A 65,631-nucleotide genomic window follows, 5' to 3' on the forward strand; every position below is an offset into this window, starting at 1 on the left:
CATTATACATAGTAAAAGAACGATAATTAAGAAATATTAAATATAATTTGGGTGTTATTTTTTCAATTTATATAAATCATGAACTGAGGAAATATACTATATATATATATATATATATATATAATGAATTGTCAATACCAAACAAAAAAAAGAATTGTCATGTAGACCAATAAAGAGATAATGAAGCTGTACTTTTACAGATGCGATGTCTTGGTTAACAGTATTGAAGTTTGTTAATGTTTTAAAGTATCCAATTATGCTCTTTATGCAGATTCTCTGCACTATCATCAAATCTCGCCTTGTATATTCTTCTTAAATATATTCCATCTTCTCTTGCTCTCCATTCCCATAAGCCAGACTTTTTAAATGCTCTAAAGCTTTTGACTGTGTTTAAATCCAGGTCCTTGTTTTAAAGTACACATAAAACGCGTCGTACCGAATAAATTATGAAAGAAATAGTCTGTAAAATGCCCTCCATTTGGTATTATTGTTGGACCTAGTACGTCATCTTTAGAATAACATCTCATCCAAAGGGATTTCTTATTTTTGAGTTCGTTCACGATCCTAATTCCAGCGCCAGATACATGACCAAACATACAAAGACTAAAAACAAGTAGGAAGATTGTGAGGTTTTTCATTTTTTTTTGTTGTTTAGACTTGATTTTCCTTTCATGTATTAATAACCAACATATACGTCCCTATTTTTGCATTTGCAGTTTTTTTTTTGTTTTTCAGTTAAGACAGATTTGCTAATTTTAACTAAGATATCAAATCATGGGAGACTATCAATTTGTTTTTCAGTTTGAACTTTTGTGTACCAGCATAGCAAAGTTTATTTCATCTATGGTAATAAGAGTTTAAACTTTTGTTTATCAGCCTAGCAGAGATTATTTCAATATTTAACGGTTCTTTTTACTAGTAATTTTACTGAGAGTTTAAAATGGACCGGTCAAGGGCTGGATAAAATATCCGAATCCGATTAAAAATACATGATCTAAAACCGAATCTGAATTTTAAAAATATCCGATTAGATGCTTTTAGTAAATGAAACGGGTACCTAAACCCGATTGGGTATATCCGAACACCTGAACAAATAATTAAAACTATCCAAAGTTATATATATCTTTAACAATAGATTGCATCACTATTACAAGATAAATTAGTTTTCATTTTTAAGTATGTCAATTTCATATGTTAGTTTAGATAGATTATATAGTTTTAACTTTGAATTTGATCTAATTTGATGTTTTAAGAAGTCAAAAATTATAGGCTTGTAAATTTGGTGTTTTATTATTTAGAATTATTCTTTTCTTTTCATGACTTCAATTTGGTTTGATAACCTTGGTTTTTTTTATGATTATAATCATTTTTAATGAATTTGGACTGATTTCATTTTTTTCTGAATTCGGATTGATTTCGGGTTTTTTTTTACTTTGGTTTGGATTAAAAAATTACAAATCTAATCGAACCTAAAATATAATTTGAGGCTTTGGATGAAACCCGAAAATACCCAAATCCTACCAGAAATCCAAAAATAACATTGTGACAATCCGTCCCGTGGACCCCACTAGCCTCACTGCTAATCCACTAGCCTCACTGCTAGCCGCCCAAACAGACCCCAAGCTGGCCCTGCAGAGCATCAATCCTAACTCCTCACTGGGCAAATAAAACTATTCATCCAAATCCACAGTAGGTTATTGGTGCGCCTAACCACCTCAAGAGTTCAACCACCTTTAGCTCGTCTCATAGGGCCACTAGTCCTCCTGCAAGGTCCAAGATTTGAGAATGAGTTAGGTGCTAACGGTTGCTTATTCTCCATACATTGAATCTCAATTTGCAACTCACTTATCTCCTCTCCCACACCACCCAGAAAAACAGAAGCCAAATATAATAAATAGGTGATGAAATCACTAAGCAAAAAAAAGTCAATTCTTTCCAGCTATTAATATATTTAGGGTTTATAGCGATACTAAACAAAATAAGACCCCCATGTTCTGATTCAGAAATAGGCATGAACTCACACCACAATGGAGGAATCGAGAAGTTACCTTGATAGCTTCAATGACATATTCAACTTGGAACAGCTTTCCTTCGGGAGAAAAAGTGTTGACTCCTCTGTCATAGTCGGTCCTTGCACAACAACAAAATCAGAAACCACATATAAGGTAAAACCACGATTGAAGTAAAGGAAGAAATTTTCGGTGAACCCAGAAGCAGAAGAAGATAGATTTGGTTTGAGATCGAGATACCTAGTGAGAAAAATCTTCTTTGGTGATTTCGATCTGTAAAACCTCTTGCAGTCCTTTGCTCAATAGACTCAAAACCCTAGAAGAAGAATAACATAAGTAACCCTAATTCCAAACCCAGATTCAAAAGGGGAAAGAGAGAGAGAAACAACAAACCTTCTCCGACGAGATGAAATTGACATTTTAATGAGAAAATGAGAGCTAGGGAGAGTAAAGGAAGAGCTTATTATGAAAGGATCGTATGTTCGTTCATAAGACAAGGGTACAATATATATAGACTTAGTACATAGGGTTTTGACAAGTACTAATTACAAATATAGCCTTATACTACATCTCTCCTTTACACACCCCCTCAAGATGGAGGCAGAGGTTTGACTCCAATCTTATTACCCAATAGATGAAACCGTAGACGTAAGAGGGGCTTGGTTATAGCATCAGCTAACTGATCATGTGTCGAAATATAAGAAACGCGCAGTGCACCGGATTGAATATATCCACGGACAAAATGATAATCAAGAGCAATGTGCTTCTTCCGAGAGTGAAACACAGGATTAGAGCACAAATACGTAGCGCCCATGTTATCACAATATATCACGGGAGCAACAGGTAAGACAATACCCAATTCAGTAAGGAGCGAGCTAATCCACTGCAGTTCTGATGCCGCATTTGCCATGGCACGGTACTCAGCCTCCGTCGAAGATCTAGCCACACTTTTCTGTTTCTTTGAGGACCAGGAGATAGGACTACCTCCAAAGTACACAATGTAAGCATTAGTCGAAATACAGTCACCTTTGTCACCGCCCCAGTCTGCATCAGAAAATGCATGAACCGTTAAAGGACAATCAGAACGGAGGAAAATGCCATGTGATCTTGCTCCAGCAAGATAGCGCAAGACTCTCTTGGCAGCCTGCCAATGGTCATTTGTTGGGCGATGCATATATTGAGACAATCGGTTGACCGCAAACCCAATATCAGGTCTTGTAAAAGACAAGTATTGAAGACTCCCAATGACCATGCAGTATTGTTTGGGATCAGCAAGTGGTGTTCCTGAATCCAGCGTGAGCTTCTTGGTTTCAGACATGGGTGTTGCAACCGGTTTCGCCTCTTGCATATTGGTGCGAGCCAGGAGATCAGTTATATACTTCCGCTGCATCAAATGTAACCCTTGCCGTGTTCGCGTTGCTTCGATACCCAGGAATTAACTGAGAGGACCTAGATCTTTGAGTGAAAACCGAGAAGCAATAGACTCATGAAATGGCTTGACAAGAGTCGAAGGTCCAGCAATGATTATATCATCTACATATACCAAAACGTAGAGATACTCATTGTTATGCTTGTAAGTGAATAGTGAGGCATCTGAGATTGAATTCTTGAAGCCAGCCTGAAGCAAGAAGGTGCGGAGTTCCTGATACCAGGCGCGAGGCGCTTGTTTCAGGCCATAAAGAGCCTTACGAAGGCGGCAAACATGGTCCGGTCGATCACGGTCAACGAATCCCAGTGGTTGCGAGACATATACTTCTTCAGTAAGAGTTCCCTGAAGAAATGCATTGTTGATGTCAACCTGATGGATACTCCAATTACGTTTGACCGCAACCTCAAGCACAAGCCGAACAGTAGTGGACTTTATCACGGGACTAAATGTTTCAGAATAATCCAATCCATACTATTGATTGAATCCACGAGCCACCAGCCTTGCCTTATACCTTTCAATTGAGCCATCAGGTCTATATTTAAGAGTAAAGATCCACTTACAGGGGACTACATGTTTCGGTGTTGTGGGTTTTTCCAAGTCCCACGTTCGATACCACAGCTGTGCATCAATCTCCACCGCCATGGCATTCCTCCAATTTGGATCCTTTAGCGCCTGAGCCACAGTCGTTGGTATCACCGGCGCCGTCACGGCCATAAGGTTAAGTTTTTGTGTGGGTTTGGTAATTCGATTTTTGGCTCGAGTACGCATAGGGTGAAGGTTTTCTGGTGGTGGTGGTATAGGATCTGGTTCAGGTGACGGAGTGGGAGATGGTGTGTGTTGTTGGGACAATGTCGTAGTCGGTGAAGATGGCGGAGAAGAGGAAGAATGCGATAGGGAAGGAGATGATGGATTTGTTATTGTTGGTGGGCTTCGTGGGTTTGGTGGTAATGGGCCTGTATTTTGAGAATTTGTTGGGCTTGATATTTGGGTGTGTGACGACGTACCAGAATCCAATTGTGGAGTATGTGACGAGGACTGCGGCACAGGAGATGGAGGATTAGGAGGACTAACCTGTGATGGTGGAGACGAAGACAGAGGCGACGGTGGGACAGTAGGGGCCACCGGAGGTGATGACGGCGGAGAGGAAGCCGTAGGGTGAGGATTCAAACACGGAGGCGACAAGGAATGAGGGAGTGGCGATGGAAGGAAACTGACGGAGGCTGTGTGTCGATGGTTGTCGTCACACTGGTCATGGGAGGTAGAAGACGGTGAGGGTGATCTGAAGGGGAAACTGTCTTCCACAAACTGAACATGTCTTGATGTATAGACACGACCAGTCGAAACCTCCAAGCACAAATACGCACTCTGCGTGAGTGAATAACCAATAAACACACACATTGTGGATCTTGCTTCAAGCTTTGTCTTGGTGTAGGGACGAAGCCATGGATAACAAACACAGCCGAACACTCTCAACTTCAAGTAGTTCGGTGATTGCTGAAATAGCTTGACATACAGAGACTCACCATGTAACACCGCTGTTGGCATCCGGTTAATAAGATAAACGGCCGTTGAAAAAGCGTATGGCCAATATGTGTTGGGAACGGACGCATGATTGAGAAGAGCCAAACCAGTCTCAACAATGTGCCTATGCTTACGCTCAGAGAGGCCATTGTGTTCTGGTGTGTGTGGCGGTGATGTAAGATTCGAGATACCATGTTGTGCTAAGAAAGACCGCAACGCAATGAATTCTCCCCCATTATCCGAGTACAAGGTACGGATACGGCACTGAAAGTGGTTCTCCACCAATGCCTTGTAGGCGATGAAAACGTCTTTGACTTGAGACTTTTGTTTCAATGGATACAACCAGGTATATCACGTAAAATGATCAACGATAACCAGATAGTATTTGAAGTGATCGGTAGACAAAAGGGGGGATGTCCACACATCGGTATAAAGATACTCAAGTGGTTGAGAAGAGACTATTGTGTTTGAATAAAATGGCAATTTATGGCTCTTATTGATAAAACAATCCGAACACGACAATTGTGTGTGGGAAGAATTTGAAAGTGGTAAAGAAAAATGAGAAACAATAGTCTTTAAGGTGGATAAGTTTGGATGACCAAGTCTGTAGTGCCAAGATGAGAGGTCGGTTTTTGGTGATGGAGAAGCAGCGAATGCGGAGATGGTGTTTCCAGAAACCGGCCACTCATATAACTCATTCCTAGTCCTGCCTTGGAGTAACCGGACCCCCGTGCTGAGATCCTTCACCTGAAAAGAGGCAGGAGAGAAAGCCACAGTGACTTTGTTATCATTGCATAAACGATACACCGAGATAATATTTTTGCGAACATCAGGAACATATAAAATATCTTGTAACTTAAGAGAGCGAGTTGGTGTAGGAAGTAAACCAGAACCCGTGTTGGCTATTTGGAGACCAGACCCATTCGCAAGCTTAACCTCTTCGCCGCCATTGTATGGCTGGTGAAGAGCCAAATTGTTAAGATCAGAGGTCAAGTGGTGTGTCGCACCGGTATCAAAGATCCAAGGGTCCCCATTGTTCGATGGCATTGCCGCAAAATTAGCTTGTGGCTGCCATGGTGGCATTGAGGACGTCGAGTAGCCTCCACCCGATGGTTGATAGCCGCGACCAGAGGACTGTAACTAAGAACACCACCTTGCACTGTGACCATGAACACCACAGATTTGACAACGGCCCTGATAACCACGGCCATGAGAACCACGCGAGACAGACCGAGGAGTGAATTGACGTTGTTGTTGGCTGTTATGATTTGACCGAGACTGAGATTGGTTGCGGTTGTTGTTGCCTTTGTGCGAAACAAAGTTAGCCGAGGCCGGAAGAGATGATGACGAAGCAGTAAGCAGCGTCTGAATCTTCAGTTCTTGATTGATGAACTTCTCATGAAGAACCAGCAGCGACGGTGGTGTGTCACGGCCAACAATCTGATCAACGACCTGTTTGTAATCCTCAGGAAGGCCATTAAGGATATAGTCAAGCTGATCCTCATGTGGGATGGGGCTATCGAGCAAAGCCAATTTATCAAATCGTGTCGTGAAACCAAGATAGTATTCTTCAATAGATTTTGTACCTTTCTTCCATTGTTTCAGTTGTTCCCGAAGTTGAAGTATGTTACCACGACTCGGCTGAGCATACGTGGTTGTGAGAGTGGTCCAGATCTCGGCACAAGTGTTAGCCTTGGAGAGTAAAGGCTGGACCGAGAGAGAGATGGCACCAAGAAGACTGGAGAGAAGGAGTTGATCCTGTCGCTGCCAGTGCTTGTAAGCTGGATTGGCGGAAGAGACGCCATCAGTGGTGAGAGTTGCCTCCGGCGCAGCGGTGGAACCATCAAGATATCCGGCCAGATCATAGCCATTGCATAAGGCATGAACCTGGCGTTTCCACATCAGGAAATTAGTGGATGTGAGTTTGGTAACGTTAGACATATTAACGTTAACAAGGGATGTTGCATCAGCAGGAGCAACAATCTCGGAAGTAGCAGACATGGTCGGTGAAAGAGAGAATAAGAAGAAAAAGAAAAAGAGGCGGCGACCAAATTTTTTTTAGGTTTTTAAACTCTTTGCTGCTCTGATACCATATTATGAAAGGATCGTATGTTCATTCATAAGACAAGGGTACAATATATATAGACTTAGTACATAGGTTTTTGACAAGTACTAATTACAAATATAGCCTTATACTACATCTCTCCTTTACAGAGCTAAAGGAGAACAACAACGAAGAATTTGGGTTGTAAGAAACGGATCTGGGTATGCAATGCTTATCTCTTGTCTCACTCATGGCTGCTTAGCCAAAACCTTGGCTTCTCCCTACTCGTAACCCTAGAGAGGAAGAAGAAGTGTGAAGGAGATGAGGAAGAGAAAAGAGAAAATAAAACGATTCAGGTTTTCGTTGGTTTAGAAAAAAAATGGTCTAGAGGTTCTACGTGTAGTGGCAAAAGGACTGACTTTTAGTCAATTTTTACTAAGTGTTGGCGGAAAGAATGATTTTTGATTCCCGCTTACATATTTTTAGGTGTAGCGTTTTAAAAGCGCTATTATATAGATTCATTTCTAAAATTTTATCAACAATAACACTTGCAAAAACTGTACTATGCTTTTCTGCTATCAATGCCCATATTTCTTGTAGTGTGTGCACATAAAAGTCTATTTTTTTTGTACACAACAATCTATTTTTTGTTTGTTTGTAGTAGACCTGGGCAAACGGTTCAACCTGAAAGAACCAAACCGAAAGAACCAAACCGAAAGAACCGAGTTTATTCGGTTTCGGTTTATGTCCAATTATTAGATGTAAACCGATCGGCGGAACTTTAATTGGAGTTTGGTTCACGGTTCGGTTCGGTTTGACAGACAGTAACCGATCAGGTTTCTCGGCTTAGGAAGGATCATATAAAAAGACAAAAATCCTAGGTCTACTTTCATTTCTTGTCTTTTTTTTTTCTGTACTGCGAAAAGAGAAGAGGTCTTCTCTCTCTTCTCCTTTCTTGGACTCCTCCTTTCTTCATTCCTTCTTAAGTTTATTCTTCACTATCTATTGTTTATCTTCTTCTTCTCCTCCCCTGCGACATCATTTCTCACTCAACATTGATCCATGGCATGTGTTTATCAGTGGATTCGTCTTTACCAGCCTTCTCATCACCTAACTCAAGACTAGATTCACTGGTAAGTCTTCAGATCTTATCGGTTTTCAAATTTTTTGTTTTTGTTTTTCTATTTTTTTTTCTGTTTTTTATGATGGATTGTTGATTGCATGTGATTATGATGATGGTAGGACAGAGGTCGTTGGCTGTACGTGGAAGAATACATCGGACCCATGCCGTCACCGTCGCTAACAAGAGAGGCGGCAAGAGAGTCAATCATCAACCCTAATTTTTTAATGGGTTTGGATATGTTGTTGAATTTGGGCTTAGATTTGGCCCATTAACTATTGGTCTGTAAATGTAAAAATGTTAATTTGAGCCTTTTATCTTTTATGTTGGTCTAATTTGGTTCGAATTAACCGAAATAGATTTAAATTCGGTTTAGTTCGGAATTGATTTTAAACCTAATAACCGAACCAAAATAACCAACTTCCGAACCGAATCGAACCAAAGTTTTATTCGGTTCAATTCGGCAGAATTTTAGAATTCCAAATAAGCTGAACCGATTTAACCGAATGCCCAGGCCTAGTTTGTAGGGTGTGTTATAGTCATAGACGTCAATTAAGTGTTTTTCACCTCCACTTTGGCTGTAGGTCCAATTGTATAACAAATTTATAAATTTATCAATGTATATTACCTTTTGAAGAGGAAGAGTTTTTGACAAAAAAAAAATAAGGGAGAGAATTTTTTTTTCACAACAGGCCGGTCTATTAGCCTAATCCCTACATTCGTAGGAAGCCGGACTCGATCCCTAGTGTGATATGCTTTATACATTAAGGACTTACCATTGACCACTACACTAAAATCACTTCACAAGAGGGAGAATTTTTATTCAAGTGGTTACAGCATCACTTCTAGGAGCGATCCAAAGCTCAACTACACTAAATTATATCACTCTGCATAATAGAGATTGATTATGGATCGAGGCTCCTGGATTCAGTGATGACAAAAAAAATCACATTTTTCTAAAAAAAAGTTAATTAGGTAAAAGATGTCGGACCGAAGATGGGGTAGGTATATGATCTCAGATCTTAGATGGGCCAAAATCATTTGCATGAAGCCCAATTATTTTTGTAAGAAACTAAGAGAAAAATGTAATTTGTGCCTACGGTGGAGAACCGATCATTGCAATGACGGTTAGTCAATGTTTCGCCGGAGAAAAATTTAACAATCGGTAAACACCCAATTGGTGGTAAACCGGCCACTTTTATTTGTTTTGTTCCTTCTTTCAATTAACCTAAGCATTAATAATCATATTCATATAATAGGAGTATTATTTTTTATCATAAAACAAAATAAAATCAGTCGAATCCAAACCCCACCATTTTGTTTACATGTACAACAAAAATCATATTTGTACGTGACTGTCCATTTCTCGATATGATATGCTTTTGTTTGTTTTTGGTTCTCAGATACTTACATCAGTTCTCACTTCTATCCAGTCCAAACGTCACAACATGACAAGTCATCACACTACATATTCTACTTCATTTTCTATGATTAATTATAGAAGCTTAACCAAAAATACAAAAAATCATATATAGTTATATAGTATAACATTAATATATTTTATTTCAACTTGAAATATTAATACATAGACTATCAGCACATCTCATCACTAATAATGGAAGAAAAAAGTCTGAGTTTATTGACATCAATTTAGCCAATAGTGATTCAGTGATCATAATCAGAAACAATCTATAATTCTATAATAGAATCATAGATTCGTCGTTGAGATTTAAAAACATGGAAGTAAGTCTTCTCACTTGGATGGATAGAATCAAAAAAGACATAGGCAGATGTATTTGGACACACATATGACTTTGGATTACACAGAAACGATGTCTCTAGGTATCCACTTCCACAACATCCACTGCTTACTTCCTCAAACCCTAACATACAGAAAATAAAAATATTTACTATATCTTTGAAACCAAATTTATGACTCGTGGCAATGCAAAAATATCGTAATCTTTAAAAGATATTATTTTTTATTAATATGATAATGGAATACTTTACTAATAACTATAGATCCATAGTTTGTATAAAGTTGAAAATTAATGATATAGCTTAAATTTTGTAAAGAAGTAGAAAATAGTTTAAATGTTTCATGTTTGTACATTAACAAAATAGTGTAAAAATAAACATCTTAATTAACCACATATCCTAAAGTCTAAACTCTAACAGAAACCATAAGTCCTAAAGATCAAAATGTATAGACTAAAATATAATGATAACTCAACTAATTAAAAATTGTGTCCGAACTATTACGTACCGAATTTGTGATTATCATGAATGATCTCATATAATGAGTTATAAACGTCAAGGTAAAGGATCTTGGATCCGGCCAAACTCATTTGCATAAGACCCAATTCTTTTTGTAAGAGGTAATTATAGTTTGTAGCCACGGCAGAGAAACGGTCAATGCAACGACGGTTAGTCAATGCTTCGCCGGAGAATAATGTTATAACAATCGGCAAACACCCAATTGGTGGTAAACCTACCACCACTATCTTTCTTGCTCCTTCTTTCCATAAACCCTAACCATATATATCCACAATACATATAAGTGTTTTCATTTTCTAAATCTACTGTATCGTTAAACAAAATAATCGATTTTCCAAAAGGAAAATTTTTTTAAAAAAACCAGTCAAATCTAAACCGAACAACTGAAACCGTAAAATTCTGAAAGGACTGGAGAAGCTAATTTTAACAATTCGAATGAGAGCGCGAAGCCCGAAGTCAAATGTTTAACTTAATTTAACTGTACTCATGAATGTAAGTGTGTTTCACTTAGTAGATTCAAGTCAAACCGAAAACATAACAATTTTAAAATAATTTTTTCAAAAATAAAATAAATCAATTTAAAAAAATTTCCCTAAACGTACACTTTATGTTTCCTTTAATAAAAGTTACGATCTTAAAAAAAATGAAAAAATCCAAAAACATCACTAATTTATCGAGTCTAAGAAAAAATTTATATATAAAACTTTAGGATAATATTGTTATCCTTAATCCCCTTTATAATAAAACGGAAGTACACAACATTATTTTGGTAGACTTTATAATTTTAATAAATGGTTACAAATAGGTTATACATATATTGTAAATTAATTCATATATTAATTGTAACAAATAAAACCTTAATTGTAACAGAAAATCTTAAACGAGTTATTCTAAATTGATAGTTCATGGATATTCCAAACTTTATTTCGGAAGATCACGTATATGGTTCCAAATATCTAGAATCACAATATTACCAATTTATTTTCCACAGATTTTATTGATAAACCACATCAATAAAAAAAGTTATTAAAGGGATAAAAATATACTCACAATCATAAAAAGTAATCAAATCTCGCTAATTTAACAAGATTAATCGTGATCTTCGGGATCGTATTCAGAAATTAAAAATTAAATCTTAATGCTAGATTAGGACCGTGCTAGAGCACGGGTTGAAATTCTTTTTATTTATATTATAATTTTAGAATAAAATATAATTTATATGATTGATTTTAAAAGTTTCTAACGTCCTAATCTAGCATTAATCATGATCTTCAGAATCGTATTTTATTATAAAATTATAATATAAATAAAAGAAATTTCAATCCGTGCTCTAGCACGGGTCCTAATCTAGTATCCTATATAAACTTGAGAGTACTTTTGATAGGCCTAATGTTTGTGGTATATATATTTTGGAAATTTATCAAAATTGTGGTATCTTGAACTTAAACTTGTTTTTTTGTGCTGTTATAATATATTTATCTATAAATTTCGATTTTAGAATTCTAAGTTAGATTTATATGAAAAACCTAAAACTAAACTAATCATATAAATAATTTTTTTGAATCTTATTATTAATTAATTAACTACATTTTATTTAGAAAACAGTATTTGAACGAATTAATATTCAAACCAATACAAAACAAAATGAGGTTATATATAGACTATAATTTTGTGTTTAAGAATTTTTTTTCTTAATTTGTACAAATCATAATTGACTGAATAAAAATTGAACATTGAAATTAGAAAAAGAATAAAAAGAGAGAGATGTTTTAGGTATATCGAAAATCAAGAAATCTGAATTTCACCTGGATAAATTGCTTGAGATTGGAAATAACGAATTGTTGATAAGCTTCGTTAGTGAAAGTCTTCCTTCGTATTGGAACTATGAAATAACTAATGACGAAATCGTTGGTTCCTGCACTTACAACAAACAGAGCTTCTTCTATGTGTTTCTCCATTCTTTCTTTTCCCATTTTACTCTCTAATTTTCTCTTGTATTCTTTGAAATACTCTAGCTGAGTCGGAATGTCTAACACGTTCTGTACCACACCACAATGAAAGCAACAACACACCCAACAAGATACTTACATTTATTTATTCCAAAAGTGTACCAAATATATAACACAGTGCAATAATTGCTATAATTTTTTTTTGTATAATTTCATCTTACTTCAATAATAATTGGGTGATTTGAACATGTGCTCTTTTTAAAAAAACTATAGTTAATTACCCTAATAGTGGCGACTAAACAAACTACCACAAGCTAGAATGAAAGGACGAAATAAATAAAATACTTTATTTGTCGTCGTCAATTACATCATGTGATTGATTTTGTTTTGTCATTATATTACTTATTTCTTCACATTCTAGAACTACCCACGGATAAACACATGAGATTTCAATTTTTTCTTGAAATATATTAATAATCCAGTGAAATAGGCCCGGCAGATAAATGATATGTCTGCTTATAATTTCATATATGTACATCTATAATTTCATATCCTCGAGTATTGAAGGATGTACAGTAGAACCTCTATAAATTAATACTCTTTAAATTAATACTCGCTATAAATTAATAAATTCTTCTGGTCCCGAGTTGGTCCGATGTAAAAAATGACTCATTTCGATAAATTAATAAGATAATAATTTTTTTTGGAAATCTTATGTAAAAATATGGTCCATCAATATCATAAATTAATAATTAAATAATATATATATATATATATATAAGAAAATCTTGTGAAATATAACTCTATTGTTGTTTGTATATTCCTGAATTTACATTTTTATTGGAGTTCATCTCTAATCTTTTTCATTGTCATCTTTTCAAATCACATCCAAAAATTATGCAGTCTTAGATACGATAATTGTTTTTTTACATGTAATTAGTTCTAAAATTACCTCAAGATCTTCTTTGATTTCATCATTACCATGAATGATATTAATAGTAATTTCTTCTAAACTCTAAACTTCTAACATTTATCATTTTTACCTAAACTCTAAACTATAAACTTAGCAATTACAATATCCAAGATTATAAATTAAGAAATTCTTTAAAAATATGAATAATAACAAAAGTATCTTACTGTAATATAAAATTTTCAAAATTATGAAAATTAAAAATTTATTCATAAATTAATATTTTATTAATTTATCGATAAATTAATAATTATTAATTTATCGATAAATTAAAACCTCTACAAATTAATAAAATTTCATGGTCCCGACTTTATTAATTTATAGAGATTTTACTGTAATATGTACTTTCCATATTGGGCAATGAGCATCGATATATTATCCTCAAATGTAGTCGTTACAAATGTAATTTAGATTCTGGAACTCTATCCTAATTTTTTGGTTAATTTAGACAAGGCCAGTTGACGAAATAATATAGTAATAATCATCTTGAAATTTATACTCAAACCATCATATATATTTGATCTTCGATTTAGGTATAGAAGACTTATAATAGCAACAATATGGTTATGGTAATACTAAAATAACGACCTTCATGTATATAATTCTTTTTTTACGTTCTTAATTATGTCCAAAAATTTAAAAGAGGAGAATAAAGATGGAGATTGGACACTAACAGTAATGGTTGGAGTGAGAGGATCATATCCAGATCCAGCTGAAGCAAAGCTAACTCCAGTTATTAACTCATTTACTCCAAGATTTGGGTCCAAATATGCTGGCACATTCTCCTTCACACCAAGGTATGAAGCTACGCATACGTATATATACGATATTTAGGTTCATTATATAGATAGAATCAAGATACTTCTATTGTATATATCAACACTAACCAATGAAATCTGTGGCGAGTCGACCGTTGCAAAATCTACCCGTGGGAATTTTGTTTTTAAAATCGAGCCCATAGGGAGGAAAATCAGATTTGAATATCGTATCGATGTAGTTGTTATTGCCCGGATCCACGGTCGAATCTCCGAAAACGAGAATAGCTGAAACTGATTGTTTCCTTTTAGGGTTATGTTTAACAGGTTCTAGTTTTGACGTAGAGAATGAGAAGGGGCTGAACAATAGGAAGAGGAAGAAGATGAAGGAAACAGCTGAAGAAGAATGTGTTTGATGACTTCTCATTGTTGTGAACGTTTCGAGTGGAGACAAATGAGAAGTTTGTTTGGTACGTACCTTCTAGTGTTATATGCACAATATATAATAAGATATCCAATCAAATTTAATTAGGGGCTGTCTATTTCCGTTTAATTGATCGGACCAAATCAAAAGTTTTTAAAAAAAACAAAAAATCAATAAAGAAAACTTCAAAATCGAACCTCCACAAACAAAGTTGTGTTACCGGTTCAACCACGTATTTTAATAAAAATAAAATAGCGGATTTTTTATTAAACTTTAAAATTATATCTTCATGTCATATTAAACAGATTAAACTTATGTCTTACAATAATCATATAATATACTAGTTTAAGATAGTTTTAGATCCAAACTGAACCGTAACTATATGCAAACACACAAAATATGTTCCTAGTACATTTCAAAAGGAGAAAAATCTATATATAACCGAAGCGAAACATGAAGTACAAGTCACATTCGAATAATTTTGATACCTAAAGTTATACGTAGTACTTAATTTTGGAAGATGTATTTCCTTTAAGTAACCCGAGAATTTTCACAAAACATAACATTAATTTGCACTTAACACTATATTTGGATGAATAATCACGTGGATCGAATAGTTAATGCAACAACTTGCATCTAGGTGAAGCCTTAAATGTTGTAATGCTGTACATTGTGTTATTCATTAAATTTATATCAATACTCCCTCTGGTTTAATTTACTTGTTGTTCTAGCATATTTTTTTGTTTAAAATTACTTGTCATTCTCGGTTTTCAATGTGATTTTTACAATAAAATTCCAAATATAATTTTAATTAAGTTAACACAATACATAAAATGAATAAAACTAAACAAATTATTTATTTAATAATTGAAAGTATTCTTCCCTCGCTGGATAATATTGAAGAGTCACTTTTTTTTTCAACTTAGATTCATGTTATATCATCTAAACAAGAAAATCGAGATAAGCATACAAATATAACATGCATCAATCCATCAAGGGTATAATTCTTTTTTAGTTTACCAGAAAACTCAGATGGTGTTGCCGTGTTGGATCCCCTGTACTTGAGAGCAGCAAGAGCATATGTATGTGTTGCTGCTTCATCGCTGTCATATCCAATATGCTTTCTCACCAGATCAATCCCATCCTACAAATCTCCTCTAACTCTCTCTCCTCCCTCTAGTTTTTTTTTAGTAAAACAAAAATTGATCTATAATTTAGAGAATTAGATCTTATGCAGATAAACTGATGAAACTGTAGATTGGACAGTGATGAAATTGAGATCAAACATAGAAAAAAGAAGAAGAAGAAATTAATCAGTTAAAAATCTAGAATCCAGATCCTCAAAATTAAAATCAAGAGTTAAAGAAAAAACAAACTTCTTTTGCCTTTTTTGTTCTACAATGAATTCCAAGAGCTTTTCTCCCAAAGATGAGTCTCGAATCAATGTCTGTAAAATCCCACAAACAAACATACACATGCAAATATGCAATTTAAGAAAGAAAAAAATCTGAATCCAATCTGAGAACCCAATTAACTAATTTCATATTGACTCGTCTCCTTGTAGGTAGAGTTGCATTGGGTTGTAGTATCGATTGCATGGAACAAAATCTCCAATATCTACCTCAAAGACTTTTTGTTTGATTGTCAATGGTTTGTAAAAAAAAAAAAATGCATCAAAATAAGATGGTTAATTGATGTTATTTGTGAGGTTAAAGTTGTCAAATTACAAGAGTTCTTAATCTGAGTGAACCTTTCTAAAACGTCAAATAAATAAAACCGGAGGGAGTATATCTTATGATGTATATACTATATATATGCATTTCGAATTAAGTATTAAGTATTAACTAGGTTAAACCCGTGCTACGTCGCGAAGTTGGTTTTTTAATTTTTTTTCAGATTTGATTTTTTCAGATTTTATGATGTAATATATGTTCTTTGATATCAAGCTTCATAAGTTTTTGATAATTCAATTGTTATTTTGTATCTTTAGTATTATTTCTATTTTCATATGATATTTGAGTTTTTTATTTCATAAATTTTATTTTAAAACAACAACACAGTCATCTTAAGAAAATGAGTAAATACATTATTGACCACAGCTTTGGTGATCCTCAGGAACTCCAATCCAGCTTCAGAACAGTCTTTGGAGTAACGAAGATCTGGTCCTAACAGCCTCCCAAAACAATCTATAAAGACATTAAACTTAAACATATGAGCTAAATGTCTATGGAAACACACTTGCATTACTATCCAACTCTTTTGTCAATGAAAAACCACATTTTTTTTATCACTGCTTGTTCGTAAACCGTCCATTATAAGTAGATTTCCTGAAAATTGAAAGGTGACTACAAAATAGAGAACACTCAGTTCCTTCAAAACAGAATGTGTCACAAAATCGAATACAAATTATGTTCTCTACACATCAGCATTAAAATATTGATTCATGTAACTCTGTAAAAATATATTACAAAAATGATACTAATCATGATTTCACAACTTTTATCCAAGGAGGCCTAAGACAGTAAGACGTTTCAAAAGTCTTTTTAATAAAACCTAAATATTTGAAACCCATAAAAAATATTCTGTTATAAGAAAAAGTAAAGAAAACAAATACAACTAAGAGTAATGAAACTTGTATTCAAAAGAAGGAAAGGTGAATTGCTGTTGTGAGTTGTGACCATTACAAGAGGATTTTGATATTCCGATCAACTAAAGGAGAACCAAAGGTGGAGAATTTCACTTGCCACCACCGGATTTTCTAATCTGTAGGCAGTGATTCTGCTTTTGATGGTGTTCTCTATCTGGCGTGTGATTGTAGCAGGTGAGTGACGAGTGTTGCGATGTATTCGGTTGTTTCGTTCTGCCCATAAGTCATATATCAAAGCCTTCTTGCACTTGGAAGTACGCCTCAAACCATTCTAGATGTTGCCAACTACAGAACCAACCATGGATCCAATCTATCATTTGTTGTTTGCTTTTCTTTGTCCTATTAATGATTGATAGCAGCGATGGAGACTTTTCCTCTCTCTCAGGATTAATCTCAAATATATTACTTGTCCCTCTTGAAAAGCTAATTACTATCAAATTGGTATCAATGTGGAACTGATGTCTTTTATCACCTCCAAAATTTTATTAAGGTTAATCTAAATAATTTTTGGCAGTTGCATTATTATTAACTAAGGTTGTGTTAATATTGTACCCCTAAATCAAAGCAATCACCAAAGCATGCCACTTAGATCAAAGCATCAAGCTTTCCATGCTACAAACCAAAGATGAAGCTTATGAAATTTACTAAGATCGAAAGGGGAATAAGAAGACAATGAGTTGTAGAAGTAGTAGTAAGTAACCTGTATTGTACTAAAACTTGACTAAAGAAAACGTTATGGTCCAAAGCAGCAATTCCTTCAATATCATCTTCATTCAAGACCTAAGTCAACAAAGAAGAGGTGAGTCAATTTACACAAACACTAATATTTCTTCTTGAAGCAACCCTAAAAGCTTGAACACAAACGACATCTTTACCTCAAGTGTACTTGCGATTCTAAAAGAAATTCATGAACTTTGTCATGCCCAAGTTGTTCTTTTGTGAATTATTTATCGTCTGTATATCATACAAAAATTGTGTGGTTAGGAAGGGGCTTCTCTGAGGACTTGATATCTCTATGTCTCTCTTCTCTTTTTCTTTCTTTTTCACATCACTGTCTGTGTGTGTCTCTCTCTATTCTATCTTTTCAATTTTCTTCTCTATTCTAATTTTTAATCTTGCCTCTTCTTCCAAAGAATTCTCGATGACTCGAGAATTTGATTTCGGAATCTGTAGATTTTGATGAAATTCTTGTTCGATTTAATCAAATGGTGGGTGAATTTGGTGAGATTGATTTGTCTCATTAGCAATGACCTATATATGCTTCTTCCATGTCTGGTGCATTTTCTTCTCTTTATGTTTGTTTCATCGAAGGCGAAGCTTTGTGACGATTCTTTTGTTTTTCTTCTCTTTATGTCTTGTATTGTGAAGGAGAAGAACAAACAATAAGAGATTTCCTGTTTTTTTTTTTTTTTTATGTCGGTGAGGGTTTATGAAGTAAAAGACAATGTGATGTGGCACATAATTTTTTAATTGGTTTAGAAATCTTAGCTGTATTAATTAAAATGTTTTTATTAGCTATTGATTTTAACTGATTTATCAAGGCATACTTCAATGTTAAAGCTGATGTGTCACACCAGGAATGCAACACATCATTCTTTTTTATTGTATTGATACTACACGAGTAATGTATATATATACCTAAAAAATGGATCAAGCAGATTATTTCATTAAGGTAATTTAGTTTAGACAAACATTCTTATAGTAGGTATCAGGTACACATTAATTAATGAAATGGATAGCTCATAATTAGTATACGGTGTGTCGGTGTTATCTTCATTATTTGGTGGAACACAAATAAATCTTCATAGTCAATTCCTGGTTTGTTCCACTTCTTATTTCTTAGTGCCAACTGCCAAATTTGTATATTGTATAGAAATTATAGTATATTCTTTTGTCAACCCGTTGTTAGCTTATACAACATACGTTTTCGTTATTATGTTTTCGTGGTATGATTATGCGAGATAGTCATTTAATTTGGCTTAATCAGGAAATAGAGAAGATTGATTTATTTTCCCTGTTTATTACACTACTAAAATATATTTTCTAAAACTTTAATTTGTTATTGTACACTTTACAAGAAAACACAATGAATTTAGATGAAATTTTCGATGTAACTAAATTTATTAGAAATTACGGACAGTTTTTCGTCGAATTTTTGTTTTTAAGAGTTATCATTGACTTTGCGGTGATTTCTAGTTTAGGCTGTCCGTACAAATCACAATCTTGTCATTTACTCTCCAGCAAATATAATTCTCTACAATACTTGGAAATATACGGCAATTGTATAAACGAGTAACATCATCAGAATATCAATAATAAATTGTTATATAACCACACTGGAAATATCCAGTATACATGCTCCAATAGTATGCTTAATTTGCATTTACTGAAAATCAAACTTGACTTGGTATGTACAAGCATTAATTAAATAAATCTGAAGTTAAAACGTGGGATTATGCCCCAAGTGTTTAGAAACTCTAAGCGGAGAGAGGTTTCTGTAAATATTGAATGAATATTGTGTGTTATTGATGTCTGCCTCACGGCCTTTATATACAAGACTCGATGACACAAGGTACCCTAAACGTAGAGTGCTGAACAAGTAATATACAAGACGGTTTATACAATATCGAGACCCACTATACAAGACTCAGCCCAATATTCCCCCTCAAGATGGAGCGTGCTGATCACAAATGCCCAATTTGGACATTAAAACACTGAACTGAACCTTTCCCAAAGCCTTAGTCAAAAGATCAGCCAATTGTTCTTTAGTACCGATATGAGCAGTTGTAAGAACTCCACTTTTGATGGCATCACGTACCCGATGACAATTAATTTTGATATATTTCGTTCGTTCATGAAACACCGGATTTGCAACAATATAGAGAGCAGACTTACTATCATAGAAGAGACGAGACGGACCGGTTGGTGGGAACCCCAAATCTGTAAAAAGTTGTCGTAACCACATTATCTCATGCGTGGCTATAGACATTGCGCGATACTCAGCTTCACAAGACAACTGTGACACCACCTTCTGTTTCTTGGTCTTCCAAGAGATAGGTGACCCACCAAACAAGGTAACATAAGCTGTTAAAGAGCGACGAAACAACGGACACGTTCCCCAATCGGCATCACAATAAACTGAGAGTTCCAAGTCAGGACGAGAACTAAGTAGAATTCCCTGACCAGCTGTTCCCTTAAGGTAAGGGACAACACGTAATGCAGCATCCATATGCCTCTCCCGTGATTTCTGCATGAGTTGAGACAAGATATGAACAAAATAGGAAAGATCAGGTCAAGTGTTGGCCAGATAAATAAGACGACCAACGAGTCATCGATACGAGGCAGGCTCCGGAATGTAAGGACTTGAATCCAAAGCTAAGTGATGATTTTGTTCCATTGGTGTAGCAGCAGGCCGTGAACCCAACAACCCTGTTTCACTAACAATATCCAAGGCATACTTTCTTTGTGTCAACATAAAACCTTCTTCATTACGAGCAATCCCAATACCGAGAAAATATTTGAGTTTTCCCAAATCCTTCATACGAAAACACTCTCCAAGATATATCTTAAACTTGCGAATAGCATCACCATCATTTCCACAAACAACGAGATCGTCAACGTACACCAAAACTTCCACGAGTGTAACTAAACAAAGAGTAATCAGAGTAGGACTGAACAAAACCAGCCTTCACGAGAGCCGTAGATAGTTTCTCATACCAACATCGCGGTGCTTGTCATAAACCGTAAAGAGATTTGTGAAGTCGAAGTACTTTATTCGGAGCTGAGTGTGTAAAACCTTGCGGAAGCTTGATATACACTTCTTCACGAAGATCACCATGCAAGAAAGCGTTGTGCACATCCATTTGATGCACTTTCCAATTGTTCGCAGCAACAATACGTAACAGGGCGCGGACCATTGTCAGTTTGACAACCACTGCGAAAGTTTCAGCAAAATCCCTTCCAGCTACTTGTCGATTTCCTAAGACCACAAGTCTTGCCTTATAACGTTCTATACTCCCGTTGGAGTGATACTTAATTTTATAAACCCACATTGTGTCGAGAGCAACCTTCCCTGGAGGCAAATCAGCGACACTAAATGTGTTTGTTTCTTCAAGAGCTCCAACCTCGTTACCCATAGCACCCGACCAACGCTTATCTTTGATAGCTTCTTTAAAATTTCTTGGTTCTTCTGCCGCACTCACGGCTGCAAGAAACGCCTTATGCGTAGAAGAAAACCGTGCATCAGTGATAAAATCAGTGAGAGGATAGAGTGAATTACCTTGGACCGTGTCGCGAGAATCGTTGATGGAGGGAGCGGGAAGAACGTGATAGCGGAGTTAGATGCCACTGCATTGTACAACACATAATCTTGCAAAACGAACAGATGGTAATTTTTGACGTTTGCCCTGTCCCATTTCAAGGTCGGGCTGCGACATAACACTAGTACTATCACGACTGCTAGTCTCGTCAACAACCGGTGACAAACTAGCTGGTAGAGTAGGTCCGACTGCGATAATTGCCTCATCAAGCTCAGCTGGACTAACATCTTGGACTTCTGGGTCAACAAGATCAACAACCAAACCACTATATGGGGTACTCCCCCTGTCGTCGGACGTACTACCACTCCCCCTGTTTTCAGTAGGATCCAATTTATCAATAACCCAATCAGTGTCACAAGAGGGAATTGGAGCACCACGAGGAGACTCTGGTTCTGTCGTAACATCACGAGAGATAAAAAATTCATTAGTGTCCAAATCATATAACTTCCAACCTTTCTTCCCGTACGGGTAACCCACAAACACACACTTTCTACTACGAGGAACAAACTTGTCTTTGTCCCGAATCTGCTTATGTGCATAACACAAAGAACCGAACACTCTCAAATCATCATACACTGGTTGTTTTCCAAACAAAACTTCATAAGGACATTTGTTGTGAAGTATCTTTGTTGGCGTCAAATTGATAACATGTGCCGCCGTTAACACAGCTTCGCCCCAAAACTTTGTAGGCAAGTGAGCTTGAAACAACAAGGATCGTGCGACATTGAGGAGGTGACGATGCTTTCTCTCCACTCTCCCATTCTGTTGTGGTGTTCCCTCACAAGTCGTTTGATGCACAATACCTTTTTCCCTAAAGAAAGATGACAAACAAAGAAACTCTGTTCCATTATCACTTCGAACCATTTTAACTGCCTTCCCAAACTGCTTTTCCGAGTAAGCAAAAAAGTTTTGAAGAACAGTCTTTACTTCTGATTTTTCCAACAACAAAAACGTCCACACACTTCGGGAAAAATCATCCAAGATTGTCAAAAAATAAGCTGCGCCATTACAGGCTTTTATGCGATACGGACCCCAGACATCGACATGAATCAAAGAAAAGCACTCACTTGTTTTATTAATACTATCAAAAAACATCTCTCTAGTTTGCTTAGCCCGAAAACATGTCTCACAATGACTAGGGCTAGCAGAAGCAGAAACACCAGAAAACAAAAGCATAGTAGATAAAACTGAAAATGAAGGATGTCCTAATCGTTGATGCCACAAAACTTCATCCACCTTCCGAACTGTCTTGTTTACTCGAGTAGCTTTGACATCCGTAAAATAATAAACTCCATCACGTTCTGTCCCGGCTCCAATCAGCGTCCTCGAAAACCGGTCCTGTAAAACACACACCGCATCGGTGAAAAATGCAAAACAGTTAGTATGTTTCAAAAGTTTTGAAACCGATACTAACGTGCAATTCAAATCAGGTACATATAACACTTCATATAAACTGATACGATCTGACAAACGAAACACGCCCGTTTGTTTTGACAAAGTCGTACTTCCATCTGCAAAACCAACTATGTATGGTGAAGTATTTTTGAGATTTGAAAGAATCGACAAATCTCCCGTCATGTGGTGTGATGCTCCTGTATCAAGTATCACATCTCCGTATTTCTTACCGTTTAGCTTGTCACTACCACCACTGGACTTGTCTTTGAGCAGCTGGGAGAGTGCTTGCAACATCTCTTCTGGTGATAGGTCCGTGGAGGATGCATTAGGATTCGGACTTGTTGCGTACGCAACATTCACTTGACCTCTTCCTCTTCCACCAAAGTGACCACCACGACCACCTCCGCGTGACTGACCACGTCCTCCTCGACCCCCTCTCTCCGAAAACCATTTGGGATACCCTATAATTTGCCAGCAATTACTCTTGTCATGCCCAGCTCGACCACAATGAGAACAGAGCCTATCACGTCCTCTGTTTCCACCCGACACTTGTACTCCGTCACGGCGAGCTCCACTTGATTCACTGTTTCCTTGCTCTAAACAAGCCACGAACCCAACAGCTTCATGTTGCTGTTCGCGAGCTTTGGCGGAGTTGAGTCGATCTTCTTCGTGGATAACTTTGCTATAAGCTTTACCGAGATCTGGCAACACATCTGCTTCGATTATTGCAGTCACGACATGCCCAAACCTGGACTCATCGAGTCCCATCACAAATTGGTGAACTCTTTCTTCTTCTCTCTCCTTTTCATACGCTGCTGCTGCTCCACACGTACATGCCGGTAGAGGTCGATACGTTTGGAGTTCTTCCCACATCTTAGCAAGCCGCCCATAGTAGTCGATCACCGCTTGCCCATCTTGCTTACACGAAGCCAACTTAGCCATCCATTGATGCACACGCACCTTTGTTCCCAACCGAGAATCGCTCTTTAAGATTTTCCCACAACTTGTGAGCATTGTTGATGAACTTCACCGTCGATCTCACACGCGGCTCAATTGACGTTCTCAACCACCCGACTATCATTGAGTTTACACTCAACCAAGACTCCAGATCGGCATGTCCCTCACACGGCTTTTTGAGACTCCTGTCAATGAATCCCGTCTTTCTCTTTGCTTGCAAAGCATTCAACATCTCTGTAGCCCACTCGTTATAATTATCACCTTTTAGCTGCACCGAGGTTATAAGAGCCCCTGGGTTATCGGAGGAAAACACAGAGTAGGGCGTCACACCCACACCTTTGTCACCGGTCACGCCAGTTTCAACCATCTTCTTATTCTCGTCCCCCATCTTACACGAACACAAAAGCTTTTGTTTCTAATAACGAAAGAGAAACAACTCAAGAAGGAAACTGTAAAGAAATATAGAACCCTAGATCAATTAGAAGGATCTATGCTCTGATACCATGTAAATATTGAATGAATATTGTGTGTGTTATTGATGTCTGCCTCACGGCCTTTATATACAAGACTCGATGACACAAGGTACCCTAAACGTATTGTGCCGAACAAGTAATATACAAGACGGTTTATACAATATCGAGGCCCACTATACAAGGCTCAGCCCAATAGTTTCCAAAGACTGGTTTGACAAAAAGAAAAAGAGAGATCACGAGGCGTTCAAGCTTTATTAAGTCAACTAAATGATAGGAGAGTAGTAATTAACGATCTTGTACAAAGAAGAAGAGGACGTGAGAGCGAGAAAATAGCTGAGAGAGCATGGCTCAACTTGTATAAGAAGCCAAAAGGTGAGATATTTTTCAAATGAGAGAGATGGAAGTGAAAGTACATTAGATGCTATGAAGTACATTCCTTCAAGGATTTAATTGTAACTACAAAGAACAAGCTATATAGCGTGATTTCCAAGATCAATCTTGTCGACGGTAATAACTCCAGTTTAGAAACGTGATGAAATCGTTGACCATGTGTATGTGTGCGCAAGCTCATTTCTTAACTTCAGTTTCATTGACTTTCAAGTTAACACATGAAAATCAACATTTTGCCAGAGATTTGTTAGGGGTGGATCTCACCCTAAACAAAAGGCCTGGCCCAGGAAAAAGCCCAAAATAAACTTCCTAAGGAAGGAGAGGTATTATGGTCTTTTAAGTGGACAAACCGACACGATTCCTTATAAATACAGGCGTACGGTCTTCGGGAGCGGGGATCGCGGAAAAAGGCAAGAGAATTCATACAGAAGTACAAGAGCCCTAGCTCGTCCAAGCAAGAGTCAACGGCTTCAAAGTCAACAGCTTAGGAATCGACGAGTTATTAGCTCGTCTATTATCCTCAACTGTTCTTGTAACTCTTTTAAGTCGTGTTGTAACCCGTCTTTTGTGGCTCGGTACCGATTAAATAGAAGAGAACTTCGACCTTCTTTTTACCGAACTAAACATACTAATCAGCTGGGGGTCGCAGGACGAGGAAGCTCGTCGGTAGGAAGGTCGGCAATCTGCTCTTCGGTTCCATCAGCGGGATGGTCGTCAACCTGCTCCTGTTTGTTCTGTTTTTCGCCCCTGTCCCCTTCAATTTCTCCGCTCTCAGACCCAACTCCATCCCCGCTAACGGGAGAGGCGACCCATGCCGGAATCGGAGGAAGAGGCCCGGCAAAAACCCTAGACACACCAAAGTCAGCATCAGTAATATCCGGAAGATCAAAATCTTCGACCTCGCCCTTCAGCTGATTCATCACAGCGATGACCTTGTCCTTGACGCCCTCCTCGAATATAGAAATTTGTCCCTCGGCGACGAGCGTCTCGAGCATCTGGACATTCCCAACGGCTTGGTTATACTCGAGGAATTTCTCCCTCGACGTTTCGACCGCACCGGCATACTCCTTGTGTTTTGTTAGCAACCTCTACACACGAATGGCCATTTCATGAAAAGCCTTAATCCTCTCATGATACCCAAAGTCCTCTCGCCGATCTCTGAGCCTCCTTGTCTCCGAGTTGAGAGTAAGCTCCATCCTAGCACAAGCAGCATTCGACACCTCAAGCTTCACCTTAAGATCCTCCCGCTCCGCGACCCATTTGCGCCGTTGGCTTTTGAATTTCGACACTCGTATGCGACACTCGTAGCGCTAGGTTAAGAGATTTGTTCGGGCTATAAGCTATTTCCAATGAATTTCGACACTCGTATGCGACACTCGTAGCGCTAGGTTAAGAGATTTGTTCGGGCTATAAGCTATTTCCAAAAGAAAAGGGGGGGGGGTAAGAACAAAAAAAAAAGGAGAGCAAAAGAAAGAAATGGGTTGATCGAACGAACCTCAAAAGAAGCGCGATCCACGTCGGCAATTGCATTCGCTTTCCTCGTCTTCTCAACGGAGGGTATGCGACCATGTCCAAAATGAATCTTCCGAAAGAGGTCGGAGCAAGCTGAGGGGTCGTTCGGAAAAGCATGAGCCTCGGAAGTGTGGGAAAAACTCCAACCGAATTCAAACGTTTTCTGTCTCTTCGACGAATCATGTCGCTCTTGGTCAACACCCTCCTTCCTCTTCTGAGAACCTCTTGTGACCTTAGTATCACGGCCAGAAGTCTCGTCCACCTTCCTCCTCGGGAGTGTCTCAGCAGATTCAGTGCGGCGATTTGGGGGAAGAGGCTTGGAAAGCTGTTTCGATGGAGTATCGGACTACTGATGTGATCGAGAAGGACCCTTCTTGGTCGAACCAGGACCAGAAGAAGAGACAGCACGACGAGCATCTGGTTGGGGAGTCGAACGAGGAATGGCTGACGGCTCTACAGTTCGGCGATAACGAGCAGATGCGTCAGGAAGGTTCAGATTCAACTTGCCCATTGTCTCGGCTAGAAAAGGATGATAGAAACGGTGTCAGAACAAAGCTTGAAACATATATATGTATACATATATACGAACTTAAAGAGTACCTCTCTTTTTTCGGCTAGTTTCTAACTTTCTTGGACGACCTCTCTTACCTTCAGTACCCGGCCAAACGTAAGGACAATGGAGCTTAATCGCGTCTATCTCGGCTTGGAAAGAAGAAGGGTATGGAAGCAAACACCTTGGAATAACAACTAAAAAAAAAAAGGAGAGAAAAGGCGTTAAGAGAAACCAAAGGACACCGAAAACAAAAATAACTAGGCAAGAATGGTCGGCTACCGGGTGAAGGGTTCCACCCAGAAAACCAAGGAATGGATGGATCCTCCATAACCCCCGCGGCAACTTCTAGAAAGAAGTACGAGCCTTTCCAATTATATATTTTGCCTTTGGCACCCTCGACGAGCGTCGTCATCTTTCCCGACGCCAAATAATAAAGCCCAGGAGTTTTATTCCGATTCAACGGGTTCAGACACGTCAGCTCTTCTAAATGATCACAAGTAAGTTTGACTCCTGCAGCCTCGGCCATGATCAAAAGACCCATGGCATTTCGAAAAGTCGCCAGGGCAAATTGAGAAATAGCCGCCTCCCGACGAGCAAAATACATCATCAGAAAAGAAGGAAGAGGGAAGGTGAGCCCACATTCGGTGAAGTATTTCTCCGAGAGGCAAATAAAGCCAGGTGGAGCATCCCAAGGACGCTGAAATGAAGCTAGGATCAGAATCTTTGGTTTGACGCTTAACTTCCCGATACGAACCGCGTCAATTGCCGCGTCAATAGTCAACGTCGATCGAGGCATGTAGTTGAAAAGGTTTGCAGTTGGCAAAGGAACGTCGTCCAGCTCGGGAAAAGAACGATCATCGGTTAGTGGCTCGTCGATCAAGGAGGGAATCCTGCAGGGAAGTCCCGACGAACTGGGAACCGCCAACCCAAGAATGAGATGTCGCTTGATCTCTTTGTATCGAGCCATGTCTGAGCCCGCCGACGACGAATCAGAGGAACTCCGAGAATGGATCTTCCGGCGAGCAGACCCGGCGGAGCTACCAGATCCAGAAGTCGTAGCTCGTCGAAGGTGGCTCTCGGCAGAAGAATCAACGACGAGGACCGAGGGGAATTCATAATGAAAAGCGTGACACACTAAAGCAAAATAACGACGAGATAGTAAGAGGGGAGAATACCTGAACGATGAGAGCACCGAAAACTCGAGAAGACGATAATGAGAGAAGTGGAGGGGTGGTATTTATAGGAGAGGAAAGAAGGATCTAGAAAACACAATCATTGCAGCACGCGCCCTATGACGATACAACTTCTGGACTTCACGCGCGTCAAGCACCGCGCTCGTTCATTCGACCCTAGACATCGAAAATCGTTATCTCACGCGCGACTTTTCGCTTACCTAACCAAAGAAGCGACCCTTCATCTTCTCACGAACGGTCATTCGCCTAAAGACTACGAACTAAAGGCGAAGGGGGGGGGGGGGAACTACTGTTAGGGGTGGATCTCACCCTAAACAAAAGGCCTGGCCCAGGAAAAAGCCCAAAATAAATCTCCTAAGGAAGGAGGGGTATTATGGTCTTTTAAGTGGATGAACCGACACGATTTCCTATAAATACAGGCGTACGGTCTTCGGGAGCGGGGATCGCGGAAAAAGGCAAGAGAATTCATACAGAAGTACAAGAGCCCTAGCTCGTCCAAGCAAGAGTCAACGGTTTCAAAGTCAACAGCTTAGGAATCGACGAGTTATTAGCTCGTCTATTATCCTCAACTGTTCTTGTAACTCGTTTAAGTCGTGTTGTAACCCGTCTTTTGTGTCTCGGCACCGATTAAATAGAAGAGAACTTCGACCTCCTTTTTACCGAACTAAACATACTAATTGTGACCGATTTGGACATCAACAAGATTAATATGAGATTTTTCGCAGTCAAAGTTGAGAATGAGTTTCAAACTTTTTCACAAATTTGTATCAAAGCTTGAGTAGGAAGCTCGAGGTTGAAGAAAGTGCAGAATCTTGTTCAGCCAGTAGTCCTCTAAAGAGGTTCCTTGCAACACAAGGACTTTAGCAGCAACACCAGTTCTCCAAAATTCTGTTCCTTGTGGAGATTGGAAGTTGGATCATATGAACAAACAAGAACAAGAACATACCACACATTTCCCTCTCGGAAGAAGCTGACTTTTGTGATTTGGACATTTGAATCATTTTAGATTTCTCTTCTTGCAAAATTTATAAATTAATCAGAGATTATTGAGGTTGGGATCTTCTTCTTTGGATACTACTTGGTTCAAGTTAAGATTCTTGGTGGGCTTATTTTACAACTTTTTATCTATTGTGAACGATTTATAAAACTTGTGGACTTATTAAACAACAATCCTATTTAAAAAAAGCATATTGAGAAAGTGATTACACACAAAGTCAATTGTTAAGAAAGAAAGAATTCCATTACTTAATATTCCTAAACGTGTTCTTTACGCAGTAGAGCCTTGGATGGTAACTTATACTTGAAGTGATTTACGTATGATGCTAGAGCACCAAACTACTTCTACAAACTCAAATTATGGAAATTGCTTTGTAATTTCTTGATTGAATGCAGTGTAGTTGCCTAGGATACAAATTTGATGATTTGTGCAATTTTTATTGAATCAAACTTTATGCCTCTATTCACCACGAACATAACTTTATTTACCCTCCATAAAAATGTAAATGTAGTTTTGGATCTGCCTTGCATATTTAATCATTCTTTTTTTTCTGTGCAAATTTTAATGATACATATATCAAAAAGTAATATGGATCGTCGTATACTTGCATGGGGGTGTGGAAAATACATGTCAAGGAATATTTTGTTGGAATTAAAATTTTATAACCAAAAAACCTGTTGGATGACGTCAACAAAATTATATGTGAGGTAATGAAGAAGAAAAAAGTAGATTGTATTTTTGAATACACTAAGTAGAAAATAATTATAATATTAAAGTTGATCCTGTCATTTTTGAATGTAGTTAAAATGGGATCAAATAAGACAAAAATAAAATATTGTTTCAAAAGTTTAAAGAAATAAGAAAAAGAAAAACACTAAAGCAAGTAAGATGAGAGTTCCTTCTCCAACACTTAAAAAATCCACTCACAACCAACACCAAACGGCTACATCACTTTCGGTGACCACATGATCTTGCACTTGAAGTAAAAGAAATACTCAATTATTACTAATCATTTTAACTCATTATCATTAATTTAAATAAACTAAATATACTAAACCAATATGAAAGGCCAAAAGTGAGCATAATTTCAGATTTGGTGTCGTTTGGTTCGATTCGTCCGAATATCATTTTGGTTTGAGAAAAATCTTATCAAAATTTGGAGAAAAATATAATTACGTGGGTAAAATTTAATAACAGCAACTGTTTTTCAAACTATAAATTTTAGTCCTAAGACGAATATAATTTCATTGGTTCAGTGGGAGTTTGTTCGGTTTACTTGGTTTATTCGATACGAGGATACATAAAAAGAAAACCAGTCAACTGTATCTATAAAGTTCCTTCTTATTTCGGTATTAGTTGGTTTTGGTATGTTTTGCTTCAAACTTCCTCCCCTTACCAATAATGAAAATAATAATTAACAATAAAAAGTTGTAATTAGAATCATCCTCCTCACCGATAAATAATTATAATCATCACAAAAGCCTTCTTAAGAACCCTCCACCACGTCTCTTCTCTTCTGAACATAAAACCCAAACACAAACTCATAAACATAAAAGAACACAAAATAAATTGAAGACAGCAGCAAAGAAAATGAGCACAGCAAGATTCATCAAGTGTGTGACTGTCGGAGATGGAGCAGTGGGAAAGACTTGTATGCTCATTTCATACACCAGCAATACTTTTCCTACGGTAACTGTAATTTTTTTTTAATATATTCATAAATATTTTCAAATTGATGTTTTAATAAGACTTTAAACATTTTTTATGTTTTAAGATTTAATTCATCGCAAGTTATTAAATGTTAACTTAAGAGAGCTTAGTTTAACCCCAAGCTACTGAATCTTTCCAATCTGTTTACTTAAGAAGCATTAATCTTCTTGAGATATAAATGATTTAACTATCTAAATTACAGGATTATGTTCCAACAGTCTTCGACAACTTCAGTGCGAATGTGGTGGTCGATGGGAGTACTGTGAACCTTGGCCTGTGGGATACGGCCGGTACGTTTGATTACTTGATTTTACTAAAAAACTGATTTTTGATATATAGTTAAATACTGGTTTTGATAATTATAATTAATGTGGAATAATCAGGGCAGGAAGATTATAATAGGCTTAGGCCTTTGAGTTACAGAGGAGCAGATGTGTTTTTATTAGCTTTTTCCCTAATTAGCAAAGCCAGTTACGAGAATATTCATAAAAAGGTAACTTTGAATTCTCTTTTTTTATATATTATATATATAGATAAAATTTGATTATGGTTAAGCATTTCTGCGTAAGAATTGTCGAGGTTGATTAACTAATCTGTTGTTGATTAATAGTGGCTTCCGGAGCTGAAACATTATGCGCCTAGCATCCCCATTGTGCTCGTCGGAACAAAATTAGGTAAAACCCATGGTAGTTCTTTTCTTAAAAACATTTAAGCATTTGCGTCAAATTATATAAGGTCTTTGATTAGTAATCCGCAGATAATAGAATAAGAATTATGGTATATCTCAATATGAAAATGACCATAGACCTTTTTTAATTTGCAAACAAAGGAAAATAAAAAACACACCAGTAGATGCTACTTTTCCTTGTATATAACTAAATATACTTTTTTTCTTTGGTTTTAATGTGAAGATTATACATGTTGTCTCATAATATACTACTCTGTTTTTTTTTTTTTTGAATGAACTTTTATTGAATCAAAAACCGCTTTGACAACAAACGCACCAAACTTTGAAAGTTCTCGAATATATTATCGAGTAGCAAACCAAATCCCCATCCCTCTTTTGTCGTATTTAGCATCTTCCATACTTGGAAGCGATGGCAATGTGTTGCGGTTTTTCTGGTCTACGTAAGAACTTCATGAGCAGAAGAGGATACTATGTTTTACCATTTCTCTCCTGCTAGATTATAATGTGTTTTACTCTGAATAATTTTTATATATCACTAAATAATATGTTATTTAAAAAATAGCACCACAATAATTAAGTAGAGTTTTTATTTAAACTATTAAAGAAACGTCAAAGAAATGCTTTGCTTTAGCAATATAAAATGTTGATTTTTTTAATATAAGTTAACATTAAATTCAAAAAAAAAATAGTACCACAATTAAATGTGTTTTGCCAAAAAAAGAAAAATAGAGCTATGGTTATTCACCTGATTATATACTATTTTGTTATGCTACAATTTTAATGAAAATAAATCATGCGAAAATAAATAATTATTTAAGAATTTGATAGTGTTTTTTTTTTGAAAAAATAAATTTGATAGTGTATAAACAGTTATATTTATCCAATAGCAGAAAAGTAATGTTACACAAAAATGAATTCAGATTTGAGGGATGACAAGCAGTTCTTGAAAGATCATCCAGGAGCAGCTTCTATAACAACTGCTCAGGTAACATAATAAATAATTTATTTTATGTACTATATAAAATAATTCTTTTTGGTCGTCAATATTATAAATTAAAATAATCATAAACTGTGATTCTGAAATTAGTATGAATGAATTTGAGTAACAGGGAGAAGAATTAAGAAAGATGATTGGAGCCGTAAGGTACTTAGAGTGCAGCTCCAAAACCCAACAGGTATTTAAATTTTGCATAGTGAGCATTAAGGTTAAAACACTATAATAAATTTTGTAAAAATGGTTTTTTTGTTCGTTAATAGAATGTGAAAGCAGTCTTTGATACAGCAATAAGAGTAGCTTTGAGGCCACCAAAGGCAAAGAAGAAGATGAAGCCATTGAAGACTAAGAGATCAAGATTATGCGTTTTCCTCTAATATTTGAACATTTAAATAAAATGTTTATATATATATATATATATACATAATACATGTGTTTCGTTTTTTTTTTTTGGGTTACTTTTCTACTTGAAATAGTGTGGACTTTTCTAGTCATCAAATTTTTTTCACCATATATATAATTGTTAAATCTCAAATTGCAAATGATATTCAGTTTAGCTTCTTCTGTGCTTTTAAGACCCTGGAAAATCATCACATACTTCAAAAAAAATTAAAGGTCAAATCTTGTGGGAAAAGAAAGAAAAAACAAGTAAAGTCTTGAAGTGAATTGACTAATTGTATTTGGTTGATGTTAATATAAAAAGAATAATTTAAAAGGTTAATTGTTAGTTAATGTAGTGATTTATTCTAGTAAAACGATTTTGAATCATCTTGAAATAGGAACAAAAAAATAATTTGAATAAATCTTAACAATGCTTAGACAACATATCATGTAACAGATAAATCAAAGGAAACATTTAAAAAGATTTATATGTATTGGTTAAGAAGAATTTTATGGTCACTAGCTAACTGGTTTTACTAGACTCTCCGCTTAGTGTTGTTCTTTCATATTCCATATTATAGGTTGCCTAGCTAGTAGCTCTCTTGGTTTGGCATTAGCAGCCGTTCGGAATCGTAGAAGGAAGACTCTATCCCGCTGCAGTCAAATACCCCCCGCAATCTCCAGAATGCTAGCTGGTACTTAACCTCATACTATTATTAGTAGGCTTCTAGAGAAGCCAACTCCTTTCAAGCAAGAAGGACTCGAATTTAGCTAGTTCTATTTGCACTAATCCGAATCTGTGTTCTGAGTTGCTAACTGCACTCTGTCTTCTTCATATCAGGGGAATATCTATCTTTCTCCCTTGTGTCATATCTCTTGTTTCGGATATAAAACTGGACAGTATAGTATATGAAGAAAGATATTGTTGACGTGCTGTTAGTAGACTCAACACTCATTTATGTTGTTGTGGTTAATTGGCTATTAAAGTTATTACAGGACTGCGATGGTATGATGGATTAGTAGTATCAAGAAAAATAAAATGTGTCCAATCTGATAATCATTAAAGCGGCGGGGATTGGGGAAAAATAGAAGAAACGTGTAGCAATGGTAAAAATTGACAAAACTACACAGCTCAAGTCAAAAAGAAACAAATATATTTGTCTCCCTAGCTATGTAGTAAGCCCACTCTCTAGGTACTGCTCAAGTGCTCATTGCATATCAACAACATGAACCATTGACACATCACGGTATAGTGTATATGTTCGGTTTTGTTTCGAAAACCAATTGCTATGTGTTCACACTTAAAGGAAAGATATGCCCGTGTTATTCGCATGCATGTATAGTAACGTATAATTAACCTTGTCGTTTTATTTTTGTATGTTCATTCATTGTAATAGACACAATATAAAATTGAAAGCTGAACACAAAGGAATGCTTCATCCAAATTTCTTGCTATTCTACGTGTAATTGAGTAAACTTAGGTCCTATGAATTAAAGTAGGGGCATTTTCAAAAATATTAGATAAAAACCACATCGGATAACTGAAAACATGCTTGTTATTTAACTAAAATATCGTGTGAAAAAAGGAGGTCTGAACTCTTTTCGTTAAGAGTAATTTTGTAATCGGCCCCAAATTTATTTAGTTAATAGGAAAATAATCAAAGTTGTTATGCATGTTATGTAAACATAAAGTTATTAATTATGTGAAAAAATTATATATATAAAAAAATATTTTTGTTTTCAAACCCACAAATATCTTATCCTAGAGAGTCAAGGGTTCATAGCACTCTTAATTCGTTCACATTAAATATACTCTCTGTTCTTAATTAATCCAATTTTCAAAATTTTCACACATACTGAAAAAATATATTCAAAGTAATGACATCATTTTCTCTAATCAATTCAAATTTTAGTTTTTTAAAGATACTTTTTTCTACATTTTTATTAGTTATTGATGATGGATTATAAACTTCAAGAATTCTAAAACTCATTGATTTAAAAATTTTAATATGTAAATTTTAGTTCATATTTAAATTTGATTTATTTTTTAAAAAAAATACAAAAGAAAATTACAAAATTTACACTTCTATCTTGAGCTAATCCTATTTTTGGTTTCTCTAACAGAATCCTTGTTTAAATCTTCTGATATATCAATCAACAAATTTTTATACAAAGCTTTCGAAATATGATTTATAATATCAGCTCCAGAAATTATTTGTAACTGAATTTTATTTTAATGAAAAATAAAAATGTTTCACAGAAGAATAAGAATTAAAAAAAATATTGAAGAAAAAAGAGTTAGAAGAACAATTCTACTAACCAATAAACGCTAGCTTTACATGCAAAAGATGAAAACTTGTGACTGTGAACATTTAAATAAAAAAAAAAAATAAAGTTGTATGAAGTATGAAGTTGAAATTTAGAAGAAGAAAAAGATATGTGTAACTGATTATTTGCTGCATGATTTTTCATGTCCCTTTGTCGGATTTTTCATGTTTAGGGCTACTTTAATTATAATTTTTTTTTTTTGTAACGGAATTTATAGTTAGTGTATGAAACAGAAAAAAGTGTTTATGACATTTCCAAAATTGTGTAAAAGTGAAAAAGAAAAAACAAAGAAGAGGAAGAAGCTGAAAAATCAGATAGTAAAATCCAAAACGGAAAAAAAAAAATCACTTTGATTCAAAGTCTTCCGTACTTTGTGAAGATATGTTGTAACTTTCCTCATAGTCAAGTTAGATCAGAGAGTAAAACAAGTCATTACTTACTTATGCACTAACAGTTACCATTGTTTTTATTTTTTCTATTAACCACATACTTAAAAGAAAACAGTCATCATATAAAGTAAGTCCATTAGTTACTTCTTTTATTGTTGACTAGGTATTTAATGAATAAAATGTAAATATGATCCTTTCAGTCAATCTGAATCTCCACCTTACTTAACTATTTGTCCAACCAAACTTTTAATTATTTATAAAAAAATTGTATAAATATTTATCTTGACATAGATATATAAATCGAATTGGATTTACCAAAAATTGAATACTTAATAATTGATTAAAATCACCACGTAAGATGTATTACCTGATAATTGGTTTGTAAATTTAGTTTACGAATCTATTTAATCTGAGTTAAATAGCAATTCATCTGAACTAAATAGATACACAAGAATGAAATGAACGTAAACAGAAGAAAAGTATCAATTGATGAAATAAAAACTTAGTCTCCTTTGAAATACATACAATATGCAATTCCCCGTTTTTGTTTTTTTTTTCTCTTTCTCTAATTTTACGTTTTATAATGTCTATTAGTTATTAAATGCAGTCAAATGCAAAACCAAAGGGTAGGTAAAGAGGCTAATATATAACGTGAGAGTAGCTTTGTTATTCTCTCATTACCCTATCAACCCTAAGTAATCTCTCTCTATCATAATCATCATCACCATATCATCATAATCATCATCATTACACTGCACCATCACCATGTCATCCTCCTCAAACAAAAACTGGCCAAGCATGTTCAAATCCAAACCTTGCAACAATAATCATCATCATCATCAACATGAAAGTGGTTCTTCATCTTACATGCACTACTCTAATTGCAACATATCTTCTTCCTTCTCCTCAGGTATTTACAAAAATTTACATTATCTCCATTTTTCTTCGATAAGTTTATATTGTTTTAGCTGGTTTTACTTGATTTGTAGTGTAGAAACAAAGCTATATGATCTATGTATATGTTAAGACATGCATGATGATGTGATATTCACTTTATGAATCAGATCGTGTACCAGATCCTAAACCGAGATGGAACCCTAAACCTGAACAGATTCGGATACTCGAATCAATCTTTAATTCTGGTATTGTTAACCCACCGAGAGAGGAGATCCAAAGGATCCGGATCCGGCTACAAGAATACGGTCAAATCGGCGACGCTAACGTGTTTTACTGGTTTCAAAACCGGAAATCTCGAGCAAAACACAAACTTCGTGTTCATCACAAAAGCCCTAAAACGTCAAAGAAGGACAAGATCATAAGTCCTGGTATCGATGCTGATCATTGTTTTGGTTTGGTTAACCAAGAAACCGGTTTCTTTCCGGTTCAAAACAATGAAATGGTGGTAACCCAACCTGCCGGTTATCCATCCTCCGTTCAAAATGATCTAAGCGTGGCTCAGTCAGGGTTTGGTTTTGGTGATTTTGTTGTACCGGTGGTAATGGAAGAAGGTGTGGCATTCCCCGAGAACGACGAAAGCTTGGATAAGATTCCGGCAATCAATTTTTCCGGTGGAGATGGAAACGGCGGCGGAGATTGTTTTTCTCCTCTTCCATTGACCACAAATCAATCTCAAGGTAATTAAACATTTCCATACAGTAATATTAAATAGTTCAACTATTTGTTTTTTGGGCATGTTTAATGTTTTATAGATAATTGATTCATTTTTTAAGAATATATATATATACTGTATATAACTTATAATTTACACATTAATTATTATTGAAATGCTTAGAATTTACACATGTAACACATCACACATACATAGATATGTATTGACATCCATCTATATGTATATTAATTATATAAGTAAATTAATCTCAAAATTAAAAAATATTAATCAACTATCGATTTTTTCTGGAACGAATAACGTATGCATACGTCTTTTTTATTGTTGGAAAAGACATTTTAGTCTATAGATTTCACTGTAAATTTTTTTGGGTAAATTAGTTTTATTTAATTATGTTGACTAACAACGTATTTCATTGATGATACAAAGAACGAGCTATAGTATTTCATGGTGGTGAAAACGTCGAAGATTGTGTTTCTCCAGATAAATTGACCGTATTTATTAACGACATGCTTTTCAAAGTGGCTGCGGGATTGTTCAACGTTAAGGAAGCTTTTGGAAACGATGCTATTTTGATCAACTCTTTTGGCCAGCCTATTCTTACAGATGAAAATGGTGTTACTTTTCATTCTCTCCAAAACGGTGCCGTTTATTATCTTGTGAGTTTCTTTTCTTTAAGAAAAAGTTTTAATGATTTTGCAAAAAATATCTTGTAAGGATAGCTAAAACAGTTTGTTTTTGGTTTGCAGATATAGAGGATACTGAAGATCGAGTGTTATCATAGACAAATATAATCATATTATAATAAAGGATTTATGTGATTTATTTAGTTATTAATTATATCAATTTATTGTTTTGTATCTTAAAACTTATGAAATCATAACCTTTCCTATTTTATGCAAAGAAAAATTTATTTACTTAAAAAGTGTCATTACATAGGGATTCCACAAGCCAAACAGGCTTTGATACAAACTCAACATAGTAATCAGTATTTTGACAACTAGATTTCGCTAGTGTATAAGCAACTACATTACAAATCCCCTTTGTAAAAGTACAAATAAAATGGTGGAACTTAGATCTCCATAGGTGAATATCTCTAAGTAGATTCATAAGAGATGCATTTTCCTGATGTTCATTGACAAATTTGATGAGAGTCTTACAACCACCTTAAAAAATTATTGAATTATAGCATTAGATCCATGTATGTTGTAGAGCCGATTATAACGCCTTCGCTTCTGCTTCTAATGCTGATTCAGAAAGAGATAATTTTGTTGCTCCCCAAACCATAAGTTCCCCATATTGATTTCGGATAGTCCATCCACCATTGCTACATGGCTGTGAGAATCATAGGCTGCATCAAAATTACATTTAAACATAGGAGAGATTGGAGGAGACCAAGAGGATATGATTGGATTAGGATTGGTTCCATTATTAGTTTCAGTATGTAAAAGGTTATGTCTCCATTCTTTTGTTTCAGAGAGTGCTTTTAAAACCGTGTTTGTAGCTCCTTCACGAATGCCATCAAACACCAGAGTGTTTTTTACTTTCCATATTCGCCATAATAGCCAAAAAGGTAAAAGAGAGTCTTGTATATTGTTTTGTTGGTTTGCTTGATTGAGAAGAGTTGCAATGGACGACTCTACATCCGCATCCAGTTGGTTTATGTTTAGGGAAGGGGTGTTCGACATATGCCAAACCATTTTTGCAAATGGAAAGGTAAAAAAGGCATGAAGAATTGATTTGTCCTCTTGATTGCATCTTTGACAGATAGCGTCAATACTCATACCTCTGGTGTGTAGTCGAGTTGTTGTTGGTAAAGCTTTTGAGACAACTCGCCAGAAGAAATATTTGATTTTTGGTAAAATATAACATTTTTTGTAACAAGATTAAAAATCTAATAGTCGTTTTTAGGTAATAGATATATTTTAATACATATCTATTATTTATATAAGTAAATTAATCTCAAACATATAGATGGATGTCAATACATATATCTTATTTATATAAGTAAATTAATCTCAAAAAAAATATTAATCAACTATTTATTTTTTCTGGAACAAATAACGCATGCATACGTCTTTTTGTTGTTGTTGGAAATGACAGTTTGGTCTATAGATTTGACTGTAAATTTCTTTGGGTAAATTAGTTTTAATTAATTATGTTGACTAACATTAGTTATTAAAACGTGTTTCATTGATGATACAAAGAATGAGTTATAGTATTTCATGGTGGTGAAAACGTCGAAGATTGTGTTTCTCCGGATAAATTGACTGTATTTATTAACGATATGCTTTTTGAAGTGGTTGCGGGATTGTTCAACGTTAAGGAAGCTTTTGGAAACGATGCTATTTTGATCAAATCTTTTGGCAAGCCTATTCTTACAGATGAAAATGGTGTTACTTTTCAATCTCTCCAAAATGGTGTCGTTTATTATCTTGTAAGTTTCTTTTTTGTTTTAAGAAAAAGTTTTAATGAATTTGCAAAAAATATCTTGTAAGGATAGCTAAAACAATTTGTTTTTGGTTTGTAGATATAGAAGATATTAAAGATCGAGTGTTTAGACAAATATAATCATATTTTAATAAAGAATTTCTGTGATTTATTTAGTTATTAATTATATCAATTTATTATTTTGTATCTTTAAACTTATGAAATCAAGATCTTTCCTTTTTTTACGCAAAGAAAATTTGATTTACTTAAAAAGTGTCATTACATAGGGATTCCACAAGCCAAACAGGCTTTGATACAAACTCAGCATAGTAATCAGTATTTTGACAACCGAATTTTGCTAGTGTATAAGCAACTACATTACAAATACTCTTTGTAAAAATACAAATAAAATGTTGGAACTTAGATCTCCGTAGATGATTATCTCTAAGTAGATTTGTAAGAGAAGTATTTTTCATTGACAAATTTGATTAGAGTCTGTTATGATCAAGTGCTAAGGCTTTGGGCTATTAATGGGCTTGCGGGAAAAGTGAAGAGACTATAGTTGTTTAGGCCATTTTCTATCCTTGTTTGTGTATTTAAGTATCACTCTATCCTTTGTAATCCTTTATCGATTTATAACTGAAAACAATGTTAATTTCTTTCTTCTTCTCTCTGAATCTTCATCTCAATCTCTTATTCTTCTGAATCTCTTCCCTTTTCTATTATTTCATTTGGTAAGCTACCTTGTTGCTTATCAAATTGATGCTTTCATTGAGAGTTGAACTCTAAGTGTTAAAAAAAGGCTTAGAAATGAATGTTAGTGGTGAGGCTTACGATCGTTTCCTACGATCTTGTGAGGAAATTAAGTGTTATGTGCAGGAGATGATGCATACTAATCGCGAGAGACAACAACTCCTACTCGACCTACAAAACGGTTTACATACCATCAAGTTCGTCACGGTGAGCTCAGATCTTCCGTCAGCTGCTCATCAAACCACCAAGGTGAGTCGACATCTTCCACCGTCCGTCCAACAAACCATCATGGAGAGTCTAGATCGCCCACCAACAGATCCTACACCAAGAAAAAACCCAGAAATTTCTCTTGGGACTTCTATCGAACACTTGGTGAGCACTGCGTTACCAGAGGCTTCTTTTAGTCTGTGGATCTCTGAGCTTCCACACACAGTCCAATCTCTTGGTTAAGAGAGGATTTCTGTTCAACGAAACTATCATAAAGCCAGGAAGAAATCAACACGAAGGAGACATCACGAGTTTGTTTCGGCGACAAAAATCAGAAAACAACCCACAAAGAAACATGGTAAGCGATGTGGTTATCCCTTGATTAACTCTAGGTTTCAGGTTGATGCTAGTGCTGTTAGACAAATGGTCGCTTCCTCTGATTATGATGCATCACAAGAGCTTGATGATAGAGTTGATGTTAGAGGTAGATCATGGAAACGTCTCCGAGACGAGAACAAGGATGAACCAACTGAGGCGCTATCAAGATTTCTGAATATTCAGGGAAATTTTGGAGCTGTTTCTTGAGCTAATCCAGTCCATCGTCGAGTTGGTAATGTAAGGCTCCATGGTTCAGGGGCTGTGAACAGAAATGGTAGAGCATGGAATGGTTTAGTGATCTGGACAAGATCGGCAGAGGCATGGGAACACATTGGGTTGAAGCCACTGGGGTTGAGCGATGGCGTTGATGCTAAAAGAAATATTTATATTAGATTTCAGGGATCCACTCTACAACCACTTCATGATGGCACGCCCTTGACAGATCAAGAAGGGAGAACAAGGCAGCTTGGGTTGGAGAGAGGGGAAACAAATACCGCTTGGAAAAACAAGGTTTATCAAGAATCTGGGTTGTCAATGAGCTCTAAGGAAGACTTATTCAAGTGGATCAACAGCTTGGAGACTTATTTTTCTGCAAGTCAGACTCCTCACAATGAGTGGATGAGGATTATGTATTCACTCTTAGAAGGAGAAACAGGTCAGTGGATCAAGGGCTTATGGGAAAAGAATTCACCTACAAGCTGGAAAGAATTTAAGTGGATGCTTAAGGAACAAAAGAAGGAGCCACCAACACCAAGACCAAGATTTGTAAGCCGTTCATTATACTCAAGAATGATACAAGAAGGTTCTGTGGCTAGTTACTACAGAGAATTTGAAGCTAAGCGTAGAGAGGCAATGAGTATACCAGAGAAGCATGTGTTGGACGTGTTTATACGTGGGTTGACTCAACCATTGCAGATGGAGGTTAGAAATTTGCAACCCAAGCGACTTCAAGAAGCAATGTATCTTGCTGTTTGGCTTGAGGAAATGAGTGGATACCGAGAAAAGAAGCTATCTTACACGGCGGCCATAACATGGCGAGTGAACAAGTTTCAGCTTATTTTGGTGAAAATGCGGAGTTAATGAGTCTCACCATGTTAAAAGAGGATTCACATGTTTTTGGAAATGAGCTAAGAAGGGTTAAGGAGAAGAGAACAGTGATGCCAAGCGACAAGGAAAATACCCTTCGAAGAAAGTTCAAACCAAGATCAAAGGTCTAAGGTTTGGGGGCTCTATCTCAGGTCAGAGAGTGTTTGTCGAGATTGACTTCGGAGCTACACGGAATTATATTTCAGAAGAGTTAGCCATTTGCCTTAGACTACCAAAGAGAATGACAAAACCAAGGTCAGTTTGTTTGGGACATGGTCAGCTCATCAAGGGTGAAGGCACTTGCAAAGGGATCAGCTTGTTTATTCAAGCAGTTGAGATCATTGAGGATTTTCTTACAATAGACTTGACCAAGACTGAAGCTGATCTGATTTTGGGCTATACTTGGCTATCCAAACTGGGAGAGACTTGTGTTTACTGGCAGGAACACACCTTCTCTTTCCTTAACAACCAAGAATGGATCACTCTTTGTAAAAAGGATGAAAATCTGAAGCTAAGTATGAGAAAGGTGAAGATGAAAAGTGAAGGTGAGAAAAGAAGCAAGTTGAGAAAGGTTGCTGACTATCCTGAGGAAAAGATAGTTTTAAAATGGGGGAGTAATGCTACGAGTGTAAAGGGCGGTAGTGAAGAGATGAAGCTAAGTGCAGAAGATCATAGGCAGGCTCCAAGGTTGAGTGGGTTGAACGATCAAAGGGAGTTTGGGGAGAACATTCTATCACAAAATTGGGATTGGATCGCTGGAACAAGTTTAGAGAATACTGAGACCAAATCAGATCTGGTTAAGCGGGTAATCTTCTCTCATGAAGTCTCTCACTCTCCAAGGCTACCAGAATTGTTGTGTGGTATAAAGTCAAGGTTGAGCACTTGGGTTGCATAGATTGGAGAGCATCTATACGGTTGGCCTAAGACAAGTGGAAGACAGATCTTGCTCATGTATGCAATTCCCTTAAAGTTGCAAGCCACGGTACCTAATGACTGTAAACTACTGGAGTTGTTGGTGTCAAGGTTGGCTTGTTCTGTAATAGACCCAATCACGTTTGCAGTACGAATTGCAGGGAGAGGAGTGAAGCAGATGGTGTTCACGCAAAGGGGGTTTGACGAGATCTTCTCGAGCAAGTCACTATTAGCATGTGCGAACAACACTGAAACAATAACAATGGCAGACGTTGATACAGTCCAGGATCATTTTCAATTTCTTCCACCATGAGGACATGGTGACTCTTCAAAAGGCGAGTATTGTTATGATCGAGTGCTAAGGCTTTGGGCTCTTAATGGGATTGCGGGAAAAGTGAAGAAACTATAGTTATTTACGCCATTTTCTATCCTTGTTTGTGTATTTAAGTATCACTCTATCCTTTGTAATCCTTTATCGATTTACAACTGAAAACAATGTTAACTTCCTTCTTCTTTTCTTTGAATCTACATCTCAATCTCTTATTCTTCTGAATCTCTTCCCTTTTCTGTTATTTCCTTTGGTAAGCTACCTTGGTGCTTTTCCAATTGGTATAAGGTTAAGGTTGAGCACTTGGGTTGCAGAGATTGGAGAGCATCTATATGGTTGGCCTAAGACAAGTGGAAGACAGATCTTGGTCATGTATACAATTCCCTCAAAGCTGCAAGCCACGGTACCTAATGACTGTAAGCTTTTGGAGAGTGAGAGACTTCATGAGAGAAGATTACCTGCTTAACCATACCTGATTTGGTCTCAGTATTCTCTGAGCTTGTTCCAGCAATCCAATCCCAATTTAGCGATAGACTATTCTCCCAAACTCCCTTTGATCGTTCAACCCACTCAATGGAGCCTGCCTATGATCTTCTGCACTTAGCTTCACCTCTTCACTACCGCTCTTTACACTCGTAGCAGAGTCACACAATCACCTTAAAAATTATCAAATTATAGCCTCGGATCCATATATGTTATAGAGCCGATAATAACGCCTTCGCTTCTGATTCTAATGATGAATTAGAAAGAGATAATTTTGTTGCTCCCCAAACCATAAGTTTCCCATATTGATTCCGAATAATCTATCCACCCGTTGCTACATGGCTGTGAGAATCATAGGCTGCATCAAAATTACATTTAAACATAGGAGAGATTGGAGGAGACCAAGAGAATATGATTGGATTAGGATTGGTTCTATTATTAGTTGTAGTATGTAAAAGGTTATTTATCCATTCTTTTGTTTCTGAGAGTGCTTTTAAAATCGTGTTTGTAGCTCCTTCACGAATGCCATCAAACACCAGAGTGTTTCTTGCTTTCCATATTCGCCATAATAGCCAAAAGGTCAAAGAAAGTCTTGTATATTGTTTTGTTGGTTTGCTAGATTGAGAAGAGTTGAAATAGACGACTCTGCATCCGCATCCAGTTGGTTTATGTTTAGGGAAGGGGTGTTTGACATACGCCAAACCATTTTTGCAAATAGACAGGTAAAGAGGGCATGAAGAATTGATTCATCCTCTTGACTGCATCTTGGATAGATAACGTCAATACTCAAACCTCTAGTGCATAGTCGAGTTGTTGGTAAAACTTTTGAGACAACTCGCCAGAGGAAATGTTTGATTTTTGGTAAAATATAACATTTCATTTTTTTTGGTAACAAGATTAGAAATCTAATAATCGTTTTTTAGGTAATATATGTATTTTAATACATATTTATTATTTATATAAGTAAACTAATCTCAAACGTATAGATGGATGTCAATACATATCTATTATTTATATAAGTAAATTAATCTCAAACAAAAAAAATTAATCCACTATCGATTTTTTCTGGAACGAATAACACAAGCATACATCTTTTTTTTTTGTTGGAAAAGAAGTTTTGGTCTATAGATTTGACTGTAAATTTTTTTTGGGTAAATTAGTTTTATTTAATTATGTTGACTAACATTAGTTATTAAAATGTGTTTCATTGATGATACAAAGAACGATCTATAGTATTTCATGGTGGTGAAAACGTCGAAGATTGTGTTTCTCCGGATAAATTGACCGTATTTATTAACGACATGCTTTTCGAAGTGGCTGCGGGATTGTTCAACGTTAAGGAAGCTTTTGGAAACGATGCTATTTTGATCAACTCTTTTGGCCAGCCTTTCTTACGGATGAAAATGGTGTTACTTTTCAATCTCTTGTGAGTTTTTTTTTTCAGTTTTAATGATATTTCAAAAAATATATTGTAATGATAGCTAAAACAATTTGTTTTGGTTTGTAGATATAGAAAGTATTGAAGATCGAGTGTTATCGTAGAAAAATATAATAATATTTTAATAAAGGATTTATGTGATTTATTTAGTTATTAATTTTGTCAATTTATTGTTTTGTATCTTTAAACGTATGAAATCATGATCTTTCCATTTTTAAGCAAAGAGAATTTGATTTACTTAAAAAGTGTCATTACATATGGATTCCACAAGCCAAACAGGCTTTGATATAGACTCAACATAGTAATCAGTATTTTGATAACCGAATTTTGCTAGTGTATAAGCAACTACATTACAAATCCTCTTTGTAAAATTCAAATAAAATGTTGGAACTTAGAACTCCGTAGGTGAATATCTCTAAGTAGATTCGTAAGAGAAGCATTTTCCTGATGTCCAGTGGCAAATTTGATGAGAGACTCACAATCACCTTAAAAAATTATTGAATTATAGCCTCAGATGCATGTATGTTGTAGAGCCGATAATAACTCCTTTGCTCTGCTTCTAATGCTGATTCAGAAAGAGATACTTTTGTTGCACATAAACCATAGGTTCCCCATATTGATTCTGGATAATCCATCCACCCATCGGTATATGTCTGTGAGAATCATAGGCTGCATCAAAATTAAATTTATACATAGGAGAGATTGGAGGAGACCAAGATGATATGATTGGAATAGGATTGGTTCCATTATTAGTTGCAGTATGTAAAGGTTATTTATCCATTCTTTTGTTTTAGAAAGTGCTTTTAAAACCGCGTTTGTAACTCCTTCATGAATGCCATCAAACACCAAAGTGTTTCTTGCTTTCCATATTCGCCATAGTAGTCTAAAAGGTAAAAGAGAGTCTTGTATATTGTTTTGTTGGTTTGCTAGATTGAGAAGAGTTGCAATGGAAGACTATGCATCCGCATCCAGTTGGTTTATGTTTAGGGAAGGGATGTTCGACATACGCCAGACCATTTTTGCAAATGGACAGGTAAAGAGGGCATGAAGAATTGATTCATCCTCTTGATAGCATCTTGGACTGATAGCATAAATACTCAAACCTCTTTTGCGTATTCGAGTTGTTGTTGGTAAAGCGTTTGAGACAACTAGCCAGAGGAAATGTTTGATTTTTTTGTAAAATATAACATTTCATTTTTTTGTACCACGATTCGGAAATCTAATAGTCGTTTTAAGATAATACATATATTTTAATACATACAGTAAATGAATCTCAAACATATAGATGGATGTCAATACATATCTATTATTTATATAAGTAAATTAATCTTAAAAAAATGTTAATCAGTTATTGATTTTTCTGGAACGAATAACGCATGCATACGTCTTTTTTTGTTGGAAAAGACGTTTTGGACTATAGATTTGACTGTAAATTTTTTTGGGTAAATTAGTTTTATTTAATTATGTTGACTAACATTAGTTATTAAAACGTGTTACAATTATGATACAAAGAACGAGCCATAGTATTTCATGGTGGTGTTGAAGATTGTGTTTCTCCGGTAAATTGTTTGTATTTATTAACGACTTGTATTTCAAAGTGGTTGAGGGATTGTTCAACGTTAAGGAAGCTTTTGGAAACAACGCTATTTTGATCGACTCTTTTGGCCAGCCTATTCTTACAGATGAAATGGTGTTACTTTTCAATCTCTCCAAAACGATGCCGGTTATTATCTTGTGAGTTTCTCTTTTTTTTAAGAAAAAGTTTTAATGATTTTGCAATAAAATATCTTGTAAGGATAGCTACAAAAAATTTGTTTTTGGTTTGCATATATAGAAGATATTGAAGATTGAGTGTTATTGTAGACAAATATAATCGTATTTTTAAAAAGAATTTATGTGATTTATTTAGTTATCATTTATATCAATTTATTGTTTTGTATCTTTAAACCTATGAAATCATGACCCTTTCCTTTTTTTACGCAAAGAAAATTTGATTTACTTAAAAAGTGTCATTACATAGGGATTCCACAAGCCAAACAGGCTTTGATACAGACCAACACAGTAATCAGTATTTTGACAACCGAATTTTGCTAGTGTATATATAAGCAACTACATTACAAATCCTCTTTGTAAAAATAAAAATAAAATGTTGGAACTTAGATTTCTGTTAAGTAGATTTGTAAGAAAAGCATTTTCCTGATGTCCATTGACAAATTTGATGAGAGTCTTACAATCACCTTCAAAAATTATCGAATTATAGCCTCGGATCAATGTATGTTGTATAGCCGATAATAGCGCCTTCGCTTCTGCTTCTAATGCTGATTCAGAAAGAGATAATTTTCTCGCTCCCCAAACCATAGGTTCCCCATATTGATTCCGGATAATCCATCCACCCATCGCTACATGGTTGTGAGAAACAGGCTGCATCAAAATTATATTTAAACATAGGAGAGATTGGAGGAGACCAATAGGATATGATTGAATTTGGATTTGTTCCATTATTAGTTACAGTATGTAAAACGTTATTCATTTATTCTTTTATTTCACAGAGTGCTTTTAAAACCGTTTTTGTAGGTCCTTCACGAATGCCATCAAACACCATAATGTTTCTTGCTTTCCATATTCGCCATAATAGCCAAAAAGGTAAAAGAGAGTCTTTGTATATTGTTTTGTTGGTTTGCTAGATTGATAATAGTTCCAATGGAAGACTCTTCATCCGCATCCAGTTGTTTTATGTTTAGCAAAGGGGTGTTCGACATACGCGAAACCATTTTTGCAAATGGACAGGTAAAGAAGGCATGAAGAATTGATTCATCCTTTTGATTTCATCTTGGACAGATAGCATCACTAATCATACCTCTGGTGCGTAGTCGAGTTGTTGTTGGTAAAGCTTTTGAGACAACTCGCCAGAGGAAATGTTTGATTTTTGGTAAAATTAGGAGCTTCCATATTTTATTCTTCAATTCAACCGAGCCATGAGGGATGTTTGGGACATGATTTGGATCAAAAGGATTATGAGTGAGGAACCAATACCCCGATTTAACTGTATATTTTCAAGAATGTGTATAGTTCCATATTAGCTTATCTTCTGTTTCAACCTGTGAGATATATAATTTTTTGATAGCTGCACAATCTTCTGCAATGTTATTGGTCTCTATTTGTTATGAGTCGTAGGTACGGTATTTCCCATTTTTTTAGCAAGATCTATGTTTTCATATTGCATTGTGGATCATTTGTTGTTATCGGTCGAGGAAGATGGCCTTCTATTACATTAATACATTATCAATGCCTAGGCGTATAGACTTACCATCTCCAACAAAGTATCTTAAACCTTTTTTTATCAGATCAACTCCATGTAATAAGGAGGACCATCCATAGGATTGATTTTTCCGTTCTTATCCATCAAAAAGGTCATCATCTCGATAATAACATGCCTTCATAACTCTTGCAAAAAGAGAATTTGGAAATTTAAGAAGTCTCCACGCTTGTTTTGCAAGCAGGGCATCATTAAACTTCTCTAAGTCTCTGAAACCTACACCACCCTCTTTTTTGAGTGTTTTAGTTTCGACCATGAAATCCAAGGGATACCTCGTTGATGAGAATTTCTTTCCCACCTGAAATTCATTAGTAAAGCTTCAATATCTGAAATGACACCCTTTGCTAATTTAAAACATGACATAGCATAGACAGGCATTGAAACTGCAACCGATTTAAGCATTACTTCTTTCGCTGCAGGTGATAGAGTCTTTGTACTCCAATGGGAAGTTCTTTTTCTTACTTGGTTTATAAAGTAAGTGAACATCTCTTTCTTCTTCCGTCCGAACTGTTCCGGGAGTTCTAGATATTTCCCTCCTCCTCCATGGTTTGGTATGTTGAGAATCAAATTTAGTCTGTCTTGAGTTGTTCCGTAGACTCAAGAGCCAAAAGTTATCATTGACTTTGATGTGTTTATTTTCTGGCCTGAGTAGTATTCATAGATATCGAAAACATCTTTCAAAGCTTGGCAGTTTTGTCTATTAGCTTGACAAAAGAAGAGGGAGTCATCAGCAAACTGTAAATGAGTGATGCTTGGTACACCATTACCTATTTTAATTCCCCTAATATCACCATCCTTTGCTCTAGAGGTTATTAAATGACTTAAAATGTCTGAGCAAAGTATGAAAAAGTAAGGTGACAAGGGATCTCCCTGGCGTATTCCCGTTCTAGTATTATATTAAGGCACATCATTGATCAAAACAGAGTAGTTGACAGATTTCACAATCGACATGATCCATCTAGTCCACTGATCGCAAAACCCAAAAAGTTGCAGTTTTGTTTTTAAGAATTTCCGCTCAACTCTGTCATATGCTTTATTGACATCAGTTTTTACTGCCATATATGTTTTTTAAACTCGTTTTCGAACCTTCAGGGAATGCATCAGTTCATGAGCAATCATTACATTATCCTTTATGATGCGGCCTGGAATGAAAGCAGCTTGTGCTTCAGAAACGATACCATCTAGGTGTGGTATCAGTCGTTGGACTAAGCACTTGGAGACTATCTTATAGAGGTCATTGCAGAGGGCTATCGGACGATTATCAGAGAGTGTTGTTGAAAGAAAAAAAAGTGAAATTAAGTTATAGCTTCACTAAAATTTGTTCCCTTTATATCTTTTCTTATGTTCACTTTGTCTTTTTTTTTTTTTTATCTTACATTTTGTTGAGGTTGGATAACCAAAAACAAAAAGAAAAGAAAACAAAGAAAAATCGAATAACATTACATGCTTTTTTTATGTGATTAATATTTTCCTTTGTATATATGGTTTTCAGTAAGGTAACTAATAATTTTTATAGTAACTAATAATTTTTATAATGTGAAATTTTAACTGAAAGGTCACATGGATATATATATATATATTTTTTTGTCAACAGCATGAGTATCAATAACTTGTTAAAGTTTTAAATACACATCATTTTGCAATTTTTTTAAAAAGTGTATTGAAAATTTGGGCGGTCGATTGTCAAAAAAAAATTTGGGCGGGCCGGTGGTTTTGTTAATGGATGCGAAAATATACATACAATTTTTGGAGTAAGCATTCTGTGAAAGAGGTTTCCTAACGGATTTTGACAATTTACATTCTGTTATTTTATCCATTTATTTCTTAGTAATCCTATTGTTCTCTTGTATTATGTTAACAGACGCCATTATTAAGTACTCTCTTATTTCTTAGTAATCCTATTGTTATCTGTTATTGTGTTATATTGTATTATGTTAACAGACGCCATTATTTCTTAGTAATCACATTCTCCACTTACGTAAGGTTCTTGAAGCCATTATTAAGTACTCCCTTCCTCTGTTTTATCAGGTGCTTGACTTCTCTTTAGTAGGTATTTATGAGTGTGATCACTAGGGTGTCAATCGGGCTTGCCCGGCCCGGTCGGATCCGAATCCAGCAAAATCCGCATATGTTTGAGTTCGGACCGGACCGTCCGAAATATTTCTGAGCCTATATTTCAAAGTCTGACCCTAACAAGTCTATGGAGCTTTTTCGGGCTTTCTTGTGAAGAAAAAAATCAAACTTATAAATCTATAACATGTCTTAAAAACAATGTTTAAAAGTGCACTGTAAAACAAATCAATTAAAATTCATTTAAGTCATCAATATTAATTAAAACCAATCTAATTTTTAATAAAAAGTTTAAAACTGATAAGATCATAACCGAACCAAACTAGAGAAGATGCTTAGTGGTTTTCTTAATTTTAGGATCAAGTCCACGATTCCATATTCCCATTTTAGTAATCATGTTCCTTGTTTCTAGGGTTGGTTATCAATCTGTTTTGTTTCGTTTGTGTATTTAAAGACTTCAGTGTCACGTTAATGGAATAGACTTAAAATTTGACAAAACAGAGTTTATCTCTTTGGTTACTTGTTCATGTGTTAAACATAACACATCTCTTTGGCTTTGAAGAGGGACCATTCTATCAGTGGTATCAGAGCAGTTACTCTTGCTTTGAAGAGTGACCAAAATTAGCATCACTGCTAACATTTGGTATCAAAGCATTTCTATCCATCTTGTTGACGGCATTCTCCCAGAATCAACGTTCAACAAAACACCTTCAAATTTCTATTTCATCTATCCAAAAAAAAAAAAAAAAAAAAGAATCCATGGAGCTTTACAATGAGATCTATGGAGCCCCTATCTTCGATGTTTATGACGATGAAGAGCCAATGTTTGATGTCACTGATGATAACTTGGGGGTTCTCAGATTTGAGTATTTTGCAAAAAATATTCAAGTCATCGACTCAAGGATCAAGTTAGACACATTTTCTTTCGATGAGGTTATGCATGATTCAAGTTTTGCGCCTTCACGAAGGAAGATCGTACCACTACATGAGTTCAGTGACGGATCTGATCATGTTGAAGCCCTTATCACACGTCTTTGGGTCAGAAGTGTTTCTTACAAAACATACAGGCCTGCCAATTCTGCTCCGACGCGTCCATTTCAAAGGCATGAACCACCGACCCCAACACCAACCAAGCTCGGCGAAGATGAACCAGGTCCTGGAAAACCACCACCACTACGTGATAAGAAGATTTACACAACTCGTTGTTTTGTGTCGAACCTTGAGGACAAAGGTTCTTTGGAGGATGGGAGTATTGATAAGATCATAACCGAACCAAACTAGAGAAGATGCTTAGTGGATTCCTTAGTTTAGGATATCAAGTCCACGATTCCATATTCCCATTTTAGTAATCATATTCCTTGTTTCTAGGGTTGGTTAACAATCTGTTTTGTTTCGTTTGTGTATTTAAAGACTTCAGTGTCACGTTAATGGAATAGACTTGAAATTTGACAAAACAGAGTTTATCTCTTTGGTTACTTGTTCATGTGTTAAACATAACACATCTCTTTGGCTTTGAAGAGGGACCATTCTATCAAAAACCAAATAATTTTTTATACTTGAACCAAATAAAACAATATAGAAAATCATATAAAATATCATAGATAAAGATTTTAAAAGTAATAAGTAAGGTTTTTAAATAAATATGAAAACTAGAATTAGAATTTTAAATTTTACTTACAAGAAATAATTAATCAAATATTCTAATCAAAGAAAAATATTAACAAAAAATAAAAATATATCTATTTAAGGGCTTTTCGGATTGGTCCAATCCCGATCAGATCAAACCCGAAAAATCATACAGCCCAAATGGGCTCCGCCCAAAAAAACCCAATTTTTTCTAAACATATATTTGAGTCTAAACCCGGTCTTTTCCAGGACTTGCTCGCGGAGTTTAACCCTAATTGATATGCCTAGTGATCACTTCTCCTCCATGTCAGTTAGTCTTTGCCATGTGAGTTGAGGAATTTTTATTATTGCCTAAGAAATAGATTAGGTTCTTTCCTTTTGACGTTAATTTCACGTGACACGTACTATTATAACTCTAAAATCCATTCTATGGCTAGAAAATCCAGAATAATTGTATGTGATGGACCAGAGACCTAGTTTAATGCAATCATCTCATAAGTCATACAAACTTGAGAACTCACTTAAATATAGACCGTTGCAACGATATAGACCATTACACACAAAATAGCATGTTGTATTTTATCTCTAATTTCTTAAAATCATGGTTACTACCTGGCCTGCACAATAGGACCCAACTCTGAACACACAAAAAAAGGCGATTAACTTCTTAAAAACACCAAACACCGATGAAAGTCTCATAAGAAAATCTTAATTTCAGACAAACAAACTGAGTTCCACAACAAACATAGGGTTTTCAAGGTACTTAACTTATTAAACAGAAAATAAGTCTGATAAAAACATTCTTAATATTAGGACCAACAAACAAGTTCCGTAACTAGCATAAAGTTCTCCAGATCACTTATCAAGATCTCATCGCTTGTTTTAGTTGATAGAGAAGCGCGGGGCACAGAAGTCAACAAGCAGACCTGTTGGCTCTTTGACCTGAGACTCGTCATCACCATTAAGCGGGAGAAGCACAAGTCTCGCAGACACTTTGACAAACGAAGTCTTCTTCTTGTAGCATAGCTTCACAGTCACAACAGGACTTCCGTCGATCCTCTCCACAGCAACTATCATCACATCTCTAAGCCCAACATATCGTGTTCCATCACCTGAAGGGCCTTCATATAGTCCCTACCACACAAAAATTAAACAAAGATTAGAACAAAATCTTTTGTCATTATTAATCTCTGAAAACTTCTGAAAATTCCCTAACAAGACTTTACCTCCTCTCCAACACGATCGATCTCTGGACTGAACAGATGCAGTCTCGCTCCCACAGGTTGTTTCATCAACAGCTTCACTGCTGCATCCAAATTCTCAGCCTCAATCACTTCTCCTTTCATGGGAACACGAGGTATGTGACAAGCAAATGGAGGAGCCTTGAAGGTGCATCCCAAATGTCCCCAAAGTCCTCTTGTCGGCAACCCATTTTTGAAAGCACATTCAAGGCAGTCTTTGACAGTGAGCTGACGGCGTTCTTGATCAATTTCACTCTGCCTATCCTCCATCTTGGTCTGAACATGTTCTTCCATGTACCGAATAACGTTTTCGATAGTGAAGCTTTCTCCCTGCACGTCTTCCTTGCCAGCGTTATCCACCAAATACTGAGCTGAGTACTCAGTAAACGCAGAGTCGAGCTTGAGGATAACACGTGCAGAGCTAATCAGATTCACCGCTACCATAGCTGCATGTTCAGATTCATCTGCAAAGACCAAAGAAACAGTTGTAGTCAATTCATATGATTCAGCATCAGTTAAAAGTTAAAAACCACATCACAGTTTCTATAAACGATGAAAAGAAAGTAAATTTCTCATTGATTCTAGATAAGATAAGTTACCGTAATCTTCTCGCGCATTGTTTGCTCGTTCGCAATCAGGATGACAGAGGCCAGCAGTTCTTCTAGCAGATTGTAAAAACAGATCGGTCATCATCTTCGATTACTCTTATCCCTGATTGTAGAAACAAGCAGAAGCAAAACACATTCATAAATCCAGAGCAGAAGAAGAACACAATCAGAAAACAAGATCTAACCTATAGCTCAAGTATCAACATGTTTGCAAGTTTTGACATAAACATAACAACCAAATAAGCTTTTTAGACTCTAAACCCTAAAACGTAACTTCAAAAGTTCATTTTTTTCCAATAATCGCACTGGGAAAGGCTAAATCACGAGCAGGATCCGTAAGAAGAAGAAAGAAAATCGAGAGAAAAATTACCGGAGGAGGAGACACACAGAGAGAGACGAGGATCAGAAGGAGACTGTCGCAGACGAGAAAAAAACACAGAGAAATGAGAGGAGTGGTCAAGAAACCCTATTTTCACCTCTGCTCAATCCCCAAACGATGTCGTTTGAGAGACTTCAACTTTTTACTCCTCAGATACGTCGACGTTTCCCAGTTTTCCTTTAAAACGTTTCTCGAGTACAACTTCTACAGTGCGATGTGAGGGGTATTGAACTTGTGTTTTTATAGATTTTTGATTATTTTTGAAATCTCTTGTTATTCAATTAGGATTTTTAGTTTTTTTCAAAAATCTTATTCAATTTGAAATTTATGTAAAATCACTTAAAATAACATACAATCTCTTGTTATTCTATTAGTAATTTATAAAACTTAATTGAAATCTTTTGTTATTCAATATATCACAATTTTTTAAAAAATACTACTTTGAATGCTTCTAGAAGACTTTTCTTTTGTTTTTTAGTTGAAAAATATGACTAATAAAATCATACCTATAGAGGTAGAATTTTGAAAGATTTCAGAAAAAAAAAATATGTCTACAACTACAAAAGATGAATTGCAACTTTTTTTTCTTTTTGATAAAGTCCAACTTTCTTCAATCAGCATATTTTTCTTGAGAAATCAGAATTGGGAGAGAAATATCGATTGCTGCAACTTTCTTACCGGTGATAAATGTGATCCACCAGACTCACCGTCATTGGAGCTCTCAAACGCAAGACGTGATTTCGATGATTTGAAAAGAAAAACTAGTTGATTAGATACAGAGATAAGGAAAAGCTTTGGCAATGAAACAGTTTCTCTAGACTTGGCAAGATGAACAAATCGATCGGTTCATCTGCTTGCAACACTTTCAACAAATTAAAAGAAAAGGTTTTAATTTCAAAGGGCTTGTACTTGTTATGTGAAAGCTTATAGTGGTGTCAACACTCTCAACAGATTAATATAATTTTTTTTTTATTAATTTGTGATCATGATACAAATAATTTGATTTGATACATATGTGATATATCGAGTATAATTTGATATTAAATTATAAATAAATTAGAAAAGGGCTCGCGTATTTACCGAATGTTAAAAAAGAAAAAGAGTTTTGTGCAAAAAACACCATTTAAAGTTTTTTTTTTTTTTTTTTTTAATCAAAAAACACCATTTAAAGTTTAAACACGAGATTTTGACCACTAAACCAATACACAGGTTAATTCCAAACTGACTGTTACACGAGAGTCCATAAACTTAAAATCATACATATAGGATAAAATCAGTAATTTATCTCAATCAACAAAAAAAATAATAAAACATTCGTTCATCCAACCATTTGTGGATCATGGAATTGGTCAATTTGTATCGAAATTTCATTCAAGAAAAATGCACCTAAATGATTCAAGAAAATTGCACAGTTTTAGATAGAAAAAACAATTAAATCTGTCGAATCTTTTAGCACTCTAGTCTGTTTTCCAATCTTTTAGAAATTGTATTCATAGTTACAAAATGGCATGTTCGATTGTATCCTTAGTTTGTTAAAATCACTACACAATAAGACCGACTTTGAACCAGAAACACGCACACACATTTAAAAGTCGCTACGAAAAGGATAAGGATTTGGATGTCTAATTTACTGCCACATTCAGCAGATCGATTCTGAGCTTTATAGTTTTGAAGGTGATTAGGAAGTTTTAACAAAAATTATAAACTACAAACAAACAGATATCACTAGTGGTTTCCAAGATATATGTTACTGGAGCACCAAGTTTAACTTTTGTCAATTTGTGTTTGCAAAGCGTTGTTTTAATAATGTAGCACACTTATTAGCCAGATTATGGATGTAATTCTTCTTCTTACTTTTCTGGTTGTTTTTCTCAGCCAGCCACCATGGCTTTGTGAACCAATTGTATCTTGATTATATATATTCATTCATACTATTTTCAACGAAAAAAAAAAAAGATTCTGAATTTTATCTTTAGAAAGTAGCAACAGCTTCTTTAAAACACGGATAAAAGTCTCATGAAACAATCTTTATATCAGACAACAAACAAACATAGCGTTTTCAAGACACACAGATAATAAGTCTGATAAAAAACATTTTTAATATAGCACCAACAAACAAAGTTCCACAACTAGCATAAATTTCTCCAGATACTTACCAAGATCTCATATATCACTTGTATTAATTGATAGATAAGCGCGGGACACAGAAGTCAACAAGCAGACCTGTTGGCTCTTTGACCTGAGACTCGTCATCACCTTTAAGCTGGAGCCGCATAAGTCTCGCAGACACTTTGACAAACGAAGTCTTCTTCTTGTAGCATAGCTTCACAGTCACAACAAGGTCTCCCTCGATCATCTTCGCAGCAACTATCATCACATCTCTAAGTCCAACATATCGTGTTCCATTACCTGACGGACCTTCATAAATTTCCTACCACCACACAAAAATTGAACAAGATTAGATCAAACTCTTTGTCATTATTAATCTCTGAAAACTTTGAAATTTCACTAACAAGACTTTACCTCTCCAACACTCTCAATCTCTGGACTGAACATATGCAGTCTCGCTCCAACTGGTTGTTCCATAAACAGCTTCACTGCTTCATCCAAATTCTCAGCCTCAATCACTTCTCCTTTCATGGGAACGCGAGGAAAGTGACAACCAAATGGAGGAGCCTTGAAGGTGCATCCCAAATGTCCCCAATGTTCTCTTCTTGGCAACTCATTTTTGAAAGCACATTCGAGGGCACTCTTTGACAGTGAGATTACGGCGTTGTTGATCAATTGCTCTCTGCCTATCTTCCTTCTTGATCCAAACATTTTCCACCATATACCGAAGAATGTTTTCGATAGTGAACTCAGAGCTTTGCTGATCCATTTCTCCATGCTCGTCTTCCCCCTTGCCAGCGTTATCCACCAAATACTGAGCTGAGTACTCAGTATACTTAGAGTCGAGCTTGAGGATAACCCGTGCAGAGCTGATCAAATTCACCGCTACCATAGCTGCATGTTCAGATGCATCTGCAAAGACCAAAAGCAAAAAAACAAATGAAAAAGTGAGTTGCTCTAGATTCTTTGACAAACAGAAAGGAAGCACGTCAAGACTAAGAAAGTAGATAAGTTACCTTAATCTTCTCGCTCCTTGCTTGCTCGTTTGCAATCAGGATGACAGATGCCAGCACAGTCTCAGATTGTAGAAACAGCTCATTCATCATCTTCGATTCCTTAACCCTGGTTTCATTAAGTTGATTCAACAACCAGAACAAGACATTCACAAATCCACAATCAGAGCAAAAGGAAAACCAAAAACAAGAACTAACTATAGCTCTGAAGTATATAAGGCATGGTTTCAAGTTTTGACATAAACATAACAAAACGAGAAGCTTTAGACTAAACCAAACAAACGCTGATAGCGTCTTCAAGCAACAATGACTCTTCAGAGAATCTTCGAGAAACACTCAGCTCAGTCCCGAAATGATGTCGCTTGAGAGACTTCAACCTTTACTTATCGATACGTCGCCGTTCACCAATTTTCCTTAACACGACAACGATATTGAGATTGCCAGTGTTTTTGTTTTCTTTGCTAGTTAATTAATAGAGACTTCTCCAGATCAATGCTACGATCAAGATAAATTTAAATTCATTAATGAATTAACTACATCCAAATCCTTACTCATTTAATAATGGCTAGGGCTGGGCATTCCCTTTTAAAACCAAACTTAACAAATGTATTGAAAGATCGAGAGATAACAAGAATCCTTAGTAGAATAACAGAGACATTATCTTTTTATCAACGGAAGAAAATGTAAAAACAACACAACTTAATGGCATAGTAGGTAGATCTTTGAGTGATTACAACTCTCATTTGCGCCCTTCGACTTTCTTAGCGTCTCTTGCTGCAATGAACCACAAAACATTACACGATCAGATGAGTTTCTGTTTGTCACACAAAAGCATCACAAATAAATGGTGTTTCAGAGGTGTTTATACCGGCTTTTTCCTCTTCTCGCTTCTTGGCAGCTTCTTCTCTCTGTTGGCGAATCAGAGCCAAACGATCTGTACAAACACAAGATAATCAATAAGCCAATTTGGAAACGTAGAGAAGAGGCAACTGAGAGAACAAGAGATTTATTGTTTGTTTACCCAAGTCCTTCCTTGCTTGATCGGTCTTGCCTTGCTCTTGCAGCCTCATGTATCGCTCATGAGCTCGCTGCTTCTCAAGCTCTTCTCTACAAAATTAATTTCAAGACAATAATATTTAGAGGGTTCCTGAACAAGAATTGTTGAATGATAACCTATTAAGAGTGTCTCGAAGAAGTAACAGACCTTTCACGCCTTGAGAGTTCAGTGGTTTTACTAGCCTAACAAATGGGAAGAACAGAAAGAAAATCTTTCGTTACAAAGACAAACATACATTACAGATTTACAGAAACTGACTGACTACTAAATAGATGACTTACATCGAGGTCTCTTGCTTTTAAGGTCTTTGGTCTTACTCTGTTAGGGTTATCAACCTCAATTACCGCTTCAGTTCCTTTCTTCTTCACCTGATATTACATACAACGTCAAGATGAATTGTACAACAACGAAACTAGATGAGGCCGCATAACAAATAACATGCAGGATTTTCACTCACATCAGCATCATCTTCGGACTCTTCTTCAGATTCCTCTTCTGACTCGTTTTCAACATCTTCTTCGTATTCAGCTTCTTTCTGATAATGTCATTAAAAAGGACAAATGATTCACCCCCCAGACACACACATCAACAAAAAGTATCAAAAATGTAAAAAGAAAACTACAAAAATACCTGTTTGAATGATCGAGGACGTGCAGCAGAAGTACCAGCAACTACAAAGCACACAGAGAAGCAAAAGTTTAAAACTCTAATATTGATCCACACAACTCTCAATTTACAGCTTCAGAAAACCCAAAACTGGACCAGATTACACGAAACTTCTAATGAAAACCCTATGATCATAGACCAATAAACCATCCTAGCCAAAAAATTTTATACATCACTTGTTCAAACAAGTGACAATCCAATGAACTCATCCAATTTAAAAGCTTCATTATACAAAGGCAAAGCACTGATAAGGATAAATCTAGCAAACGAGCCTCGACCAGTCAGAAAGGCATGAGCAAAATGATAAGAACTAAACCGGTGTATACATACACTTCCAAAATCAAGCAAACACGAAAAACTGGTTCGAGCTCTCTCTGATATTAACCAAACCTAAACTTCTGGAATACTCAATGATCATCAAACTCATATAAATCTACAGGACTTGAACAGCAGAACAATAAAAAAAAAAAAATCGAAAATATTACCAAACCTTACGCATATCAACTAATTCAATTCAACGAAACGAATTAAAACAATCTCACGATTCCAAAAGGGCTAAAATCGAAGCAAAACCAATTAGGGCAAATACCAAAACTCCCCAAAAAAAAAATCAAGATTGAATCAAAGAGAACGATTCATAACTAAAAGATTACTTACGAATATCAGCAGCACTGGAGAATCGGCGTTGGCCGGTAGGTTTACCCTTGAACTTGCCTCTTCCCATCGTTTCAAAATTTTCCAAAAAGAGAGAAACCACAAATCAAGAAACGAAACCACAGAAGAATTTGATACTTGAACCCAGGAAAACGAATCGATTCGCTAAAACGAATAAAGAAGATTAGCTTTTTTTTTTTTTTGAAATTAGTGGAGGATCTCTCGTCCTCTCTTTTCCCAGTGACGACGAAAACCCTAAAAAGCTTAGCCACCTGTTGATTTTTGGGGATTCTTTTGTGTTTGAGTGTGATTTTTATTTTTATTCCTCTGTTTCGCGGTGCACTATAACTACATGTGACCTTATTAGATCGAACCGTCATTAACTCGTTTTGTTGTAAACGGTCAAAACGACAACGTTTTTTTTTCCAGTAATGTAGGATTAGCCCTAGGCATATTACCTTGAACCCGAAACAGAGGAACCCGAACCCTACTCGATGTAGCAGGTTTGAGTTGGGTTCGGGTAGTGTGTAAAACCCAAACGAATGTAATACATTTAAGGATCAGATATCCGATCGAGTTCGGGTTTTACCCGATACCCGAACATAATACTCACAATACATATTATATACCTAAATCCTTAAATCCCTATAACTAAAATGGGAAAAAATGTCATTAAAATCATGAACTTTCAAATTTTGGCCATTTAAAACATGAACTTTGTTGTAGACCATTTAAAACATTAACTTTCGTTGACTAGTTTTTTTAAACATGAAGTTTCGTTGATCAGGCCAAAAAAGACATGACGTTAAATCCGATAATTGACCTACAAACAGACGTTACTATGCCGTTAATCACTCCGTTACTAACAAAACGACGTCGTTTTAATGGAAGTTTTAAGTGTCATTTAAACCATAAACTTTTAAATACAGGCCATTTAAACCATGAACTTGTAAATATATGTCATTTAAATCATGAACTTGTAAATGTATGTCATTTAAACCATGAACTTTCAAATTTATGTTATGTAAACCATAATACATAAAAATGGTGATCAATCTTTCAAACTCTAGTGCAGTATCCTAAAACAAGATGATCAATCCTTCAGACTCTAGTGTAGTGTCCTAATAAATGAAAAAGACTCAAGAAAAAAACAAAAAGACACAAAATACATGACAAAGATCGAAAAAGAATGATGAACTGATGTTCTTCTCTCTCTTTCTCAGAATCGCATCATGAGGCAGAGTCGAAGAAAGAAGAGATAAACTAAACTAGGGTTAAACGGGTTAGCTGATTAAGCTTATATACTTCTACAGTTTCTAATAAACCAATCGATTCGATTACCGAGTCAAACCAAAATCCGGTTATTCAAATCAATTGCACCGAACGATTAAGCTTTCTCTCTTCGATTTGCTCCGATAACCAAATATTTTTGGTTGTCTGGTTTTTACCGAATGTCCAGGGCGAGTTCATGGTTTAAATGACATAAATTAAAAGTTCATGGTTTAAATGACATACATTTACAAGTTCATGATTTAAATGGCCTATATTTAAAAGTTCATGGTTTAAATGACATTATTTCAAACTAAAACTTCAATTAAAACGATGTCGTTTTGTCAGTAACGGAGTGATTAACGGCATAGTAACATCTGTTAGTAGGTCAACTATCGGATTTAACGTCATGTCTATTTTGGCCTGGTCAACGAAACTTCATGTTTAAAAAATCTAGTCAACGAAAGTTGATGTTTTAAATGGCCTACAACAAAGTTCATGTTTTAAATGGCCAAAATTTGAAAGTTCATGATTTTAATGACATTTTTCCCTAACTAAAATCCCTAATTTCGATTTTTCCTCTTTTTTCTACGAGTCTGTTCGGTTTCCCATCCCCAATTATTTAAAATAGAGATCATCCCCAATTATTCAAACTGGAGACACCAAGAGTTGTCGCATCTTCCCCTCCTTCTGAAACTTCACGGCAAAAATCGAAGGTTTGTCTTCTTACTCTGCATCTTCTGAACCTATATAATGTTCTTGTTCTTTGCTCTTGCTCTGATGGTAAGTGTTTGTCTTTTGTTGTGAAGCAACTTGGTTTTGATTGATTACAATTTCACAAGTATTTGTCTATTACACTTTTTCTTTTTGATGGAGAAACTGTTTTCTTGACTGTTATTTAAGCAATTATACGGATACAATTTTTGAATATTAATGATGATGCGGCTTGATTTTTGGCCGAGCCTTGCTTGATGATGATTTTTATTGATGATGCGTTTTGGTTTGAATGTATAGATGGACTCATCATCTCCAATTTTTGATGATGAAGAGAGAGATATACACGAAGAAGAAGAGTTTTTAACACCTGAGTCTAACCGAAGGGGGAAAAAGAAACAAACACGCGACAGCAGTTCCTAGTCTGAGAAACCTGAGTCTAAGTCTCCAAGGATTCTCAACCCAAGATCAAATGTGTGGCAACACTTCACAAGATTGAAGGAAAACCGTGACAAAGGTAACTGCAATTATTGTGAAAAGGAGTTGAGTTGTCCAACAAAATCAGGGACAAAACCTTGTGGAATCATCTAAAAATCTGCAAGGCATACAAAGCATGGGAAGAATGTTAAAATCCTAGTGAAGGTCAACAAATTATTAATAAAGATGGGAATTTACAGTCTGGAAAAGTGTCTGAGCATATTTTTAGAGAAACATTGAATGAAATGGTGGTGATAGGAGAGTTACCATTGTCGTTTGTAGAAGGAATGACACTTAAACACTTTTGCAACAAGGTGATGCTTCTATCTTATTTTGCGACTTGTTTTAATATACATGACTCTAAGACCTTCTCCATCGGGGGGTTCATAGAGGAGATGTTAGAGTTTTGTTGAAAAAAAAATAATCAGAAATGAAGAAAAAATGGATCTGTATAAGATACTGAAACTTGGTTTAAGAGGCCCTACGTGTCGGTATTTTGTTGGGCGAAAAAGAAAAATACAAAATGGGAAAAAAAAATTGGGACAGCTCGATTTTTTCTTTTTTCCTCTCTCTCTCTCTCTCTCTCTCTCTCTCTCTCTCTCTCTCTCTCTCTCTCTCTCTCTCTCTCTCTCTCTCTCGGTTGCGATTGAATCCCCGAAACGTCAAAAGAATTTGGAATCAGAAGCTTGAAGGTTTCGAATCGAAGGACCTGATTCCTTTGGACGATCCCTTACTCTGACCACAACAGGTAATGAATACTCCAACGTAGTTTCTCCAATCATTCGGCTGCTTTATATGGCTAAGATCATCGTCATTTACTTACTTTGCGACAGTCTCAGGCTCACAGCATTGTTTGATGAGTTAGGTTTCTATTTGGGGATAGAGAGTATATTGAGCAGATTGAATTAGGATTACTTATAGATCTGGGTTTAGACTAAAACAGTATATATATTTTGGAGAAACTGAAATTAAATTCTATACCTTTGAAGCCATCTTCTTGATTTTTGTGACTTGTGATTTTTTAGGTGGTGGTCTTGTGAAAATGTAGCAGTGGTGACCGGTTGGAAATGGACTTGAGATTGCAAGGCAGCTTGCAGGTCATGGACTGACTGTTGTTCTTACAGCCAGAAACGTGGATGATGGTCATAAAGCAGTTAAATCCTTGAGGGACCAAGAAAAAGGTCTCAAGATTGATTTTCATCAGCTTGATGTCAAGGTAAAGTTATTGTTCTGAATTTGATCAATCCCTAAGTTTGATTTCTCTCTCTCTTTCGATTGTCCTTTTGAAAATGTTTTGACTTTAGTACTCTCTGTTCCATTCAAATGTTGCCATTGCTTTAGTGATATGATGGCTTGTAGTTGTTCTCTGATCATATTTGCTTTGATCAGGGCTTTTCCTTTGTTTGCATTTTCTAGAGTTGCTTTTCTCTTTGAAGATTTGTTTTTGATTACTGAGATTGCTTCTTGCACATTGGGTTGGTTTACAAAGCATTTGACCATATACTAGGAATGGAAGTCGCATGGATATGTTGTGCAGCCAGATAAATTGCCAAACTACGTAGTACCTGACCTGACCAGCTTTAAGGTTTGCATTTCACCCTAGACTCTTCTGTTTTCTTTGATTCCTCTATATAAATAGGTGACTACGTAGCTTTCATCCTAATCGGACATTAGTGAATCCCTTTCCTAAGTAGCTTGCATCCTAATTGACCATGCTCCTCAGTTTGTGAACTGATGATCTTAGTGGAGCAGCTGGTTTTTAAGTTATTGAGCCTGTAGATTTGTGTTGCTCTTGCTCTGTAACTGTCTTCGTTATGCTACACAACCTTATATTATGCTCCTGAAGATTTGTAATCCACTTGTGACAACCCGTCCCGCGGATCCCGCTAGCCTTACTGCTAGCCGCCCCAACGGACCCCAAGCTGGCCCTGCAGGGCATCGATCCTAACCCCTCACCGTGGCAAATGGAACTATTCATCCAAATCCACAGTAGGTTATTGGTGCGCCAGACGTTCCTCGAACCCTGGTCCCCACCCTTTAACAACCTTCCCACAGGACAAGCTGCCACCAATTGATCTGCAGGTCAATTGGTGGCAGCTTGGGGTCCATTGGGGCGGCTAGCAGTGAGGCTAGCAGGGTCCACGGGACGTGTTGTCACATAAAAATCAATTTTTTATATGACAACCTATCCCGCGGAACCCACTAGCCCCCCACTAGCTACCCCAATGGACCGTCTGTGGACTCTGCTAGCCCCCCGCTAGCCGTCCCCATGGACCCCAAGCTGGCCCTGTAGGGAATGGATTCTCACCGTGGAATGGAACTATTCATCCAAATCCACAGTAGGTTATTGGTGCGCCAGACGTTCCTCGAACCCTGGTCCCCACCCTTTAACAACCTTCCTACAGGACAAGCTGTCACCAATTGAGAGGTTAGGATCGATGCCCTGCAGGGCCAGCTTCGGGCCTATGGGGGCAAGCTAGCGGTGGGCTAGTAGGGTCAACGGGATGGGTTGTCACACCACTACAGGGAGAGTCTCCTCTGTCTTTTACACTCTTCTTACTCTGTAAATTTTCAAATCGTCTTCTCTACAAAGATTTGCCCTGTGGATTGCATTTACTACAGTCTCTCCTCTCTCGTCACTACATTCTCCCGCATCCGTCTTCACTTCTTCTCTGCATGTTCGAAAATCCAGTTCTCTTACGCCAAATTCAACCCTAAAACCAGTTTCAGAGTTCCTTCTTTTTGCTGGTAAGTTCTTCTCATCTGAAATCGCTTCAATTCTATTGTGTTGCCATGAAGCTTTCGGGAATACAAGAGGTTAAAGACATGGCTGCTCTTGATTTATGGCCTCGTCCGATAAGCCACACTTGGTTGATTTATATTTTGTGTGAAGAGAAGAAGTTGAGAGAGACATGGCTGCTTTGTTTGTGGATTATTGAGAATGCTTAACCAGAATCAACAACTTTAGTTTTTTTTCTTTCTTCTTTTACAATATATTGTAAATTTCTTGTAAATGTTATGTAGTAGAATACTAAATTACATTGATTTTTTCCTCATATAAATGTAATCCTTGATATTCTATACCACTTATATTCTATTTAAATTTCAAAAAACAATATTTTCAAAAATAAGAGACCCAAAATTAGAACCTACCATTGGAGGAGAAAATTTTAACATGGGTTCTTATATTCAAAACAATACACAATTAATTCATAAAAAAAAAATCAAACAGTATTTAACAAACCCCTTATAAGATACTACAGATAATCTTGCCCTGATATACATAATTCTAATTGATTTTTTCTATTTAGGTAAACCTATACAAGCCTCATTCAAGAAGGACAGCAGGAAGAGATGTAGTAAAGA

At 36.0% G+C, this 65,631-nt stretch overlaps 7 protein-coding genes, 1 long non-coding RNA gene and 2 pseudogenes across 14 annotated transcripts; 4 read left to right on the forward strand and 6 right to left on the reverse strand.

Annotated features, from left to right (window-relative positions):
* Positions 1-241: 241 nt before the first annotated feature.
* On the reverse strand, positions 242-638 carry LOC109131266 (S-protein homolog 32-like; annotated as a pseudogene).
* A 9,025-nt stretch (positions 639-9,663) lies between these two features.
* Positions 9,664-14,571, reverse strand: LOC104771846 (GDSL esterase/lipase At5g45960). Of its 3 annotated transcripts, XM_019242312.2 has the most exons (6): positions 14,207-14,553; positions 13,994-14,124; positions 12,326-12,439; positions 12,206-12,217; positions 10,390-10,654; positions 9,664-10,006 (listed from the first exon to the last, which is right to left on the reverse strand). In XM_019242312.2, exons 1-6 carry the CDS (start codon positions 14,499-14,501, stop codon positions 9,813-9,815), a joined length of 1,011 nt encoding a protein of 336 aa, XP_019097857.2. In that variant the 5' UTR covers positions 14,502-14,553; the 3' UTR covers positions 9,664-9,812. The 3 variants fall into 3 exon arrangements, with proteins under 3 accessions (XP_019097857.2, XP_010494751.2, XP_087359647.1); XM_010496449.3 differs by having other exon boundaries at positions 12,206-12,439; positions 14,207-14,571; XM_087503521.1 differs by lacking the exon at positions 10,390-10,654 and having other exon boundaries at positions 12,206-12,439.
* An 8,187-nt stretch (positions 14,572-22,758) lies between these two features.
* LOC147919797 (uncharacterized) lies at positions 22,759-24,138 on the reverse strand. Its single transcript, XM_087503516.1, has 2 exons — positions 23,090-24,138; positions 22,759-22,802 (listed from the first exon to the last, which is right to left on the reverse strand). The coding sequence occupies exons 1-2, from the start codon at positions 23,871-23,873 to the stop codon at positions 22,759-22,761; spliced, it is 828 nt and encodes a 275-aa protein (XP_087359642.1). The 5' UTR covers positions 23,874-24,138.
* A 6,170-nt stretch (positions 24,139-30,308) lies between these two features.
* LOC104771847 (rac-like GTP-binding protein ARAC2) lies at positions 30,309-32,886 on the forward strand. Of its 2 annotated transcripts, none has more exons than XM_010496451.2 (7): positions 30,309-30,623; positions 30,847-30,934; positions 31,028-31,137; positions 31,255-31,318; positions 32,253-32,317; positions 32,442-32,507; positions 32,590-32,886. In XM_010496451.2, the coding sequence occupies exons 1-7, from the start codon at positions 30,525-30,527 to the stop codon at positions 32,701-32,703; spliced, it is 606 nt and encodes a 201-aa protein (XP_010494753.2). In that variant the 5' UTR covers positions 30,309-30,524; the 3' UTR covers positions 32,704-32,886. The 2 variants fall into 2 exon arrangements, with proteins under 2 accessions (XP_010494753.2, XP_010494754.1); XM_010496452.3 differs by having other exon boundaries at positions 30,392-30,623; positions 32,603-32,886.
* Positions 32,887-36,048: 3,162 nt separating this feature from the next.
* On the forward strand, positions 36,049-37,976 carry LOC104771849 (WUSCHEL-related homeobox 8-like). 3 transcript variants are annotated; one of them, XM_010496453.3, is made up of 4 exons: positions 36,049-36,334; positions 36,489-37,058; positions 37,481-37,710; positions 37,801-37,976. In XM_010496453.3, the coding sequence occupies exons 1-4, from the start codon at positions 36,190-36,192 to the stop codon at positions 37,804-37,806; spliced, it is 951 nt and encodes a 316-aa protein (XP_010494755.1). In that variant the 5' UTR covers positions 36,049-36,189; the 3' UTR covers positions 37,807-37,976. The 3 variants fall into 3 exon arrangements, with proteins under 3 accessions (XP_010494755.1, XP_087362730.1, XP_087362731.1); XM_087506604.1 differs by having other exon boundaries at positions 36,066-36,334; positions 37,535-37,710; XM_087506605.1 differs by having other exon boundaries at positions 36,066-36,334; positions 37,574-37,710.
* Positions 37,977-41,026: 3,050 nt separating this feature from the next.
* LOC147919798 (uncharacterized) lies at positions 41,027-42,947 on the forward strand (the record flags this gene model as incomplete). The annotated part of the gene is made up of 2 exons (XM_087504109.1): positions 41,027-41,894; positions 41,962-42,947. Coding segments are annotated over 2 exons (1,707 nt in total), but the record flags the coding sequence as incomplete, so codon positions are not given.
* Positions 42,948-44,129: 1,182 nt separating this feature from the next.
* LOC147919799 (uncharacterized) lies at positions 44,130-45,217 on the forward strand. Its single transcript, XR_015594037.1, has 3 exons — positions 44,130-44,350; positions 44,850-45,054; positions 45,136-45,217. It is a non-coding gene; the product is annotated as an uncharacterized LOC147919799 (long non-coding RNA).
* Positions 45,218-52,769: 7,552 nt separating this feature from the next.
* On the reverse strand, positions 52,770-54,654 carry LOC104771851 (protein HEAT-INDUCED TAS1 TARGET 1). The gene is made up of 4 exons (XM_010496454.2): positions 54,298-54,654; positions 53,919-54,030; positions 53,305-53,783; positions 52,770-53,212 (listed from the first exon to the last, which is right to left on the reverse strand). The coding sequence occupies exons 2-4, from the start codon at positions 54,010-54,012 to the stop codon at positions 52,961-52,963; spliced, it is 825 nt and encodes a 274-aa protein (XP_010494756.1). The 5' UTR covers positions 54,013-54,030; positions 54,298-54,654; the 3' UTR covers positions 52,770-52,960.
* A 1,616-nt stretch (positions 54,655-56,270) lies between these two features.
* Positions 56,271-57,651, reverse strand: LOC104771852 (protein HEAT-INDUCED TAS1 TARGET 1-like; annotated as a pseudogene). The gene is made up of 4 exons (XR_015592312.1): positions 57,627-57,651; positions 57,432-57,491; positions 56,830-57,327; positions 56,271-56,737 (listed from the first exon to the last, which is right to left on the reverse strand). The product of XR_015592312.1 is annotated as a protein HEAT-INDUCED TAS1 TARGET 1-like (transcript).
* Positions 57,652-58,011: 360 nt separating this feature from the next.
* On the reverse strand, positions 58,012-60,139 carry LOC104771854 (uncharacterized). The gene is made up of 8 exons (XM_010496456.3): positions 59,809-60,139; positions 59,116-59,156; positions 58,943-59,020; positions 58,767-58,853; positions 58,633-58,667; positions 58,450-58,535; positions 58,297-58,362; positions 58,012-58,202 (listed from the first exon to the last, which is right to left on the reverse strand). The coding sequence occupies exons 1-8, from the start codon at positions 59,873-59,875 to the stop codon at positions 58,168-58,170; spliced, it is 495 nt and encodes a 164-aa protein (XP_010494758.1). The 5' UTR covers positions 59,876-60,139; the 3' UTR covers positions 58,012-58,167.
* Positions 60,140-65,631: the final 5,492 nt, after the last annotated feature.

Source organism: Camelina sativa, chromosome 20 (genome assembly GCF_030686135.1).
Source record: "Camelina sativa cultivar CO46 ecotype springtype chromosome 20, ASM3068613v1".
NCBI classification, from domain to species: Eukaryota; Viridiplantae; Streptophyta; class Magnoliopsida; order Brassicales; family Brassicaceae; genus Camelina; species Camelina sativa.

Coding starts and splice junctions, on each gene's coding strand:
- LOC104771847 (XM_010496451.2), top strand. CDS start 30,525: ATGAGCACAGCAAGATTCATCAAGTGTGTGACTGTCGGAGATGGAGCA. Junction 30,624..30,846: donor CCAGCAATACTTTTCCTACG/GTAACTGTAATT, acceptor TCTAAATTACAG/GATTATGTTCCAACAGTCTT. Junction 31,138..31,254: donor ACGAGAATATTCATAAAAAG/GTAACTTTGAAT, acceptor GTTGATTAATAG/TGGCTTCCGGAGCTGAAACA.
- LOC104771846 (XM_010496449.3), bottom strand. CDS start 14,501: ATGAGAAGTCATCAAACACATTCTTCTTCAGCTGTTTCCTTCATCTTC. Junction 14,125..14,206: donor ACTCGCCACAGATTTCATTG/GTTAGTGTTGAT, acceptor ACGTATGCGTAG/CTTCATACCTTGGTGTGAAG. Junction 12,440..13,993: donor CTCTCACTCCAACCATTACT/GTTAGTGTCCAA, acceptor GGTGTGGTACAG/AACGTGTTAGACATTCCGAC.
- LOC147919797 (XM_087503516.1), bottom strand. CDS start 23,873: ATGCTCACAAGTTGTGGGAAAATCTTAAAGAGCGATTCTCGGTTGGGA. Junction 22,803..23,089: donor TGGTAGTGACAAGCTAAACG/GTAAGAAATACG, acceptor TGTGTTTTACAG/GACCGGTTTTCGAGGACGCT.
- LOC104771851 (XM_010496454.2), bottom strand. CDS start 54,012: ATGATGACCGATCTGTTTTTACAATCTGCTAGAAGAACTGCTGGCCTC. Junction 53,784..53,918: donor CAATGCGCGAGAAGATTACG/GTAACTTATCTT, acceptor TGGTCTTTGCAG/ATGAATCTGAACATGCAGCT. Junction 53,213..53,304: donor TCGATCGTGTTGGAGAGGAG/GTAAAGTCTTGT, acceptor TTTGTGTGGTAG/GGACTATATGAAGGCCCTTC.
- LOC104771854 (XM_010496456.3), bottom strand. CDS start 59,875: ATGGGAAGAGGCAAGTTCAAGGGTAAACCTACCGGCCAACGCCGATTC. Junction 58,854..58,942: donor AGTCCGAAGATGATGCTGAT/GTGAGTGAAAAT, acceptor ATGTAATATCAG/GTGAAGAAGAAAGGAACTGA. Junction 58,668..58,766: donor TAAAAGCAAGAGACCTCGAT/GTAAGTCATCTA, acceptor CCCATTTGTTAG/GCTAGTAAAACCACTGAACT.
- LOC104771849 (XM_010496453.3), top strand. CDS start 36,190: ATGTCATCCTCCTCAAACAAAAACTGGCCAAGCATGTTCAAATCCAAA. Junction 36,335..36,488: donor ATCTTCTTCCTTCTCCTCAG/GTATTTACAAAA, acceptor TTTATGAATCAG/ATCGTGTACCAGATCCTAAA. Junction 37,059..37,480: donor GACCACAAATCAATCTCAAG/GTAATTAAACAT, acceptor GATGATACAAAG/AACGAGCTATAGTATTTCAT.